Source organism: Chenopodium album, chromosome 19, assembly GCF_948465745.1.
Source record: "Chenopodium album chromosome 19, dcCheAlbu1.1, whole genome shotgun sequence".
Lineage (NCBI taxonomy): Eukaryota > Viridiplantae > Streptophyta > Magnoliopsida > Caryophyllales > Amaranthaceae > Chenopodium > Chenopodium album.
The window spans coordinates 13,149,269-13,221,357 of NC_137852.1; the positions used below are offsets into that span (position 1 = coordinate 13,149,269).

Genomic DNA, 72,089 nt, shown 5'->3' on the forward strand with positions numbered 1-72,089 from the left:
CATTGGTATACCTTGTGCTTAATTCGGCGTTTTTTTTTTTTTTTTTTTTTTTTTTTTTTTTTTTTTTTTTTTTTAATGCAATGATCATATGCAAGAAATTAAAATGCTCATTTTATTAAAGGGGAACAAAATAAAAAAAAAAAACCTATGTAATAAATCTAAGGTAGACAAAGGGTGCCTATGCTAGACTTATTGGGGAAAGGTTTGAAAAAAGAAGAAGAAAGCATGAAATCTTAGTGAGAAGCTTGCCTTGTGTTTTGTCTCATCATTACTCCTTTTTTTATTATTATTATTGTCAATCACATGACTCGAACTCGATTCAACATGCATAGATGGGAAGAGATCATGAAAGAATGAAGGGAGTGATATATGTGGAGAAAGCATGTGGAGAGTAAAAAGATGATGTGGATGGAGAAATATGGAAGAAAGTATGTGGAGAGTAGGAAGAAGATGGAAGAATTAGGAATAGAATGGACCCCCCAACTCAAATGACGGAAAGACGACTCATGCATGAACCTAAGACATGGTCATGATGACATATACAAAGTGTGTGCTAAGACTAGTGAGTGTAGTTGACATGTTAAGACCTGTGTCATGACCATGTGGCTAGACTATGTGACTAGACTCAAGCAAAGACTAAGTTAAGACTTCACGTATGTGCACTAAACTGGACATGCTGTAGTATTTTAGTCATAACTTTTAATCTGTGACTCTGATTGGGACGAAACCAACGCCTAATTAAAGATAAAACTCGGGGCTACAGATCTATAGGTTATACGACTCGTGGTTCTTCCTAGAACTTCGGCTATGACCAAAACAAGTTGACGCATGTGCAGTATACGGGAATAAAAATCCGGGTTGACTTAAAGGAACTATGACTCGATTTTAGGCTTATTTATTAGTTCAAATTAATTAATTAATTAATTAAACAAAGTCTTTTAGTCATTGGTTAGTTTATTTAGATTTAACCACAAGTCAAACAAACGGTTAACACATATATAATATATACAAGCAAGGGTGCACAAGTAGTTCACATAGTCACAATATGATGTGTTTGCAACCTAACCATGGCTCTAGTTCTCTAAAGTTCGAGGATATGGGTTAAGTCAAAAAGGTCCATGGTTAAGAATCCATATGCATTGCACACAAGCCTACCGGGAGGGTTGGAGCGAATGGACAGGATTCCGCGAGTTCGTGATGAAATTGAACTCGACGCCATGGTTTGGTGGATTCACAAACATTACACGTACCCAAATCTGAACTTTGCACATGATAGTGGAATATTCCACCGGGCAGGTGAAGCAGGAACCCCCAGAGGGTTATTTCCATATGTAGAACACATATGGGTTCAGAAAAGTGAGAAAATGACTCAATCAATAAGCAAAATCGAGCCAACAACACTAGAAATGGTCAAAGCAAGAAGGCAGACCCCTGGCTCGGTATTGGAAGAACTTGGCGCCAGACTACAGGGACTGTCGCCGCAAAAAAGCTTCTGTCGCCAGGCGACAGAAACTTTTTACGGGCGACAAGCCCTGTTTTCTAAACGCTAGTTCCTACATGCCTTGGCAAGTTTCTGTGTTCTTCGAATTTTCCAGATTTCGCATCATCTTTTCGATTCTAGTCATGAAAGATATTTCTCAAATTTCCTACGTGTAAAATTCCTATGGATTGACTCATGGGGTACTCCCATGAGGACCTTTTAATGCATATGACAATAATGTTAATCAAATCACGCACATGAAATACTTAGAATTTTTCGAGTCTCATCCGCTCATTCTAAATAATTGCCAAAATTAAATAAATTTCAGGAATATAAATAGAAATCCTCCCCAGTGGAGTCGCCAAAAACTGTAGGGAATATTTCAAGCATTATGATAACCCCAAACTTGAACCCCACTGTGATCATACACTAAAGTACGGTGGCGTTCCAAAGGGAAAGAAAAAGAGCAAAAAGAGTCGCCAACAAGTTTTAGGAACTTGTAAACCCAAAAGACAATCCAAAAGGACCATCAACTACTGCATAAGGTCTTGAACCAAACAGGGTCCGGGGATGAGGGTACGAATCCAATCTACAAAAGAAAGGACCCGCCCTATAAAATAGACCTCTACTTTGTTCTGCTCGTATTCATGTGCGCTTTTCGAATAACATACAAACATTATATTAAACCTACCCTGTTTATCTATGTTGGTTGAGATTAATGCACAAATAAGACTATTATTGGCGATCACTTGAGTTAAAATCATATTAGCCTAAACCAAATTATTAATTATCTTATTAAGCGTGATTTCAAGTACAAATTCCCTTTAACAATCATAAAAGGTGTGATCAAGCAATAACAATAAAATAAAAATCAAGAAACATAATAATAAATCAATAAAAATAATGATAATAGCATGATAAGGCATAATAAAGCTTAATAATAATAGCAAGATCCTAGGCATGATACTAACAAGATTAATAACAAATCCTAGCATGTCACTAAACAATAAAGATCATAGCTTTAAACCTAACATGGTACTAACATGATAACATAATATTAGAAATAAGCAAAGGCATCCTAAACATGACACTAGAAAGCATAAAATAACATCCTAACATGATACTAGGAATATTAAACATCCTAACATGATACTAGGAATCATAAAACAATAATAAGCATGCAATCTACATTGTGAATAAAATAGGGAGTAAGCTAATCTACTTACTTTGAAGCCTCGTACCTCTTTCCAATAACAAAATACACAAGTTAGTAAACTTCAAAGAATTATTAAAGAATAATTAAAGAATTAAATTGAAATCAAATTAAATAAAGTTTAGACTAGTTTTGGACCAAACTCTCAGAAATTATCAAACCTTGCACGTCTAGGGCGAAGGCAACTTCGAACTTGGCTAAGTGATTCTAAGTCTTGTGAATGCGGAATATTGTATTTTGAAAAAAGGAGAGAAAGAAAAGAATTAAGGAAGAATTGATGATTGTGAATTGATTTTGAAAACAGAGATTCGGACCCTATTTATAAGAAAAATAGTCCGGAAAAACATAGAATTTGATAAGGAATAAAACTCCACTCTGTCGCTAATCAAACCGACCTTGTTGCCAGAAATTTATCCTGTCGCCAGGCGACAGAGTCTGTCGCGAGGCGACAAGCCTGTCGTTTGGCGACAGAAACAGTTTTTGCGGATTTTGTTTTTATCATATCTTTTGATCTAGAAGTCCAAATAAGTCATATAATATGTCGTTGGAAAACTCTTGAAGTCTACTTTCAAATGCAATTAGAATCAGATTAAAATCTTTTGTAGATAAAAAGATATGGACGAAATAGTGAAAGGGTGTCAGCTTTGGATAGAGTTTCATATATCTTTTATATCTTTTTCGTTATAGCTCGGATTTATTATTATAATATATCATTGGAAATATAATTTCAAGATCTATCCAACCATATAAAATTTGGATAAAAAATATGAGGCAAGAAAATAATATCTGACTATCTTTGAACATCTTTAAATCCGAATAGAATTAGGAAAGTTTTAAAAAAGGAAAGTTTATATTCAAATCAAATTCCATGATCTTATCTTTTCAAAAAAGGATAATTAAGATATTTTAGAAACTTATAGAAGATTCTAATCAATCCTAATTAGTTTAGAAATAGGATTAAACCTTTGGACCCTCCTCATGATCATTGGGTCGTAGGTAAAATCCGGTTTGGGCCCAGTTTAGTATTTTGGCCATAACTTCCTCATTATTCATCGGAATTGGGCTTATAATATATCGTTGGAAAGGTCTTTTCAAGCCCCATCCAACTACACCATTATTGGACCCTTATAATGGACCAAAATAAACTGAAATGGACGTTTTTATAAAATAGAGTGGGTTTTCGAAAACAGAAAGAAGGATTTTAATAAAAACTAACCGCAACACTTGACTTTTCACACTTTCACCTCATTCGATTATGGTTCGACGTGAAAGGTATTCATCACTGGGTTTGGTTTTGGGGAGACACAATTTGGTATCTACAATACTACTGCTTCCACATCATGAATTATCGGCCTTCCAATGATAGCATTGTAGGCCGACGACATATTAACCACCAGGAACTCTGCCATCACGTCTCTTGCTGCCGGCCCGCTACCCAGTCGCAGTGTTAAATCAATGCTTTCCTCCGGCCTTACCAGCAAGATACCAGCGTCAAATACTGCCTTCCAATCATCATTTCATCAAAGGCTTACATGAACAAAACATTCGCTGAGTTGCCCCCATCTACTAGGACTCTCTTGTTATCATCACCATTTATCTTTGTTATCAACACTAATGGGTCATCATGAGGGAAGACAATCCCTCTGGCATCTTCCTTCGTGAACACCACGTCAGGAATACATGTAGGTCGGGGATGACGAACGGCATCCAGGGCATTGATTATGTGTCGGTGCTCCGATAGGTGCTTTTTAGCCCCACTTATAGTTTCTCCATGCACCGGTCCTCCGGTTATTACATCTATCTTCTTTCGAATCGACAAAGGCGGCAAGCCTCCATCCCCCTATCTAACTATTCCAGTTTGCGGCCTCTCAGGACTTGTTTCTAGCTGCTGACGTTCTATTTGACGATATGGTGGAGGTTGGTTTCCTCCTGCATTCAATCGGTACTAACTCAAATGACCCTTCCTTATCAACTCTTCAATATTATTCTTCAATTGTGTGCACTCTTCAGTATAATGGCCTACATCGCAGTACTTCTTAACATCTCTCGGCCTTGCTTTCATTGGTATCGGTCTTGTCCACCCCTTCTTATTCTGATTCACCGAATATATTGCTTCTTTTGGCGTATTCAATGGTGTATATGTACTATACCGCATCGGTGCCTTAGCAGCCCTAACTTCCTGCCGACTTCCCCCTCCCCTCACTGAGGCCGAGGCTCTCGGCCTTCCACTTCCCTCGGATGGGTATTGCACTTTGTCGGCCTGAGCTCCCCTACTTGTTTTCATCAGTTCTTTGCTTTTTATATAATCATGCGCCTTGTTAAAGGCTGCTGCTAACGTTGGCAAATTCTTCCTTGTAAGATAACGCTTGAACTCAGAGTTATTCAAAACCGTTCATCAATGCCATAACAGTTATCTCTTGTTGTAACTTTGGAATTGTATTTGCCTTATTATTAAACCTTCTGATGTAGGCCCTCAAAGACTCATCCGGCCTTTGCTCCACCGCCATCAATTCTCCTGAAGTTCTCTGTCGCACACTAGTGCTGATATACTACCTACAAACATTTCTATCAGCTTCTCAAATCTGTCTATTGTACCATTTCCCAGATTATTGAACCAAACAGCCCCAGTTAGAGTTGTCGGAAAGACCTTGCACCAAACGACATCCGAGTTGGTTTATAAGATCATATGCCCCTCTTACGACGTTATGTATCTGCTTGGATCCCCTTTTCCATCATATCTACACGTCGGCATTTTAATTTTCTCCATCGGCTGATCCAAGATACTCTGTGCAAATGGTGATTCCCTTAACAGGACCACAATCTGTACTACCTGCCCTTCAACTTGGGAACTTCTCTGCCGCTGACTTCTTGTATTGACGGCATGGCTTGAGGATATGAGCTTCTATCTCCCGTGGAGTTGTATGCGTCCTTATTGATGACTCCTCTTGACGGTGCCTTGGTGAATTCGCTGCTTGATTGAGCTGTCCACCAAGATTGGCAATTGGCACCCCTCCTCCAGCCTAAGCTGTCTCAGCTTCTTTCTTTTTTCTACTCATTGCACTATCACCCTGGCTACTATCTCCAAATCTTCCGATGTGAACTCAGCCATAGGGTCTGTAACTGCTCCAGCTTGCCCTTCTGGAGTTAGCGGCATATTAAATTGATTTTCTTCCAAGGTATGAGTTTCATCTTCTACCACTATTTCCGGATTTGTTGTTTCATTCCCAGCCATTATCCTTTGGTTAACCACCCTACTAATTACAGGAGTTTCCTGATTTCCAGTCATGATCAATTGTTAATATTTTTTTTTGTGAGGTTTCTAGGCGATAGAAGTGATCACTGCCCCCTCCTTCTAGCGCAAAATTGTTTCGGTTAAGATCCGACAACCTGTATCCAAGATCTGTGAAGCTCCTCTCGTCTAGATGAGAACCTACACAGGGAGCAGACTTAGCTTACCCCGGGGTGGATCCGGGGAAAACCGCTCCAATGACAAAGTCAGTAAAGTGTCTAAGAAGGAGATATGAGGAGAGAGAATGTAGAGAGAGAGTGTGTAATAAATACTAACCTTAACTATGAGATTAAACCTGGTATTTATAACACTTCCGAATGACAGGTGGGTACATGGCATGCAGAGTATCTCACGCCAAGTGTCAAATTGTTGCCGCCACGTGCTGACTGTCGACAAGCCTATGTCTACTTTATGTATGACCACCGATATGTTCAACAGGTATTGAGGATCCATACCCAGTGTTATAAAGATATTGGCATTGCTTATGATACTGGTTTCTATACGATTTATCCCGATACATTATTGAAATTTGGACTCATTTGGTTATGTACTTGTGTATTGGTATTTATTTGAACACTCTATTTTATACTTGAATACCCGATTTATATCCGTGCATTCGGATATCGGGTGTTTGATGAAGTTCGAACCCCCTAAGTACAAATCCTGGATCTGGCACTGATACTCACGTTTTCCTTTTTCGGATTTTTATTCTTCAACGAACCCACATCCATTATAAATTAATACTTTCTACTAATCCTTGTAAAACTCGGTCCGGAGAAATGAAGAGGTGATAAAATACGGAGGGAGTGATATGCAATTTCATAATTTTGATTTATTCATTATGAAGCTAAAGATATTTAGCATAATAATTACACACAAGACGGTAAAGTAGGTTGATAACTTATTATTTCGGATCTGATCTGATCAAAACTAATTTCTACTAAATCTGATATGATATAAGTAATAAGGTCTTGTAATAAGGTGAAATAAACAAAGTCCAAGTATACTTAGGGCATGCGGTATGTATTAACATTGATTAAATATCATAATCAATTTATCTTTGGTGTTACTTTTCTTTTATCGAGTATAGACCTAATTACAAGATATTCATTATACAACCGGTTATTTGGTGATCCTATCGGGTAGCACGCTGTACAATCACATTCATTTAAATTTTATGTTTTCGTGTCGTACTCGATCTTTTCGGATCACTCTTGCTTATATGGCTGAAAAAATTAGGTTATACTGAGGGCAAATCCCATTAGAAGTACCATAAGGATATGTACTGCAAATATGCATGTTGTTATAGTCAGAAGTCGACCTTGATGAGCATGTGGCCAAGTCATGAATGGTTGAAAGAACATGCAATAAATATACTTTACAATCTCTTAGTCAGTACTCGCCATATCTTCGAATCTTACGCACAATTTCTATTTCATCAAACTACCAGCTGTAAAGATTCCATCACTCTTTTGAATATTGATATGAAAATCATACTTACTTTCTCTATTTTTCTTCATCATTTGCTATTATTTTTTTTATTATTTTTTTATAGTGCATAATTTTAAAGTTTAACAACTTGGATCGTATTTTTCCACAAGTACATATGAGAATGCATCATCATTTTAACGGGTTTTTTTTTTCAAGGAGTTTGACCAGACCTCAATTTTTGTTGTTCTTTTGATTCAGTTTTTGTAGGTTAAATAATGGAAAGCAAGGGAAAAGGTGGAGGGAATACTACCTCTAAGTGCCGAGACACCCTCACATGGGTAGGATTCGAACCTTAAACCTCTAGGATTAATGTAAATCTCTTAACGAGTGAGTCAAGTCTTGCTTAGTAGGACTGTAGGAGAACGCATCATCATATAAGAATGTGATTTGCTACATTTGTGTTAATATATACATAGTATTTAGTATTTTTATTAATCATTACATAAAATTTTGAAGCAATATTCAATTTTAGACATAATTGGAAATATTAATGATAAAAATTAAAGTGCATTTTAAAAACCATAAAATAAATATAGCAAACAAAGAGGCCTAAAAGAGAGTATAAAATAATACTCCAATATTTTATATTTGGATATTGTATGGGAGATTACATGATACTATGATTGTACTTGTACTACACAACATGATTTCATGATCAATTAGAATCTCATTATACATCATGTAAGTTAGAAAAAGAAAAATAGAGTGAGAGAGAGAATGAATTTATTAATTTAATTAATTAATTATCCAATACCTAATATATAAATTAATAATAATAATTAAACAAATTGAATATTTAAAAAATAAGGGTCTATTTTCCCCCTTTTTTCTTGTTTTTGTTGGAAAGATGAGCCATTCTTCCAGCAGATAAAATGATAACAATGTGAATTCCGAGCCTAAGACATCATCTTCCTTAGCTTGCACTTATTGAATGGTTCTTCCTTTAATTATCTTCCATTCTTTAAGCAAACTCTTGCTCCAATTGAACCTACTCCACAGCCAAGCACACTGAATCTCATATTATTAGTTTACTATTCATCCATAAATAAATAAATAAACTATTCTTCCAAAAAAAAAAAAAATGCTAAACAAACTTGATATACGTTCTATTTCTTATGTAAGCACGCATAGACGGCATGGTAGTCAAATTTGTTCCCTCGTTCAAAAAGAGAGTTACACGATATTGACACAGTAAAAATATTACTTGGTATGATTTTATGGACTCCTATTAATCATTTGTTAATTTAGAGAAGAAATAACATAAAATATATCAAGAACTTGTACGTAGTAGTAGTTATTTTTAATAGTGGATTTAGCTAAGTATGTTCACCACGTTCTATTCGAGATGGACTCGTCGACGTACGCTCCGTGGAAGTCAAGACTTCATGAGTCCACCATTAAAAAGCTACTTTAGTATTTTCATGGTTTTTCTAAGAGATTTATATTATATAGTTATTGTAAGATCGTCTCACTAGCACATATTACTAGTATAAGTTGTGAGGATTATCTAACCTAAAGGTTGACAGTTATTTTATTTATTTATTTAGATTTGTATAGTTGTGCTACTTTATAGAAAAGACATAGAATGACATTGATAGTTGCACACATGTAATGCCAGCAAAATTAGTTGCGACCATGTCTTTAAGACAGCTGAGATCGTAGGAGAAACCATGATTGATGCCAACTAGACCACTACATGAGGGAGCCAGACGTATAGTAATTAATAAATTGAGGTAATTAATTAACTAATTTACTTATTTATTTTCATTAAAACTATATTATATTGTTCAACCTATATAAGATATATACTACCTCCGTTACAGGTTATGTGCAACGATTTGACATAAAGCAGAGAGGGAAAATGTCTAATCGTTGCACATAACCTGTAACGAAGGTAGTATGTATTTTTTTAAAAAAAACAAACAAATTATTAGCATATATGAAGTACATATTTTGATTCAAGTGTGCCTACGATCTAGATCGCAATCAACACTATCTAGCTTTGTGAAATCCTACATGTGAAATGCTACATATACTATACCTTGTTACAAAATAACCTTGTTATGTCTTTTGCAACAACAACAAAATAAAGTACAACTTGAAAGAGAAATAGATTTTGATGCTAAGTGCACCCACTATAAATTATTGAATAATTTCGGTATATAGATTTGTAATTGGTGTCCATTATTTGGACTTATTTCACCAAAATAGATTTAAATTTAATAATTTTGCTTGATGTAGATTACGGAATAATAAAGGAAGAAAAATTAATAATTTCGAAAAATTAATAATTTCCAACAAGATTCTTTTGGTGTACACTCGGTCCGACTAAACATTAACAATTTAACTCATCGTAGACTACTATTATCAAACCGTCTTTTATAAGAATTTGTGATTTATAATTAATAACTCGATAAAAATATCGAAAACATAAAGACAATGAGAGGATAAAATAAAAGTAGTTTACCTGAGGGAGAAGTTACACAAACAGGAGTAGTGGGCTTAGAGATGATGGGAGGTTGGACAGTAATTGGGCTAGAAGAAGTGGGCTGATAAATATGGGCTGGTAGGCCCATAGCAGCAGCCTGATGATGGTGGTGTTGTTGGTGGTGATGAGAGTAAGGGTAAAATGGGTAAATTGGCATCAAAGTATTTGCTCCAGCCATCATAGCCTGACCCGGATACATTTGTGGGTAATGCCCCCCGTTTATGTAGGCCCCACCACTGTAGCTTAATTTCTGCAATTACCAGTAACATGTTAGTTTCAGTTTGACCACTCAGTCAATATAGATAACGGTCTAAAATATAATAACGGAAAATAATAAAGCTGCTAAATTATAAAAATAGGTCGCCGGTTTAATTTTAGGCGCAACAGTGTGACTAAAAGTGTGAGAGTTTTTTACTTAAGTCATTGCAATTAAAGTGAACAGAAAATATTAATTTCATTTTACGTGTCATTCATTATCATAGATGATGTTTCTCTTATTTATTGACCCGTAATAATGCATGAATGACACATAATTAATTAGATAATAAGAACTATAGGGAATATTTTCTTTTTGACACATAAGGAGTTTGTTCCAAATTATGGAGTAAGAATTACAAATAAATAAAGCTTAGCATAGTTTTGCAATTAAAGTGGGGACATCAATGAGATCCTTTTAATTGCGAGTAAAAAGAACTATAAAATATAAAAAAAAAAAAAAAAAAAAACGGCCTAATATTTAAATTAATATGGACCACTCCATATATTATTTGTGTAATTCAACTTGCAATACATTAAAAAAAAATTATCATTGTTCATACATAAATTTATGCAAATAAACAATCGAAGTTGTGGTCATTTATCTAAGAAGTAATTTTAGGGTAGAAATTAATCAAAGTTAATTGCACTACAAATGTTTGGAATATACACCATTACACCAATGCCGAGTTACAATTCACAATTGAGTACACTAACAATAACTTTCATCATAAATCCGAGTGTGTAAAGTTTATTTATGTTTTTGTACATTTATATTTGAGGGGATTCTTTAAGATTATTAGCAACAAGAATTAAGCATGCATGGTATAATCGACTTTAATATAATTTTGTTAGCTAGAGTGTGGATTTAATGGTAGGTAACAATGAAATTGCATAATTGCACAATGTATTAATGTACTTACATGATTGTAGCCAACATCAGCAGCAATATAGGTAGGGGAGTACCTGAAAATCAAGTGTAACACATTAGCATTATACGAGTATATGTAACAAAATATCGTCTTACACATGAATATGTTGTGTCAATCAAAACGATGCATTTTAAAAAATAATCGAGTGACCAATAATAAAATTAATTAATTTATACCCATAGAAGGGAGCAGGTTGATGGTGTTGATGGGGATGATACGGAGTTGTAGGAGTAGGCGAACCAGCACGACCACCAGCAACAGCAGCAGGGTAGTACCACTGCACATGAGCAGTGGGTGCAGCAGCCGAGGTAGGGCTCAATGCACTACCACCACCACCACCACCACCACCATTGTTGTTACCGTTGTTGGATGCTGGCCTTTGATGTGGTTGAGGAGTAGTCGACGATGATCTTGGTGGGCGACGAGCCCCTAAGGCTGCTAGGTTGCAGTTAGCACGTCTGCCGTTGATAATTGGTGTAGCATCCTCACATGCCTTCTTTGCTGCTTCTGGCTCCTTAAAAGTCACCTGTTTTATTTTGATAGCACATTATTATTACTCCGTATTACTTTGGATCATAACAACTCCAGCATATAAATAACGTAAAAGTCAGAATGATACAACAATTTTGCAGCGGATATAAAACATTCTGTTGTTGAACCAATTTAAAAGATCTAAAACTTACAAAGTCCCAGCAAATAAATAATGTAAAAGCCAAAGTGGTGCAACTATTATAAAACCGTTATAAATAAAACATTCTGGTGTCGACCTAAAAAAGATTGAAAACTTACAAAGCCGTAACCCTTGGATCGGCCGGTGATCTTATCAGAAATGATAACAGCCTCTAAGATCTCACCAAACTTCTCAAAATGCTCATACAAGGCTTGCTTAGGGGTCTCCCACGCCAATCCACCAACAAAAACCTTGGTAAGCGTCGTATCGCCGAATTGCGATTTATTGTTATTGTTATCACCATTGTTGTTATTGAAGTCGCTCATTGTCATGTTAGGAAGATTAAGTTAATTGATAGAGTGATGAAAGTTTAAGAGAAAGAAAGAATAAGAAGGAATAGAGGAGTGAAAGAAAAAAGAGGTGAAATATAAGGGGAAGAAGGATAGTATGGGAAATTAAATTAAAATATAAAAAGAAATAATAAGGAAGAAAAAAAGACAGGTAATGACAGGTAAGAATATGCTGATTGGGATATTTAGTGCTATAGTTGTCTCTTAGCTTAGCAACGTGATCTCATCTCTCCAATCTTGGATGTTTTTCCCACTATTATGCGGCGTATGTCATCATTTTTACGAACTTTTTTTTTTTTCTTTTTTTGAAAAAATAAATAAAAATAAAATAAAAAAAACATTTTTAGCGACGAAATTAATTGATGGAAGCTTCGTCAATTAACTAGTTCTATAGTCCCATTATAAGTTAGAGGCAACAAGCACAATAACGTAAAAGTGTCCTTTATATATAAGTTGAAACAAAGGTAGCAAACAAATTATCCGTAAGTACGCTGTGTAACACAAGTTATTAAATTTTGGGTACGAATTGGGTTATGTTGTGTAACATGAGGTATTGATTTTTGGATACAAATACTGGTAGCTAAATGGAAATTAAGCTTTAATTTAATTCACACTCTAAGCTAATGCATACTTGATCTCTATTAGTTTTGGCGTTTTTAAACACATATTCATTGATAATTATATCAAGATATCTTAATTGAAAATATATTATGATTTCTTGATTATTTTTGTAAATAATTGACACACACTTGGCCTTGTTCTTTTGAGCTTCTGAACAAAGCAGCACAATTACTATTTTTCGAAAAAATACAAGGAACAATTTATTATTATTATTATTATTATTATTATTATTATTATTATTATTATTATTATTATTATTATTATTATTATTATTATTATTAATTTGGACAAGAGACTATTAGGGAAGAAGAGAGAAGCTAATTAAACCTAACACCATAAGTTCCCCTTCTTTATTAAATCACTAGGGTGGCTAAGCGTGCGATACACGTACACTCTTTAAGTTGTTGGAGGCATGATGTGGGAAAATATGTAAACAAATATTTATAGGGGTATACATGTTCACACACTATTCTTAAGAGTGAAAAAGAAAATTAACCAACGTTAATGATGACAAATACGTAAACAAATATTTTAGAGGGTATAATTGTCCAAATATTATTTACAAGAGTTAAATTAAGAAATTCACACAAAGAAAAGGTTAGAGACAATTAACATCATATCAAATAGATAGGAGCATAGAGGCAAACAAACATTTTAAGGATATAATTGTTATCACACAATGACACAATTCATAAGTATTTTCTCATACTTTTTAAAACGTAAGGAATCGCCTACCCCTCCCCTCCCCTCCCCTCCCCTCAAAGTATTTTGCTTTTAAATCTAATTCTTCATTTTGAAAAGATGAGGCTACCAAAACTCATTTATTTCTTGTGAACTTTTCAAAACTATGACTAAGGCCTTGTTTGATTTGCCTTATTTTTGCCAATATGCTCTGATCTAATCTGGTCTGATCTGATCTGATAGTCTGATTTGATCAAATTTAGACATAAAGTGTACGATAATCTATAAGGAAAAAATATATTAAGTGGGATCTTGTTAAATTCGTAATAATGTGTAGTTTATTACTCCCTCCGTTTTTAATTACTTGCTCCATTTCTACATGCACGGAGTTTTAGGAGAAATTGGATAAAGTAATAAAATATGGAGGTAGTGGGGTTAGTGGAAGAATAAAAAATAATAAAAGATAAAAGTAGTGGAGAGAATTGGAGGAGAGAGAACATATGTTGGGTCCACTAGGTGAGAACAATTAGTTAAATATTGTAAAAGTTTTTGAAACAAGGAAATGGAGCAAGTATTTAAAAACGGCCGAAAAAGGAAAGTGGAGCAAGTATTTAAAACGGAGGGAGTAATATATAATTTTCACAATTTTTTTCATAGCGAAATAAAAGATATTTAGCGATAAAAAACCGCACATAAAACGATGTTTTGATCTGAACTTATTTTTTTATCTGATCTGATCTGAACTTTTTTATTTCCTTAAATAAGTCAAAATAAGTTAAACTAAGAGCTTGTTCTCTTCAGCTTAATTTCATTTCAGTTCAGCTCCAATCAGTTCAGTTTAGTTCAGTTCCTAATTTCATTATCTTATAAACAATTCATTTCAGCCCTATTTAATTTAGTTCAGTTCAATTCATTTTAGTTCAGCTCCAATCAGTTCAGTTGAGTTCAGTTTAGTTCAGTTTCTAATTTTCTTCTCTCATACACAATTCATTTCAGCTCTATTTAGTTCACTTTAATTCAATTCATTTCAGTACAGCTCCAATCCGTTCAGTTTAGTTTAGCTCATTTCAGTAAATCAGAACATGCCCTAAACAAGGCGTAAATGACTCATTTTGAGCCTAAATACACATGTATATAGCTTATTTCCAAAATTGAAGTCGAGTTAGTTGTACGAAGATGATCTACTAAGTTATCAAATAAATAAACTAATAACATTCACATAATAAAGAGAAGTGGAATTATATAAATTGAGTGACTTGGCAAGTAAGGATTGGAGAGGCAATGATTCAAGCAATTGAGCACCCTCACCCATCAATCACGCGTGAAAATCTTGACAATTTAACATTCAATTAGAGAATCCTCAATCTCTTTAATTAATAGCTTTACTATTCATATAATTATATAATAATTGATTCATGCAAATAACAAATCAAATACAAATTAAGTAGAAATCAACAAAAACAAGAAGAAATGAAAAGGTTGTTCCAGCCTTACCATCACATGCAATCGCGTGTTGTAAATGAAGCACCAAAGCTGTCTTAACTTTTGGCACAGAGTAGAGTAGACATACACACATTCTATCAGATCATAATACAAACTACTTATGCTAACAACCTATTTCTCACATGCTTTCCCCCTCACCTTTGACCCACTCACTGCCTAGAACTTTCACTCATATTGGAACATTAGTTTCAGCTATGTCACGTGATTAATCAATCTATCCATGGATCCTTACACTATTCGCCATATTATTCCCCTAATAACGACTACATGTTCACAGTGACGGATCCAGAAAAAATATTTAACGGGGTCAAAATACATTTAGTTAATTTTAATGGGGTCATTTAATATAAAAAATAACTAATTTTATTGAAAAAAAATTAATTTATTAAGAAATTTTTTTTTTTTTTTTAAATTCAAGTGGGGTCATGGGACCCCACTCAAATGGCCTAAATCCGCCACTACATGTTCAGCTTCTATTTAGTTGATTCGCTATTCTTATAAAGTTCTTATTTACTTGACGTATTTCTCTTTGATCAACTCATTTTTTTATTAGTTATTTCACTTCAATCTGGACTTACATTCGACCACAAAATAAAATAAAAAGTTAATTAAATTTGCCAAAATATTACGCTGATTAAAATGTTTGCGCTAAATAGAGACTAAGAGTTAACATCTTTTGGTATGCTATCTTTTATACACTCCTCATTCGCTCATTCTATACTAAATACAATTATGGGTTCATCAGGTACAAGTATTTTGGATTGTTATATTTCAAAGGGGTTTAGCTTGCTAAAATAGTCTTATAATATTAGGTTAAAATATAGCTTGAAGCTCAAACTCAAAGGAGTAGTGGATAGACCATAAAAAATGAAATATACAACTATTTGAAAGGGCAAAATTAAAATAAATTTTATACACAACAAAGTTCTCTATACTTGTCAAATTTCTCGATCAATACGGCTAGACTATAAAGGAGTGACTTATTAGACATTTCAAGGTCTTTCATCCTTTTCGTTTTACTAATTCTAGGTAAAGATATCAAGTTCATTAAACATTTAAATGTAATAATATATATAGAGTTACAAGTTACAACTCTTACAAGTATATATAAACACATATAACTATAAAGTTAAACATCTTTATATCTTAGCAAATACTCCTTACTCTGTAATAATTTTGATAGGTATAATATAATCAAATTTGTACCCATAAATTATTATAGTACAAAAACAAATATTCTATCCTAATTAAATTTATAACTCTGCTACACTTTTGTGGTCAAAGGTGGTTAGTTTTGACCATCACTTTTTATTTTTAATGCATACTTTCCAATTAAATTATCTACATCCAATTTCTGTAAGCTAAGTACTCTCAAACTGGATTAATAGCCAAAGCATTTATATAATAATGAGAATGAAGCAAATTAAAGTAGATTGGTAAATCTACATTTGATCCATGAAAGTGAATAAATTAAATTAGATTGGTTAATCATAAGAGATAATATTTATGTGATCGTTTGAAATTACTAAACAAATAGAAACTATTCATCCACCAATTGACTTTAAAAAAAAAAAAAAGACATAAATTGTATGGAGTTTGTATTATTGTTATATTGCCTTACAATGTACACTTACTTTGGCTAATAAATTACTCCCTCCGTCCCCTTTTGATAGTCCCTTATGGACATTTTTCACGGAAATTAATCAACAAAAATAAGGTTAGTTTAATTACATTGAAAAAGTAAATTGACATTGGGTATGTAAAAAAGTAGAGAGAGAAAATAATAAAAGTACATGGGAAAACAAAATTTACATGGAAAAGTTAAATTTGCACAAATATTGTTGCAAATTGGAGGAAATTTTGGTAAAAAATTAATATTAATGGTTGTTGGAAAAAACAAAAGGGGTGAACATTTTGGGGCTAAAATTTGCCCATAAGGGATTATCAAAAGGGGACGGAGGGAGTAATTTTTTTGGTATTAAGAGCTTGTTATAGTTATAGTGCATTAGTGGTGCTAAAAAGAGGGTACACATTGGTTAATGAAGATAAAAATGATTTGAAGAGATGTTTGGACAATGTAGTCCAATAGAATTATTGACCTTTCCAAATTGACCTTATTTAGGAAGTCAAAGAGAGGGCAAGCAAGAATATTTGCGCCCTTTTCAGTTTTCAAGATGCAAGTAAAGATGAATTCACATTTAAGGGAGAGTGTTTAGAGAAATTCACATGTAAGTCATTAAAACTAGCTAGCAATCCACTGTTGAATAAAGAGACTGAACAACATATCAATCTGGTGTGCTACGCTATATGTTACTAACTTGTATCGTAATGTAATTTTGTGGGATTATACGTAGTCAAACTCTCATACGACACTGTGATTGACTTAATCCAACAAAGATTTATCAAGGATACTATCTCTAAGACAAAGATCAAAATACTACGAGTAGTAAGGAGATGAAATTATGTTACTCTATATAAATGGGTTAGTTTGAGCAGCTGGAGTCATAAACAAGGGGTCTCAACATAGTGAGCATTGAGCTGGAAAGTACACACTGTACCGATTGGACTCCCCATCATATGGGTCTCATAATTTGTGAAGTGGCATATGCTTAGATTAGCTTTGTTTTCAACAAATTCATTTAATAATAAATAACAAAAAATAATTCAAGCATTAAAATTTAAAGGTAGCATATCACCTGTGTCCCCTTGCTTGTTGTACTAAATTATTTAAAGTATATATTCTATATATATATATATTTATAATTTAATGACCACAAAACTATATTAAAATATTTTACTATTAGATATATAAAATATAAAATAAAATCTATTGAGTATTTAATTTTATTAATTTTAATAGAGTATAGAGTATAAATCATTCAAGGCATAACTGCCGCTGGATGTACACTAGGTCACTAGTACTTGGTATAATACAATACATTTATACTTCCAACTTGGTGAACAAGAAGCAACCTCCTCTGTCAATAACGTGCTGTACAAATATTTAAATTTTACTTGTATGCCTGAAAAGTTGAGTTAATCTTGAATTCTAGAAGGGGTAGTTTTGGTAGACTTCGTAGTGATATCATATCGTAAGTGTATTAGCAAGCAAGACCCTTTAGAAGTGAAGGAGAAGGGTTTATCCCACGGACCTTTTCGGAAAATGATTTTGGCACACCCCTATGTGAGAAGAGCATAGAAAACTGTGCTCTCACATAGGGGTGTGCCAAAATCAATTTAGGGTGTGCCAAAATCAGTTTCCACCTTTTCTGTTCGACAAGTCTTGCTTTGTAGTAAATTTGTGTATGAATACGTGAATTTACATCTTAAATGTAGCTAAATAAGTAATATGTAATACAGAGTATATATTTTGAATCAAAAGAGATGGAAGTACATTAGTGAGTAGGAATTGCAGACGGGAGTAATACCATAACATATCCAATACAGGATACACATCTAAGACATTTTAGATGGGAGAATCATCTTTAGAAGGGTCCGTGCTAGGTGCTACCTATATTAGAAAAGTTACTAAGCTTTGCAAACGCGGTACAAATATGTGTTGTCTTGAGAATATATGCTGCAGCATTGTGTTTGGTTCAAATTCCATATTATTAGAAGAATATTGTGCAGGTGTGAAGCATTTGGAATACAGCTCAATGTTGAAATGCAGGTTGAAAAACACGACACGAATCAATACAACACAGGAAGATGTAACAGAAGATTCAAGGTACTATAATATCTAAGTTACACTCAGGAAACTTTTTTTTTTTAAAAGAAAATGGGGCTAAAATCACCTAATCTTTTGGCAGATTGTAATTTGCTTTAGCAGCACAAAAAGTAACAAATTACAGTATCAATTTCTTTATAAACAATTCGCACAGGTTTAACTTACACAGTGAATAACCTGTTTCATAAAGCAAGTGGATAGCCTTCAAGTCCAGTTCTCTTCATGATTTCATTCTGCAAAAGTATATCAGAAGTGAGAGAGAGATCATTCATCAGTCTACTCTTTCTGTCTTTCACGAAAGAAAGTATAGCGAGATAGTTAACCGTAAGGTCCATAAGCACTAATCTATAAACATGTCTTAGGGCCAATGTTTTAAAAAAGTTTGAGGTGCATCAAATAGGACTTTCATGGTGAATCTACGAGCTCATTGTTACAGTTAACGTATAACCACTCGTTCAGAACTTTTACGATTAAGTTGATAATGGATTAGATCAACACTTCTACATGCACCAGTCGTGCCAGAGAGAAATACCCTTCCACAAGCACCCCACATCTCTGATTTTAGGCAAGCCTTTTAATCAGTGTACACCTAAATCATTGGAAAACCTTGCTGTCATATAACCTTAAGCAGTGTGCAATGTATATTACTCCACAATATCCACTGAGCATCCTTTCAGCAGATAGCTAGGAGAAGGAAACTACGGTGCAGCCAATTTGGAGGGAGTTTAAGAGGGAGGGGAGAGATAAAAAGAACAATTAAGCACTCTTAAATGCATTAGTATTTTATCATTCAAAGCAGAGAGTTTATTTTATTCCTCCAGTGTACGATCAGAAAATGTATTCCTCATAACACTACTGAAACTTGAGCTAACAAATCGCCAATGGCCACATTATGCAGAAAAGTCCTGTAAAATGAAGCTTAGGACCTTTCATGTATTTTAAAATTGCAGTACTATTGTTGAACAAATTTATACCTCTGTAGGTAATTTTAACAGCCTAATACGACAAATGATATTTCAGCACTTTTAAAGCTCATCTACGTTATTGAATATACCTGGATTAATGCTGTAATCATCCCTGGACTCCCCTGTTTAATTTGGTATAAAGTGAAATTAGAGAAAAGGTGAGGAAGCTATATAATAGCAGTATGCTGGTTTGAAGTGTACAGGAATGAAATGAAAATGCATACCTTAAAATGCTTCTCCATCCATGACACTTCTTTCCAGGATTTTGATCCTAATGAGGTCCATGATTGAGGGGCTTGAATTGTTTCGACATGCTGCAAAAGTCTCAAACTATCTACAGTAAAGCAGACAAAAAAAAAAGGGAGTTAGGTGGAACAAACAAAAAATTTATAGGATTCCAAAATTTATGCTTTGTAATAATAACTGATCTGATCTAACATGTCAAAATATATTTCTCCAAATTCAACCAAACTAGCTCTTGACTAATGTGTTGTTTATGTTATTCAGATATTTCAAAATTGTCAGGCTTCTTAGAATATCCAAATCAGATACATCAAGCATTTATACATTAAGCTTCTATCTCTCAGAGGCTATGCCAAGAATTCATATACCTTTAAGGTGTTGGTGCATGCCCAACATGGGTACATCAATTGAATGGGGAGCCCCAGAAACAGAGGTCCAAATTAGTTACTTACAGACCGTCAAGAAAAGATGAAAACCTAGAAGCATGTGATAATTTAGTACTCCAAACATTTATATTGATAGCACTCAACTAACTCTTTGTAAGGCAATTGGGAGTACCGTATAACTCAAAAGGATTTCTATAATCATTCCCCTCTTTCCCTGCCCACACCCACCCCCTTAAAAAAAAAAATTACGTCGAGTTATGTCTTTAAGTTCGCCACAAATTTCACATCCAAATCTTAAACTTTCTTTCAAAAATATATTAGGGCGGATGCCATTCAAAGTTACCAAATTTAACAAGCAAATTGTGGTATACATACATGTCCCAACTATAGATATGTTACATACAAAGAAAGAAAATTAGAAAAACCAAATACATAGGGAGTATCAATTATCTCTTAGTTCCAATTAAGATCAAAAAGAAAATGAGAGAAAGCTGTAGACTGAGTAGCAAGGACTAAAGCAAAAGAATCAAGACCAAAAAGAATGGTCTAGACAACACAAGTAACTTCTTTCTATAAATATTGATGCATACTCAATTTCCATTTAACCAGCAAAGAAAACAAGAGATTTTAAACAGCAAAATGGCACACAGCTATCTACTAAATACCTAATATTAAAGAAAAGAGGTAGAAGATACAGAATGCACATTTTTTTTTATTTTTATTTTTTTTTTTAGTTTAAAAATTTAATACTATCATTACTATTAAATTTTTAATAGCCAACAACAGGGCTGCAGCAAAGGTGCCTCTTTCCTTGAAAAAATATGGAGAAAGTTCACATACAATAGAACCAGAAAGGAAATTTACTTGTCACAAATGCTTCTTCCCAACTGTCACGTTCTGACCAAGATGGTGATTCTTCTCGAATTGCAATTCCCTTGCTCAAACATATTCTGTTTTTAAAAAATAGCATTAACAGATAATGTCACCAAATTTACACCAAGAGCTTGATTTTTGACTAGGGAAGCAGAAAGTGTGTTGCTTCAAAACAAATATGAAGAATATATATTCAATATATTCCATTGCACGAGCCAAGATGTATGATCAATAATCTTTTCTCATATGGGTCATATTACTCCATAATTCCTTTCATCTAATGGGGGTGGAGGAAAGCAACCTACCAATTAGAAGTTAAGTTGTCCTACCCTTGTTCAGAATACAAAATACGCCTTTTCCTCGAAAAGTTGAAAGATACATAAAGGACATATAGTTTCTTAGAGTAGTGAAAAAGATGAAGCAGATTTGTTTGACCTTAAATTCAGATGGAGGATTATCTACAAGCTTCCAAAACAACCTTCAACTTTCTAAGAAACCGAAATAAATTGAACAAACTTGAAAGAAAGAGAGGTGGGACTTATACCCAATGAAAATTCTGCCAAACCAAGAATTAGTCTGGGATGGAGGGAGTATTACTGTATTAGTGATTGTTATAAGAGCAATAAACTGAAATCAGCATTTAAACTAAGATATTAACAAGCTTTTCAGGGAGACATTATAATAATTTCTAAGTTAAAAGGTGAGTGCACTTACTCAATTACTAACTGGCGGATAACACCGGGAAGGACACCGTCGTTTACAGGAGCTGTCTGTAATTCATATGATTGCAAAGTCCCAGAATTTATAGATCTTTTCTCAGTAACTTCATTATTTCCCTATATGCATAGAAACTCATGTTTTTTTCAAACAATAAAATAAAAGAAGAACTCGATATATTAAAACAATTACTAAAAAAGAAGAATCACAGCACCAGGAATGCCTAATTGCGTATATGTGGTCAAATTAAGAATCACAAAGACACACACACAGTCACAATTAAACATTTAAACCAACAAATCCACCCTCCATACCAGGCCAATCACCCCCTCCCCCCTCCTATTAATATTCCAATTTCAGATACCCAACAAAGATGACATTTCACAATCCCATTGCATTCAAGAATTTTTATTCTTTCAATTAAAACTCACAGGAAGAATTGATAAAAGCAAAAATTATAGGAAACCATCAAATATATACCCCTTTTTAAAACAACTACTTCATAATAATTTTCAACTTATAACTACATTTTGGTTCAAATATTACCACCAATAACAGCATTTACTTAGGAAACGGATCATTAACCTCTTGTGTCATGTAAACGTCTCGAACTATCTCCATCCTTATTCCATTGAATTACTTTCTCCGATTTAAACCCCTCTATTCTTCTAGTATCAAGCAACAATTATTCACTCTCTGGTGCTGCCATCCAGGCACAACAGGTTTTCCATCTTCATTTCTAATGTGTTCTCAACTCAACAAGGATGAACGAAAGTCATGATGAACCGGATAAGGACCTAACTTTCAAACTTGAAATTTGGAAAGAGGAATAACTATTATGGGTGTAAGATATTCTTAAGTGCTTAACTTAAATGCATATGCATTCCAATGGGTTTTTATTTTATTTTATTTTATTTTATTTATTTTTAATAACCAATCAACCATAATCGTTTAATACCAAATTTGGTATTAATGATTAAAACTGGCAAACTCTAATAGATTAGTTGCATGGTTTGGTAGTATCTAATCTTTTTTTTTTTTTGACGGGTTGGTAGTATCTAATCAACTAAACAATATTATTAGATGTTTACCACAAATCCCACTCAACCAAAATTTAAACTCTCGATTAAAAATTTAAGCATCTAACAAGTATCTGTTGAAGTAACATGACAGATTTTAAGAACTGAAGATGTTAAGTTTTCATTACTAGTTTCAAAGAAGGTTAAGACTAAAAGCAAGAAAACCTTGAATGACAAAGCTTGTGATGGAAGTGAATTGGTTGTCCCATGTAAAACAGAAGGAACCAAATAACACAAAAGACTAAATAGTAAATTCAGGGGAGAAGATGGGAATCAGATTGTAAACTAAAGATGTTTTTGAAGGTAGTCTTATAAAAAGTGTTACATTGTAATTTTATTCAAGGAAATGACAGATATAAAGTAGTTCTCTAGATAAAATAAAATGAGCCTTATCAATATTAGACCAAATAAATATAGTAAAAGGATAGGATGTTGTCATTTATCGCCACAAAATAGAAAAGTTCCAATCAGATCTTAAGATTAAAATTTATTGACTTTTAAAACATCCGAAACTATGGATGGATAATTATGACAATTATATGTTACTTGGCAGCTAGAAGTACTAGACACAACCATTCAAAGAAAAGTTTACCTAATTTTGTTCCAAAATGAAGTGTTCATGTGTCATACAGAATTACATACTCATACCAATGTCCAAGGGTCGGATTCCAACATGAATTCTTAAGGCGAAATGAAGAGTCAGAGTAACACATTTCCTCCATTCCACATATAACAGCTGTATACAGGAGTGCTTCTACATGATATCTTTATTTTATTCCGAGGAGGAGAAAGGCTATGATTTACTATATTATTGAGTGTTTGTGTGGGCCGAAATTAGTAACCTACCCTACATCCTTGGCCAAAACAGGATTAAAGCGAGTGTTTTTTTTTTTTTTTTTTTTTTTTTTTGTGTGTGTGTGTGGAAAATATGAAAAAAGTAAAAATAGTAGTGCTTGAGCAGTGGGGGGAGTGGCATAATTTCTTCACTAACACCATGTTAGTATGACAATAATTCTTCTCATAAAGTCATGGATAAACTCAGTAATTAGCTATAGCACCATTAGCCCACAACCAGATGTATGGCATTGTGCATGTCCCCTACTCCTCTTTCGATATTTTATGTTGCTGTAAACTATAAAGGACTCAACAAAACTTACAAACTACAAAAATATAAATCATGCTTGTGCAAACTGATACTGTATAATTGATATTGTAAACTAAGTTATAAAATAAAGATACAAATTATAACAGGATCATATTTTAATGTTCTCTTCTTGTAATTAAAAGTCAGTAGAACCAGAATGAAATCTCATCCTGCTTACAGGGGCTTCTTTATGGAGTGCAAAAGGTCACGTTCCTATATGATACCTATAAATAATTAACTTCTCACCTTAAAACGAACTACAAAGAAATTTGTTATCGACCCTTCAAGTATTCGATCACCATTGTCTGACAATAAAAGTTCGGTAGCAGAAGGAGGTCTCAACATTTCCAATGGCTTCCTTAGCCTACCTAGAACATAGCTTCCCATATTACAACTCAGAATGACCACAGGGGTTAAAGCCAAAAAAAATTTCAGCATAAAAAATAGGAAGAACCACGAAATGCCCATGCACACATTCTTTTAGCAGCAACTTTCTATGCATGGGTTTCTCAGGGTTTACTTATGCAAAGCATATAATTATATATTAAAGAATACACACCAACAGCAAAAAAAGCGTCATACATTTATCGTTAACATTTTCAAAATGTGTAAGACCGGACAACATCCATAAAACGCAGTAAATAAATCACACTTTGGTAATCAAAGTTGGCTTGGCTCTTGTTTAGACAAGGCCATCAAGGGGCACATAAAGAAAGGAGATGCAGAGAGCATTATGGATAACCAGCCTGATCTTCCTACTGCATCTCCCTTTCTCCTCACCTCCCACTTCTTTCCCTACAAAGATTAAGTCCATAGACTAGTAACTCATCATGAGGAAAATAGGCGCTCAAATATTGTTTCATGGCCTCTAGTTCAACTTAGGGCCTATTCTGATTGACTAAACTGAACTGAATATTTTATGAGAGGAGGATATTAGGAACTGAATTGAACTGAAAATAATCCGAAGAGAACAAGCCCTTATATATTACCATCTAATAATTAAGTACACTCAGTCATGATGAAAGCCCACATTTACAAAAGTTTTGATGTTGATCCTAACTGATTCACAACTACTTCTACCCCTTCACATGAATATAAGTCTCCTTAAGTCTCAAAATCCAGTGGCAAGCCTAAAGCAATCATCTGATTCAACCAAGGTGTAGAAAGCTACTTCTGCTTCATTGACCCTCCTAATATTGCTTCTATTAAACTCATATAATTCATATTCATACACACACCAAAGTACTAACATGTTGATATGATCAAAACACAAAGGTTAAAACAATATAGCACAAATAAACAATAAAAGAGAAAAGAATCAAACAAACAAAATTAGATATTCAAACCTTGCCCAATCAGAGTACTTAGCCTCAGCAAAATCCCTCCTACACCCAACCACAGCCAATCGCGCCGCATTCCCCTCAACACCAAACACCGGCGGCACATACATTCCAATATGCACATACACATCCAACACCCTATCAATCAATTCCTCCTCATTTTCCCCCTGAATTCCACTCAATTCCTCAGAATTCCCTCCAACAAGCGTCGAAATCGCCAATTCCTCCCCTTCACCCTTCTCCTTAACCGCAACCGGAAGCGAAACCCTCATCGCATCATTAACACGACGAAGAATCAAAGAATCCCAATTCACAGAAGACGAAAACAAGGAAGACCCAGAAAATTGGGCCCCAAAAACGAGGCGGGGGTTTGATTTAAGCAGAAATTGGAGTGAATTGGAGAGTCGCTTGAGATGGCGGTCCCAGAAGAGGAGGATTTTGCCATTGTTGTGGGTCCGAGTAGTGGTGTAAGCACCTGCAAATTGTTGAATTTCTAGGGTTTTAGCTTCAATGGTGGAAGAGAGAGAAAGAGAAGAAAGAGAGGAGAGAGAGAGAGAGAAAACCTGGGTGAGTTTCGAGGAAGGTGGCGACTGACGGTGTATCGGAAGATGGTGAAAGGACGCCATTTGTGAAGAGGAATCTCGCCGTCGACATCTTCTGTTTTCAGGTAGCCGTTTGAAAAGGCGCCACCAATTCAGATAAATCAGATTTTTGGTGGAAAATACTGTAAAATAGTTGATGAATGAATTGAAAGGGGTTAAATGGTTTGACTTACCTAAAATGACCTGATTAAAACTTGACCCACAGCCTCAACTAGAAAACCAACTTGACCTAAAATGATCCAAGGCTATATTATATAATATGAGGTGTCAACCCGAAATTTTCCTTGTCTTAATGTCTTGATTCGAAATTTGCCCGACCTAGCTATATATCTATTCACCAGAATTAACTCAACTTGAACTTGACTCAAAGTCTCATCCCAAAATTAGACCTGACTTGATTATCTATTAACCTGAACATACCAAAACCCGAATCATCCCAATCCAACCCGAACACACCTAAATACATAGTGGACTCGAATTGACTTCACCATACCCAATTTGAACGAAGTGGTTGCTAAGTCTACGACCTATAAGGACTATAACTCAACCTAAACCAACCTGATGTTGACTAAAACTAACTTAACCTAATACTCTATGAACCGAACTCGACTTACATTTAACCTGATATTAGCCAATAATTGATTTATATCGGCTCGACAACAATTCAAACTTGAATTGATACCAAAACCAAATTGTTTATTACCCAACACAACCTATTATTAACCTGATCCATGGTGACTTGTAACTCAATCTTATCTGACTCATCATTATTAACAAAAGTAGCCAATGACTAGATCAAAAATTAATTTGAAACCAAATGTTTGTCAACTCAGGCCTATTTTTTTTACTGAACCCAAAATAAGTTCAACCAAAATAAATTTTGAGTAATGTCAAAATTTTTGTACACTTTATTTAATTTGTTTTGTACTATACACTTGGTACGTCATGCACATAAGGAGACCAAAAAGACATGTGGCGAAACTCAATTTTTTAATTTGTTAGGTTAGGTAAAGGAACTACATAGGTTCAATACCATATATATTCATATTTCATAAGAACATGAAAGCCAACAAGACCCAATCCGAGTTTGACAAGAAACTTGATTTGACCCGTAATTTAAGTAAACCATGCAAATATGTGCAGCTAAATGTTTTAGATACTATGAAAAGTATATATGCAACCTAAAATCTAAAAACTAAAGGAAATACTGCTAGGTTAATCTCCCCAAATCTCAATTAAGTTATAGTGTAAGTTATGATTTTAATTTGGTGTAAAAAAAAAAAAAAAAAACAGAGAAGTTTGTTTCCCAACAAGTACAACATTGACTTAAATCATGTCAATGTTAAGAGAATATAGAAGAATTAGAATTGTGAAAAAAAAATTTTACTTTTGTTTATGAAGCAACCTTAGCTCCGATACCATGTCAATGTTAAGAGAATATAGAAGAATTAGAATTGTATTTCTTGATCATAATATTGCACCAACATCCATATTTATACAAGACTTCTCCTTGAGCCACAAGGAAACCAAATCCTATCTAACTTAGGAAACTAATTATCTTTTCCTAAGATAAACTAGAAAATATATCTTGCATAATCAAATAATATTTTGTAAAGATATTATCATATCTTTCCTAATAAATCAAGAATTATAGTACATTGTGGTGTGGTAAATCATTAGTAGTATGGATTATGGAGTAAGGTAAAAATTCTCAACTACGCAAAGAATTAACCTCACTCATTGCCGAATCCGGATTATTAGACTTGTACAAAATGGCACATAAAAGAAAATAAGCGAAGTTGACAGTTGCTAAAATTGCAAGTACCCAACAAGCATTATCAACCCTACCAAAGTTTATATCATTTGGTAGCCAATTGCTTGTTCGACTCACTAAATCAATGAATGCCCAACTAAGGTAAAAACCAGCTGCAATATGCAATGAAGTCATAGCAGTTGATGTACTTCTTAGTGACTTCGGAAATTCTTGATAGAACAAATGAACAATGCAACCTCCGGAGAAAAGGATAGTCCTTGGCCAACACCCATAATGGCTAACGGAAATACGAGCCATAAGGCAGATAATGGCGCGACAACATTTTGTTGGTCCGTCATGTGGCCTGGTACACTACAAGTAATTTGAGTCGTCTTCTTTCAATCAGAGCAAAGGCTATTGCGGCAAGAATGTTGCAAACATGGCAAACCCCAATTCCTTGTAAATAAGTCAAACGTCGACCAAACAATTTCTTGTATGTAGGGTATAAGAATTTATCAAGTGTAGAGGAGGTGATAGCCGTCGTTACAAAGGTGATGACAAGGATAGCTCCTGCTGGAATTTCGAATTGAGAACCAACTTTTCTATCCATGACTAATGCCATGAGCACCGCGAAACTCATGAGAACCGATATTGCACCACTTAATATGAGGCAACTTGACCATATTGGCATTATTTTGATTAACTTCTTTAGGTCTTCTACTTCTTCAACGGTGCATTGGCTCCAAGATTTTGTTTTGGTGCCCTTTATGTGATTATCTCCTTGATTTATGAGCGCTGCTCGGTTTAAGAACCTTCAAAATGAAATATTCAACTTAAAAAACTTATATCAAAACCAACCTAGCTAGCTAGTGACAAATCTCATCAAAATTTATATAGTATTGTACATGGATTTGCAAGTTAATTTTGGATAATGATCGATCATATGGTAGTATGAGACATCCCATAACCAACTATAAACACCTGCTTTAGTAGTAAAAGTTTGTGTCTTACTCTTCTCCTCTCTTTCCAAGAGTACGCGGTACACCTAACCTAATGAGTTGGTAGGTTAACCCGTGTGTGTACTCTGAGGCTTGAGATTACTGTCTAATAAGGCATTTTTATTCTACTAATTAAAATGTGAAGTTCAAATAAGATAAGATATGAAAACACTAAATTTACAACTGTTAATAGAACAACATTATATTATAACTAGTACGTACCTGAGACTTTCACTAGGCTCTCCATAGGTTAGTTTTGAGTCCTCACTTTCATAAAAATAACAATTTCCTCCATGTTTTGGTTTGACAATCTTCATGTTTCTAAAGGCAACAACAAAAACCCTTGCTATGCTAGTGAAAGGGGTTCCTTGAGGTGGAAATTTTCGATATAGTCGTGATCCAATTAAGAAGAGGACAATGGCAATCAGATTTGCAACAAGAGCTATGAAGAAGGAAAGGGCCCAACTTATACTAGTTTGAATATAAATAAGAAGGGTGTATCCTATGATCCAACTAACATATAAGATGAACGTAAACCAATTGAAGAAACTTGCTTGATGTTTAGGCTTATCAAATTGATCAGCCCCCATGGTCCCAAGTATGAAACGCGTTCCTCCGAGTCCAATTGATGCTAGTGTTAGTGATATATAGAGAACGGAGTATTGGGAGATGGTTGGTGGTACACAAGTTGATAAGTTAGTTGCACATGGAGGTGGCCTCAATGACTTGATTGTAACTGTGAAGGTAAACATAAGTACTCCCTGAAAATCAAAATCTCGAGTGAGAACTCATATACTTGTTTTCGTAATCAAGATCACACGTGACCATATGTTTTCTGAACCATAATTCAACAAAACTAGTTCAAGTAAGGGGCTGTTCTCTTCAAATTATTTTCAGTTCAATTCAGTTCTTAATTTCCTTCTCTCATAAAATATTTAGTTTATTTCAGTTCAATTTAGTTCATTTCAGTTCAGTTCAGCTCAGTTCAGTTCAGTCAATCAGAACAGACCCTAAGTGTAAAAGTCAAAATGTTGCATTTAAAAGAGAACGAAAAAGTACTTACTAGTAATGAAATGATGGAGGAAATGAGAGTAACGGAGAAGGATCCGAAAGCAGAATCAGCAAAGATGGCGGCGACAAAGGGAAACAAAAATATTAATCCACTAAAGATGTTGTTAATCTGGGCAGCAGCGATGTTCTTCACATTAAAAACATTGATAAGGAACACTATTAAGTTGGAATACCATGCTCCTGATGCTATATTTAGTCCCAAACTTGTTCCTACAAACAAAATAAGTTAACTATTAAATGATTTGAAATAATTAAATAAGTATTAGCCTTTTTTTCGCAACTATAATAATACTATTTTTTAAAAATTAATAGAGGGAAGTTAAATTAAAGGATACCCTTTTTTTCAGAAGAAAAATCACCCTGCAATTGACATATACCTTAGTGAAAAAATTATAGTAAATAATTCATAAATTTCTTTTTTTTTTTTGTTCGTTTAATTTGGAATTTATACTTTATTTGATAGATCTTACATGTTCATCATACTTATAAATTCTAGTTTAATTTGATCTAGCTCGATTCATTCTCGAGTTTGAATTTTAAGCTACTCGCGATCAAACTTACACATCAAAATGATACTTAATCAAGCCAAGCTTCAACCCACCATCATCAAAGCTTCGTTAAGCTTAGCTCGAGCTCAAATTAAGTAAGAACCTATCGAGCCTAGATAAAACCGGTTAACATATACCCGACTCAACAAACATATTCTAAATTTCTAATTACAAAATCACAAGGAATGTAGATAACTTAATTTTTCCAAACAATGTTTAATATCATCAATTACCAATAAGAAAAAGTTACAAAATGTTGAGGTACATTTTAAATGGAGCCAGACCCTGGCAATCAGGCTGATTGGCAAAATTTTGTCAATCAGTCGTATATGTGGGCCACACAACGTACCTTATAATATTATTGTATTCATTTTGTACGGATGTTGCTAATGGATGGAATTGTGCCATTGTGGGCCATACAACTTGGCAGTTAACGTCATTAGCTGCACAAAGTAACGGAAAGTTTGATTTTTTTTTTTTTTTCTTTTTCAATCAGACCCTTTATCGTTGTTGCTAAAGAACAAACGCCATTGTCATCCCATTTCTAATTTCATTCAGATCTAATGGCCGATCCTTCTCAGTTTTGATCATCCCATTTCCGATGACATCCCAGTTCTCATTTCCATTCAGATCTAAGTTTTATCGAACATCACAAATTCGAATAGCAGGTATTTGAATTCGTGTTTTTCAATTATAGTTCGTTTAACTTTGAATATTAATGTGAATCAGATATGTTTTTGGATATTTCGTTCACCGGATTCGTTGTTCCGAGAGCCCAATTGCATGAAACCACAGCTTAATTTGTCTTGTCGGAGACAATTACAGTGAAATCCAAAACTTTGCGATGTCGGAGAAGATGATACTAGGTGACAATTAAATTGGGGGTTGGAGTTTGGTAAAGTGAAGAAACGGCAGAGAAGATCGTTAATGCTTTGACCATCTTAGCCGTTAGTCAACAAATTTGAGTTAAAACTTCCGTGTGAGCACCATCTGTGGAAAGTTACAAATTTGTCCATTTACCGAAAATGCCACCTGATGTGCATATTAAGTCAATCAGGCTGATCGACTAGTATATCCTCTTTTAAATGTATACGTCGACACGAATATAACAAGATGTTACTAACATATGTATAATTTAACTTATGAAACAAATTTAATAAAGAAAACCTAACCATCCATAATTGATCCCCGAATTCAGAGTAGCCTAAAGGGTGAATCGGGTGAAAAAAAAAATTAAAAAAAAAAAAAAGGAAAACACTCGCATCCATTACTAGCTCAGTGAATAATAAGCTAAGGATGTTATAAACATGGGACGTAAAATGAAGAAAAAAAGAGAGAGAGAGAGAGAGAAATAAACCAAGGATTAGAATGGAGCTGAGCCACCCTCCTTTGCCATTGATGTGTTGTTGCTTTATATCTCCACTTGACTCCATTGAAACTCTTAGAGATATATTTTGTCTAAGGCACACGTATTTTATTTGTTTTATCTTGAGATTGCCATGTCTTCATTTGTCTAAGTATATATATATATGTGTTACAAAGTATATAATTATGTATTAAGAAGTATTATTATATATATGTGATACATATAATAATACATAACCCTTAATTAATTTGTATATATATGTGTTACTAAGTATATATATGTGCTACATATAACATAATCCTTAATTAACTTGTCTTTATGCAATTATGCAAATTTATATTGTCTAATTAATTCACGTCATATGGGGTACATTAATGATATAATTTATATTCTTATGACAGGTAGCGAAATGCTTTCATAGTGATGAATGTAAAGATTAAAATAAACTCCATGTTGACCAAAAGAGATTCATTTTATCTAAGTCTTTTTTATAGTTTCTATTCATGTTTAAGTGTTAATTGCCGGAATTGATGGAAGAATATTAGCATAATTACATGAATTTGGAATAACAACAAAAATGCAAGCTAAGTTCATGAGGAGTACATCTTGTCATCTTGATTAGCAATAATTTCGAGATTAAGGGTTAAGGGCCTGTTCATATTTACTGAACTGAGCTGAACCGAACTAAACTGAACTGATTGAAGCTGAACTGAATTGAACTGAACTGATTGGAACTGAACTGAACTGAACTGAACTGAATTGAGCTGAAATGAATATTTTATGTGAGAGGGAAATTAAGAGTTGAACTGAACTGAACTGAACTGATTGGAACCGAACTGAACTGAACTGATTGGAGCTGAACTGAATTGAACTGAACTGAAATTAAGTAAATGTGAACAGGCCCTAACTTGCCACCACTACATGAGTACATCCATCTTCGATATATTGATCTAAGCATGGAGTCATTTTGGAGTTTATTGTATGAAATATAAGCCATGGGAGGAGAGGAGTGGAGCAGTGTCCACATGAAAGTATACAACATGCCCCTCATTAAGAAACAAAAATATTGACATCGTAAAAACAACCTATCAATAGAAAATAAACAAAATGTAATTTGTGATCCTTTGTTTAACAAGTGAAGTATATGATCAACAAAAAATAAAAGATTTATAGGTTCAAATTTATTAAAATAAAACGTCAATCAAACCACTGTGATAAATAATCAATTCATTTAACAAAAATAAATCCTAAGGTCAACACTAATATATATAAGCTCTACTTTTTTTTCTTTTTTCTTTTTCATTTTATTTTATTTTATTTTATTTATTTATTTATTTTTTTTAATAATGGAATTATTAATCAAGCAAGCTGGATGATCTAACATTTTTTCTATTCAATTAAATTAGTAACAAATTCCGTTCGACCGTCCTATGTAGTCATAACTCATAACATGAATTATATGGCACTAAAATTATACACACGTGATGCATCATGCATGGTTTTATATAATGAGATCAATGAAGACATAATGACAAAATGTCTTGGAGAAAAATAGAATCTTATGAGTTATGACCTCCATATTCAATATAATTTCTCTTATGATAATTATTTATTATAATTATTATTTTTTTTAAAAAAAAAGAGAATTTGGAGCAAAAATCAAAATTTTAGAGTAATTGGGCTAAAGGGAGGAGAAGCTGAGCTGGGATGTGTTGAGAGTTGGGCTCCATGGAAAGACACTTCGCTGTGGGAAAGTTTTTTGGGCTTAAATGATGTTGGGTCTATATGGGCCATTCTGAAGCTAAAAACAGGATTGATACCATGTACAAGATCATCATACTACCTCCGTTACATATTAGTTGCAACTTTGGGCAATATTTGTGAGAGATAAAATATTCCAAAGTTGCAACTATTATGTAACGGAGGTAGTATATTAGATTATAGCATCCCATGGTGTTCCACCCTTAAAACTCATATTTCCTCCGTTCTTAAATTACATTCCTAATTCTTTCTATTATGTGAGGATTAAATGTTAGAAGTAGGAATGTAATTTAGGGACGGGGGACTACTAGTTTTGAGTGGATTTAGCAAATGAAAAACAAAACGCAGGAATACATTCCGTATGTAGTAACTAACTTTCTTTTGATATTTGCAAAAGAAGTATACAAACAAGAAAGTGTTAAGGTCTAACAATTACGCATTTAACAAATGTCATTCATTGTTATCCTTATCCTTACCTGTTGTAATTCTACAAAAAGAATGAGATTATAATTTTTTTAAAAAAATATGTTATACATAATAGAGTGAGTTATTTCTCAACTAGTCAAGTATGTACAAGATTAGCATCATCCAATGCTGGATCAGAATTATTGTACTTGTACAATATGGCACATAAAAGAAAGTAAGCAAAATTCACACTTGCTATAATTGCAAGAACCCAACAAGCATTATCAACCCTACCTAAGTTTATATCATTTGGTAGCCAAGAACTCAATTTGCCTACCAAATCGATAAATGCTGAACTAAGGTAATAGCCAGCCGCGATATGTAATGAGATCATAGCAGTCGAGGTACTTCTTAGAGACTTAGGAAACTCTTGATAGTACAATGCCACCTCCGGCGAAAAGTAAAACCCTTCTCCAATCCCCATTATGGCTAATGGAAATATTAGCCATAAGGCGGATAATGGTGCCACGGCATTTTGTTGGTCCATCAAATGGTACATTTCAATTAATTTGAGCCGTCTTCTTTCAATTAGGGCAAAGGCTATCGCGGCAAGAATGTTAGTAACATGACAAATTCCGATTCCTTGTAAATATGTCAAACGTCGACCAGTTAATTTCTTGTACGTAGGGTATATGAATCGATCTAGTGTAGAGGATGTGATTGCTGTGAATACAAGGGTGACGACTATGAAACTTCCGGCTGGAATTTTGTAGTTAGAGCCGACTTGTCTATCCATGACTAATGCCATTAGTACTGTGAAACTAATGATAACTCCCAATGCACCACTTAGTAGGATGCTACTTGACCATAATGGCATTATTTTGATTAGCTTCTTTAAGTCTTCTACTTCTTCGACGGTGCATTGGCTCCATGATTTTGTTTTGGTGCCGTTTACTTGGTTATCTCCTTGTTTTATAAACGCTGCTTTGTTTAAAAACCTTCAATATGGTTTATAAAATTAAGTAGCTTTAAAAGTATATGAATACTGTAAAGTCAAAGTTAATATATAAACTAGGTTAGATCCCGTGCCATGCACGGTGATCTTTAGTTATATATATAGTTATATAGTATTGATTGAGAAGTATTACTGTACTCAGTATAATCATAAATTAGTCTAGAAATAATAAAAGTATGAAATATGTTAATTTGGTATTTGCAAATTTAATTGTAACTTCCAATACACAACTAAAACAAAAGTAGGCAAAAAATCTGAGCAATATTTTTTCTTATTGTAAGATTATTTTAAAATTTTGATTTTTGGTATATAATTGATTATTTTTTCTAGAAAGATTTGTGAATAAATCTTTTATTTTAAATATAATAATTACTACATGTTAATATGAAATATGTTAAAAAAAAAATAAAATAAATAATATGATTTTTGTAAGTGATTTGTTTCCTTAATTGAAATATTTTTTTTAGTAAAAAGAAAAAAAAAAAACTAAGGACACACCAGGAGATGACACGTGTCATTGCTGGTGTGTCTTTTAGTATATAGTATTGATAGTGTAAAAGTCAAAGTGTTGCAAGTACAAAAAACAGAGGAACGAAGTAGAAGCATAAGGATATGTGACATAATGTATATAATGGACAATTATTCATGTAAACATAAGTTGTTAGAAGCATACCTGAGACTTTTACTAGGCTCTCCATAGGTAAGTTTTGAATCCTCACTTTCATGAAGATAACAATCTTCTCCATTTATAGGTTTAACCATTTTCATATTTCTAAAAGCAGCAACCAAAACCCTTGCTATGCTAGTAAAAGGGCTTCCTTGAGGTGCAAATTTTCGATAGAATCGTGATCCAAGTAAGAAGAGAGCAACAGCAATCAAATTCGCAGCAAGAGCAATGAAGAAGGAAAGTTCCCAACTCACACTAGTTTGAATATAAATTAGAAGGGTGTATCCTATGATCCAACCAACATATAAGACGAATACAAACCAATTGAAGAAACTTGCTTGATGCTTAGGCTTATCAAATTGATCTGCTCCCATGGTTCCTAGTATGTAACGCGTTCCTCCTAGTCCGAGTGATGCTAGTGTAAGAGATACATATAGAAAGGAGTACTGCGAGGTTGTTGGTGGTACACAAGTTGAGTTATTTGCACACGAAGGTGGCCTCAAGGACTTGATTGTAACAATTAAGGTAAACATAAGTACTCCCTGAAATAAAAAGTTGCAAAACTTGCATGAATTTTCTTTCTCGTTTTCTTGCTAACATATGCAACATTTTAAAATTATATAAACAAGTATACTCCTAAAAAAAGTTAAAATTCCTTTGTTTCATAAAATTTGCAGCACTATAATAAAAAAAAAAAATGCTTACATCAGTCAAAGTGTTGCAATTTTTTTTGAAAGTATTATAAATACGTGTTTCTTTAAGATCAAGGTAGTTGCACCTCTCGACCTAAAATAACATTATTGTGGAGGACAAAAAACTTACCAATAATGAAACAATGGAGGAAATGAGAGTGATGGAGAAGGATCCGAAAGCAGAATCCGCAAAGATGGCGGCGACAAATGGAAAAAAATTGATTAATGCACTGAAGATGTTGTTAATCTGAGCAGCAGGGATGTTTTTCACATTGAAAACACTGATAAGGAACACTATTAAGTTGGAATACCATGCTCCTGATGCTATACTCAATCCGAAGCTTGTTCCTACAAATAACATATACGAGTAATAACTATTTATTAAATTAATTAAATGATTGGTTCAAATATATATCCTAGCATTTTTATGGTAAGGAGAAGGGCGGTCATGATTAAACCTTAACCCTCACAAATTTCTTGATATAGTATCTGTGGGCTAGGTAGTTACATAAGATAGGGAAAAAGGTAAGGGAATTCCCACCCCATTCACTCTTAGTCTCTCACTTGACTAGCTAGATTCGAACCCATATCTCACCATCAAGAATTTGATCAAGGTAATAGTCTTGCCAAGGGATTTAAGTGTTATTTAGTTGAATTCCAACCTTTTATTAGAGTGGAAAATAGTTTACAAAACAATGAAATTAATTAATCACTTATATTTGATTTAAGTTTTTTTATTTTTTATCCTATTACAAGAAGAGTGGGGTGATGAGGATCGAACCAGGTCACTCCTGGGGGAGATAGAGGCCCTCCAGATCCTCAATTGAATTTAAGATCAATAAGAACAAGGATAACTTGTTGAAAATAAAAGCAAGAAAGATGAAGTCAAAAGATGAGTGGGTGACAATAATGTATGAAAAGGAGATACTTGTATTTGGTTCCTTGACCTTGAATAAAAACATTGTAATACTTATGACAACACCTATATTAATATTTTAGATCGAATGAATTAATTTATTTTGTTTAAGGTTCACTACTAGGTGGTAGCTCACATGTACTTGTTTAATTAAGAGGGGTAAGATGTAAAATTTGTGAATTTTTTTTTACAAAGATAAATAGACAAAATGTGTAAAACACTATTAAAAGTAGGAAATGGTGCAATATTCATATATAGGCTGAAAGAAGTATTATTACTCAGCAAATTTATATTTTTATAGCAGGCTTGATAGTCCCCATCAACCATCTATGTATGCAGTGCCAGCGACAATTTGATACCTAGGGAAAGCTAGTGACCAAGCCTTGTGACAGGCAAGGTGTATGAGATTCAAACTCGTGACCAAGCTCTAAGACAAATAGGGTATGAGACTCAAAGCCATGGCAACAAAAACTAGGATGCAATGCTATGTACTCTGGGATATTAGAATATACAAACATATACAAGTACATGTTATATTGTCATTAAACGAAACAAGAAGAATGAAGGGATAAATAGAAAGTAACCTAGGATTAGCATGGAACTGAGCCACCCTCCTTTGCCATTATTATTGATGTCTCCACTTGACTCCATTTTGCTGCCTTTTTTCTTCTCCTGAAACTCTAGAAAATTTGTATACGACTCTAATTTTATGCAATACTAGTTATTAATATATAACAACTAAATTCACCTAACATACAAATTAAAGGTATAATTGATCAATAAATATCTCATATGAGTCAACTAAACTATTCTAATTTTGATTTTTTTGTAATAATTTATGTATTGGTCATCCGGCAAGTTGACACAATAATACTATAGCGCAGCCTAACCAAGTTGATTATTATAGGTATGCTCAATAATAATCTATCCTTATCTATATCTCTAAGGCCCATGTGAACCATTTTTTTTATAGGTAAATTATATGATTAACTTGACTTTTCTTGTTTTTTAGCAAAAATTTAAGTTAATTATACTTTAATACGACTATATTATATTTCTTTCCACCATATTTGTATAGATTATAAGTGATTTAAAATTGTAAGTAGGTAGCAAAATGCTTTCATGATATGATGCATGATTATTGTTGATGAAGTGATGAATATATACTAAGATTGAACATCATTGAAACATGCTAACATATGTATATATGATGATGATGATGGGAAGGCACCATTATTATTGGAACTTCACTTTAATGACTTGTTGACAACTTTACAATCATCTTACGATATTTAATGTACAATCGCCTTATTTATATACATATGACTTAAATTAAAGGTCAAGCCGTTTTGAAGTATTTTATATGAATAATAGCATAATGATATCGTTACTTATGAAGACTTAGGGTCTGTTCTCTTACGTTGAAATTCAGTTCAGTTCAGTTCAGCTCAGCTCCTAATTTCCTTCTCTTATAAAATATTCATTTCAATTCAGTTCATTTCAGTTCAGTTCAGTCAATGAGAACAGACCCTTAGGACAACAACAAAATTAAATGATGGTAGTTTTTTTATTTTTTTTTTATTTTTTTTTTTATATTTTTAAAGAAAAGAAAAAGTAGACTTAAAATTTAGGCATTCCTGCATTACATTCTGCTGCAAATTAAAACAAAGCTGCTGCACAGTTTGGATTACTAAAAGCTCTGATTTACTGGTATAAGTACAATTGTAATGAGAATGTACTCGTTTAATTGTTGAATGAAGAAGTGATGAAAACTAGCAAACTATTTTATTGCAAGAATGTATTCTGATAACACCTTAGCAAGGCATATGTACATATATCCTTCCTGAGTTACATTGTAATGCAGTACTTTTTTATTCGGACAAACTCTCATTTTTGGGTGCGGCTTACACCCATTTTACAAACTCAGATCATCAATGTGTTTGGTTTACATACTTACTAGAAAGAAATATACAGAGTACAATATAGTAACGTCAAATAATCCAAGTATATCTAACACAATTTCAGTACCATCAAAATCCATAAGAACATTGTCTATCACTTCTGACAACTCATGAGCATTCGAGCTGCTTTGGGATACAAATGCCTGTTGCAAGCCTCCAAGGACTCCAATAGCAGAAAATTCATAAACTCTGGTTCTCTGAAACCCTGTAATATAACTATATGTTATTGCAGCTTGTTAAAATTCTCGATAAGTTTTGAAAAAGCTCTAATCTGTAAATTGATCGATCATATGCAAATCTAATGCTACAACTTTCAGAAACCTATATATATTGTTGTGAATACTTTATAGAATTGAAGTTCTTCCTATAATTGAAAATTTGGTAGGAATTTTACCTTGTTTTGATATCAACTGACCAAAATTTTAATCTTATTACGCTCCAGAGTACTCAACAGCCCTGTATGAACAATAAACAGAAACGCAAGTAGTTTTAATTCTTTTCATGATAAAAAGTCTAGGCTGTATTTTTAACTGCTTTATGCAATAAAAATGCCAAAAAGCCACTCTTTAAGTCTGAGCTGCCATTGCAGAAGAAATAAAAATACAGCTCAATCATAAATTTTAGTACATGAAAGGACAATATCAACAATGACAAATTATTCCCCTGACTAGCAAAATACTTACCAATACAGTACATAAATTACAACATGAGATATGTAACAATAAGGTTCAATCCAAAATGGAACAATATATATGTGACAGCCCAAAGTTTGCTGTTCAATGCTCAAAGATGTAATATAATGAGAATTTTTATAGTAAGGAAGAAGCTAAGAAGAATATGATAGTTAATGAAAAAAACGCACCTTCTTGATTATTCAGAAATGATGATGGACGGTATGTGTTTAATCTTACGCCAATCCTCCCCGTTAGGACTTTGACATCTTTCCTTCAAACCTTCCTTACAATAACTCAGATCTAGTAGCTTGAGAGAGGTTAGGCTCTGCATTGTCTCTGGTAATGATTGGAATTCTCTACAACACCTAACTCGAAGGGACTTGAGAGAAGATAAGCAGCCTATCCATTCCGGTAAGTCCAATTCCCAACAATGTTCAATGGTGAGGTCTTGGAGGGCGGTCAAGTACTGCATCCCCCTAGGAAGAATGGTCATGCTAACAACTTTCCATAACTCTAAGGAACGGAGGCTCTGATGAAGGGATCTCCAAGGCATCCCATCGTCTTCATTGTTGTCATCCTCCTCAGAGAAGGTTAAGACCGGACATTCAATTATTGACAGAGACTCTAGGACAGTGAGGTACTCTAACCCTTCAGAAACACTCCTCAAGTTTTCACAACCTCTGATTGTAAGCCTACGCAAAGTAGAAGAGCAGCTTCTGAATGCCTCCTTAACTTCAGATAATCTCTCAACCTTATTATCCCATGTTATGCTGATGCTTGTGACAGAACTCATTGACAGTGACTTAAGATAGCCAATATTCTCTGAAACATCCACCGTTCTCAATGCTGAAGGTTGATGATGACTGTAACCACTTCCATCCCTAAACTCCATTATTTTAAAGTTTTCATCAAGTTTGCTCAAGCTTAGTATTCTCACACTTGGACATGGAGGAAATGACTTTATTTTAGGGCACACCAAGATTGACAGTTCAAAAAGGCGCTTAAAAGAAGGTTGCCAACATCCACCATCCGAATTAACAAGCTGTTGATCACCTTCCCACCAACCTTTCAGCTTGGGACTATAACTTATGCTGAGCTCTTCAAGGGAAGGAAAGAAAGTGAATTCTGATGGTGCTTGCGCATAATCGCTGTTGCTCATCGTCTCCATATACATCAAATTGCTCATACTTGATACTGTCAATGATTTCAAGTACTGCAGTTTGCTGAGGAATGATAGATGCTGCAACCCCTGTGCAGATTTGATCTTTATCTTGACAAGGTTTGGGAGACCTGATGTCCACTTTGTAAAACTTGCACCTTGATAACCCCACAGATATACCACTTTGAGATTAGGATGAGGCTGCATTTTTTCTAGCAGATCTTCATGGTTGATAGCTAATTCATCACCATACTTGTGACCTCGAAAACATATCGATATTTCCTTAAGATGTTCCATGCTCCCTAAATATCCTCCACTTCCTTTAAGGATCTGATTGTCATTGACATCTTTATATTCTGCAGGGATGGAGATGCTAATCGCGCCTCTCAGGTTTGAGAGAGCTTTCAGATCTCTTAACATGCCCACATTTTGCTCACTGCTACTTGAGCTGTCATCCTCACTCGAACTTTCTTCTTCACTTATGCTCTCTTTCACTACTTTAAATTCAGTGAGAAAATTAAGACAAGTCAATTTATCCATGCCCGAAGGCATTGACCACATCCCATAGCATTTATTGATATTTAAGCTCCTAAGGTTCACCAGTTTATGTATATCCCACGGCAACTGTCTTAAATTAATGCAACCATCTAAATTCAGAGTTTGCAGGTTCTGTAGTTTAGTGATTGAATTTGGTAGTCTTGTTAGAAGATTATGAGAGAGATCAAGATACCGTAAATGCAGTAATTTACTTATTGATTCTGGCAAAGTTTTAATATTTAACTGATGCAAGTCTAATGCCCTTAGACATGTCAAACTTGATACAAGATTTTCAAGGGGTGGAAATGACCGATCAAAAATGCCATGAATATATGAACGGACCTTAATCTTAGGAAAAGTGTTTTCACTACATTTACGTCCAATATGATGTAAATGTAGGACATTGTTGATCATATTATCTGCAATAGAATCCACTACACATATTTCCTGCGCTCCAACATCTAAAGCATTGTCGTGCATTAGACTATGGACTTTACAGGACACAACCTCACCATATTCATCCCATTTCACAGGTTGCAACAAACATCTGAGTAACAACATTGAGAAGTATTCGTCAGCAGCATCCACCATGCTCTGACCATCAAGTGGCACAACATATCCTTGTGCCATCCAGAGGTCGAGCAACATCTTTTTATCGATGATAAAATCCTTAGGGAACACTGTACAATAACTTAAGCAACTTATCAATCGAGCTTCTATAATATCAGGGCTAAGTGAATTCTTTTCAAACAAAAACAACTTGCTTAAATCCTGACTAAATAGAAGACTACCCAGCTCTTTTATTGCAGGCGGAAATCCCTTGCACATTTCAACCATCTCAGCTAATTCAGGGATTACATGATTTTTCCCTTTCCCAAAAGCTGTTTTCTCAAACAAACGCCACGAATTCTCTTTGGACAAGCCTTTTAACTTGTATGTATGTTCACTTCCTATAGCCTTCGTAGTATTTTTCGAACATGTAGTAACTATAATCCTACTCCCCCCTGCACTAAACATTAAAAACTTTCTTACAGCAACCCATTCTTCCTAATCCTTACCACAAACATCGTCAAGAACGATCAAAGTATTTCCTCCCTCTAAGCTCTCTTGTAAGTTCTATGTTCAACAAATCATCAATTTCAGTATAAAATCGTCTAGTGGCCTCTAAAATTTTCCCAAGAATCTTATTCGCGTTGAGTTTACCTCCATCTCCATTCGAGACTTGAACCCACAATCTCAACGGAAACTCATCTCTAACCCTCTGATCATTATACACAAGTTGGGCAAGAGCAGTTTTTCCCAATCCTCGAACTCCCTCTATTGTAATAAAAGAAACACTATATTTTAAATTATTATCTAACAGCATATCTATGACAGCATTCATGTCATCCTTCCTCCCAACAATTACATTTCTCGCCTTTATACAAGAACGAATGTCACGCTCACCCTCCTTAATAAGTTGATAATCAACTTTAAACCCAAAATTGCTATGAATAATACAAGTACAACAACAACTACTACTACCCAAAGCATCCAACTGATTCCTTATACTCTGAACACACTGAGACAATCTGTTATCAGAAAAGAAATCGCGTACCTTATCAGGAAGTTTATTATTACGTTGGAAGCGGCCCTTAGTCTGAGCAGCCACAGTGAGTAGCTCATCAAACAAATTATCAGCATCATAAACAGCATCGTTGAGCATCTGAACACACTCTCGTGTTTCGACGACAAGTTCTTGCTTAGCCTCAAGATCACGTAGCACACTGCCTACAGCCGAGACTGTATCAATGAGATCTTTCAGTTCAGATTCAAAGCCCCATTTGGAGCACGCCTCTTCCACCATGGAACTTTGCAACGCAGTTAGCAGAGTTTCAGAAACGCAGCACAAAGTTGACAAGTTAGCCATTTGTTTACAAGAAGAAATTAGTAATGTTTGAAGCAGAGAATGACGTTTAAATTTGTGAGTTTTTGGTAAAACTAGTAATTCAGATTTGCCGGTGTATATATAATGAGCTCAACCTGCTACCAAGCAATCACTATTACTTTCTCCTCTAAATTTGTAATTTACATAAATCAACATCTAATTAATATTATAATTAATTGGATACATCTTATCGTAGTGTTAAATACTATGGCCTTGTTTGGCAAATGGTTGTTGGCGGTTGGCTGTTGGCTTGTTCACTTGGCTTGTTTGACCAACTGGAATGTTTGGCTGTTTATAATGGCTTTTGAAATTGGCTGTTTAAGCTAGCTGTTTATAAAAGTGTTTGGTAAATTAATTGTTGGTTGTTGGCTGTTTATTAGATAATTTATGGGCCAACAAGCCAAAAGCCAACAAAAAAGCTACTCAAAGCAGCTTTTTTATTTTGGCTTAAAAGCCAGCTTTTTCGCTGACTAAAAAGCCAATAACCAAACACATTTTTTGGTTGTTTGACCACCTAAAAAAGCCAAAATCTAACCAAAAAGCCATTAAAAAGCCAATTACCAAAACATGGCCTATGACATCCTAATCTATAAGTTTCATTGTTTGTCAGATACTTAAAATGTGTACATTGGCACACTACCGCACATGGTTTCTCACAACTTTAGGCATCAACCAGTTTAATATTATGAAAATAGCACTATAGCAACTTTAAGTTTATCAAATGTGAATCAGTTGAACTTTGACTAAACCAATTATATCTACTCCACTCGCGACTCTCGATATTAGTAGTCGATTGGTTAAATATGTTAATATTGTATTTATGTTAAGTTTATATTGTTAGGAGTTTTAGGCCCTATTCTTTTGAGCTTCCGGGCAGAGCAGGGGTCAGCAGAGCAGATTAAATTTCAACAGAGCAGAGCAGAGTAGATTTCAGAATAGCAGAGCAGAGCAGATTAAATTTCAACAGAGCAGAACAGAGCATATTTCAGAGCAGAGCAGAGCTGAGCCGAGTCGAGCCGAGCCGAGCAGATTTCAACATCATTATTATTATTGTTATTATTCTTGTTATTATTATTATGAGTGAAAACATAAATATATGTAAACCATATTCAACATATGTTAATAGTAGAAAGGTAAAAGACAACGGTTTACTTATATTTATTTCACAAAATTTTAAAATATAATGATTTAATGAGTAATAATGATTTTACTTATAAATTTGTCTTAATCATATATTTTTTACCCTGAAATAATAATAATATACAAAAAAAACTACTTGAAAACAACCTCTTTTTTTTATTTTTATTTTTATTTTATTTTATTTTATTTTTTTTTTTTTGTAATTCTTAAATTTTGTGGAAAAATTTGAAAATTAAATTGTTAAGTTGCAAACTCATAGCATCATATTGTGACTACTTGACTACTTGTGCATTATTGGCTTGTGCATAGCTTATATGTGACTAAACTAACCGTTTGGTTTGACTTGTGTTTGTAAATAAGTTTTAATAAACTAACCAATGACTAAAGGACTTTGTTTAATTAATTAATTTGAACTAATAAATATGCCTTAAATCGAGTCATAGCTCTTTTGAGTCAACCCGGATTTTTATTTCCGTATACTACACAAGCGTCAACTTGTTTTGGTCATAGCCGGAGTTCTAGGAAGAACTACGAGTCATACAACCTATGGATCTGTAGCCCTGAGTTTTATCTTTATTTTGGCGTGGGTTTCATCCCGATCAGAATCAGAGATAAAATGTTATGACTAAAATACCACAGCCTGTCCAGTTTAATGCATATAAGTGAAGTCTTAACTTAGTCTTTGTTCAAGTCTAGTCACATGGTCATGACACAAGTCTTAACATGTCACCTATACTCACTAGTCTTAGCACACACTTTGTATATGTTACCATGACCATGTCTTAGGTTCATGCATGAGTCGTTTTTCCGTCATTTGAGTTGAGGGTCCATTCCATTCGTATTTCCTTTCATGTTTTCTTCCTACCTATTGCATGTTGAAAAGAGCTTGAGTCAAAATAATAAAAAACTTACCCCTAATTTCCCTTTCCACAGCACTCGGTCAAGGAGAGAAGGGCGATTAATCAAGGACAACACTTTCATCCAAGTTCTACTTTTTGATAAGTCAATCGGTCGAAAAAGGAAAGCTAAGAAGATAATGGCAACTCAGGAAGAATTCAATGAACTTAAAGGTCAAGTAGCTAACATAACTAAGGAGTTGAAGGCTTTAGCTCTTCAAGTCAATGACCCTGTGAAACAACAACAAATGGAGCTCATGCAAGAAAGCTTGGGCAAACTCTCCAATGACTATAGATTTCAGGGCTTAGCTTACAAGGGGTCTCAGTGGATAAGGAACTTCTTCCGCAGAAGTTCAATGCCAATTACATCCCTAAGTTCAAGCCAACGGACAATCCTTATTTTCACTTACGGGCCTTTAAAACTGTAATGAACATTAAGGGAATTGATAAGAATATTTTTCACTCTTTGTTTTCACTATCTTTAGAAACCATTTGTCATGGAATAAAAAACGCTTTCATCGATAGATATAAATGTAACATTAAAACAAAAAGAAAACGAAGGGTTCACTTCTTTCTTCAACAAGTGGAGGGAAACTTCCACTAATATGATTGAAGTCCCTATTGAAAAGGAGTCTGTAAGGTTGTTCATCAAGAACCTACAAGAAGAGTATTCAAAACACTTGAAATATCAACACAACTTGAACACTTTCAAGGCAGTCTACGACATAGGCATTGAGATTGAAGATGACCTTGCAAAGAAAAAATCTACTAACAATAGTAACCACAGTGGCTGGAAAGGAAAGAAGAATGACAATCCTTCTTCTTCCGAAAATACCCACTCCAGTAACAATGTTAGTACCTTTGACCTCAATGAAGTCTTAGCCATGGATAACCAAGGATCTAATAAAGAATTAAGGAAAGAATTCACTCCTATTGGGATGGGCTATGATGCTACCTTCTATCGACTCCATACATACTAAGAGGATTATTATTGAAGTCTTCCCCATATGTACTTTTGAATACTCTTTCGATGAATTATTGCACTAACCGTTTATAGCTCTCAAGTTATAGCCGTAAATATAAAGTTAATCCCTACATACGATCGACCGAGAACTAGCCAATGTACAAAATTACATATATCTATTTTACTTCACATGTACTCAGATAATTTAAGAAAATGATCATTGATTAAAAAAAAGGATTGAGTGAATAGTTTAAAATATGATTGACTAGAAAAATACTTGTGCAAGAAAAGTCTTAATTTAACTTTAGTCAAAAAGTGGAACATACATTATTCTAACTTCAAAAGAACAATAATACAGCAAACCTTTACAACTTTACAAGACATTACAATATATACTACTATCAGAAGATGCTTTAAGAGTAAGCTCAACTAGTCATAGTGTTTTCATTATCTGATTCTGAACTAGGATTATTATACTTGTACAATTTAGCACAAACAAGGAAATAAGCAAAGTTCACTGTTATTACAACTGCAAGTGTCCAACATGCTTTATCAACCCTTCCATGGTTTATATCATTTGGCAACCAAGAGGTTGTGTGACCAACCAAATTGATGAACGCCGAGCTAATGTAAAAGCCAGCAGCTATATGCAACGAAATCATAGATGTTGAGGTACTTCGTAGGGACTTCGGAAATTCTTGATAATACAATGCCACCTCAGGAGAAAAGGAAAATCCTTCTCCAATTCCCGTTATGACTAATGGAATTATTAGCCATAAGGCCGATAGTGGTGCTACGACATTTTGTTGGTCCGTCAAGTGGTAGACCTCAATTAAGTTACGTCGTCTTCTCTCAATTAGGGCAAAGGTTATCGTAGCAAGAATGTTGCAAACATGTCCAACTCCGATACATTGTAAAAATGTCAAACGACGACCAGTGAGTTTTTTGTACGTAGGGATTATGTAACGATCGAGAATTGGAGATGTGATAGCCGTGAATACAAAGGTGACAACTACAAAAGTTCCGGGTGGAATTTTGTAATGAGTACTAACACTTCGATCCATGACTAATGCCATAAGTACCGTGAAGCTTAAAATGATTCCTATTGCAGCACTTAGAAGCATGCTACTTGACCAAAGTGGCATAATTTTGATTAGCTTCTTTAAGTCTTCTACTTCTTCCATTGTGCATTGGCTCCATGATTTTGTCACGGTGTCTCTTGCTCGGTTGTCACCTTGATTTATTAATGCCGCTCGATTTAAAAACCTGTAACAAAATAGAAAATCAAAGTAACAATGTTAGGTTTTATTTGATTCGTTTTAATAAACTGTTTGTTAACATTCAAATGTTATATTGTCATTAATAGATAACTACAGATATTTATGGTCAAAGTAATGCATTGACAAATATGTAAATTTAAAATGAGCAGAATATTATCTAGGATTAGAGGGAGTAAATAAATTAGTGAACCTTCAAATTACAAATTGAATCAAGATTGCATACCTGAGACTTTTACTAGGCTGTCCATGAGACAATATTGAGTTCTCGTTTTCATAGAAGTAACAACTTTCTTCAACTATTCTTGTATTATTTCTCAAGGCCGCGACAACAACCCTTGCTATGCTAGTGAAAGGGCTTCCTTGAGGTGGATATGTACGATAGAATCGCGATCCGATTAAGTAGAGGGCAACAACAATCACATTCGCGGCAAGAGCAATAAAGAAGGAAAGTGCCCAACTTACACTAGTTTGGATATATATAAGAAGGGTGAACCCTATGATCCAACTAAAATATAATGTGAAGACAAACCAATTGAAAAACATTGCTTGATGTTTAGGCTTATCGAGTGGATCTGCCCCCATGGTTCCGAGTAAGAAACGTGATCCTCCGACTCCAAGTGATGCTAGTATAAGAGATATATAGAGAAATGCATATTGAAAGGTTGTAGGAGGTACACAAGTTGAGTTAAGTGTGCATGGAGGTGGCCTCATTGACTTGATAGTAACTATAAGGGTAAACATAAGTACTCCCTGTAAATTAGATTTACAAACATTGAGTTATAATCGAACATTTTAATAAGAAAATACAAGTTTATCTTCATGATGAACAAAAAATTGTTTATCTAGTGACATTTTGTAAATAAATCAACAACTTTTTATTAAATTTGGGCTTCCTGATAATGTAGATTTATTCACAGAAATGTCAATATGATAGGAATTTTATGTTGATTTATTTATATAAATGTCACTAAATAAACGTTTTTTGTTTATCATAAAGATAAACTGAGGCTTTCTCTTAAGAATCTAATCAATTCATTATTATTTTTTTAATCTAAATCCTCTGTCCCACATTATGTATCATTTCATCGTGTTGGTGTATTTCATATCATTTACGAGTATTTTTTTAATGTTTTACTCATGCAAAAATTATAGTCTACATTACACAATAAATATCGATTCCCTACTACTTAGTACTACCAATAATGATATAATGGAAGAAAACAAATGAAACGGAGAAAGCTCCAAAAGCCGAATCAGCAAAAATGGCTGCAATGAATGGGCAAAGTGTGGTGAAACCGTTGACGATGTTGTTGATTTGGGCAGCAGCGATGCTCTTCACATTGAAAACACTAATAAGAAACACAATTAAGTTGCTACTCCAAGCTCCTGATGCTATGCTTAATCCCATGTTTGTTCCTACAACCATATTTACATAGTAAAATTGAAAAAATAATATTATTACATTTGAGTTTTCACACTTAAATTTGGTTCATTTAGCCGACCTCACTTATGAAATTAAGGCTTTGATTGATTGATTGATTAATTGATTCGAGGGACTTTTTGCGAACAAATAATTTTTACCAAAATTGTTTTCCATTCATAAAAGATAGCAAAATATATGTAGATAAATATAAAATGTGCTATCTTATATGTCCTCTATTTTTATATATTTGCAACACAGCCTTGTAGTATGCACTGTAAAGGTCAAGATTATATAATGCAAATGGGCAAACGGTTTAAAATAGCTTTTATATGTAATCTTATCTAATCTTGGTGTCAAAATTATTTTGATAAAATCGTTCGTTTGCCTTTACTAATCACGTCCTTAAAATGTATGCGTAAAAGTTGTATTTTAAAAAAATAAAAAGAATGTAGATGAAGTTTATATTTTATTATCTTACTTATATCAAATATACTTCAAAGTTAAAGTTAATTTCTCCTTAAATTGAAGGGTTCATACATGACAAAATAAAAAAAAAATAAAAAATAAAAAATAAAAAAAATAAAAAAAAAAAAAGAATGGTGCTCCTAGAATCTAGATGCGTGCTAGGAATTATAAAGTGTACAAACTTTTGAGTAAAATTAATACAAGTTTAGCGTATATAAGAAAAATCAGCAATAATTGAGAAAATTAATGTTTTAGTATTAGGAAGAGAGAAAAAAAGGGACCTAGAATTAGGAAGGAGCTGAACCAACCCCCTTTGCCACTATTGATGTGTTGCTTTGTGACTCCATTTGACTCCATGTTGGTTACCTTCTTTCACCTGAAACTCTACTAATTTTTAGGAGAAATCGATTTTATGCTACATAAGTGAAGGATAATGATTTAGACGAGTCCAATAAATAGAGTAATTAAGTAATTAAAAAGTTAATAATAGTCATTTTCTTAATTAAAATATCTCCAACTAACACATGCATGTCTCAAAGAATGAAATAGTACACCGTATTATTCTTTGTTTTAGATGCTTATATTAATACGAGTACTTCTTTTTCTTTTTTTTTTTTAATTACAGAGTAATAATGATTCTCTCCATGTGTGTATTTTTAATTCAATTTGTCGTGCTTATTTTTTACACAAATTTTAATTTATGTGTTTCATTAAAAATATACTTACATATAGTCTATAAAAATTATATTATAGTACTTGTACAAAAAAAAAAAAAAAATTATTACAATCACTATTTTGAAACTATATATCAAAACAAATGAAATTAATTACATATTAGTGTGTTTATTCTGACATATGTATCGTTACAAAGCATTAGATTCCAGGCATTTACTTTGGAATCTATTAAGATTTTAGATAAGACAACTAAAAAGAAGTGGCGGTAGGCCAGGTAGTCCAATTTTAACTTTTAAAATATACTTGTATAGCTGTATAAATCACTATTTAATTTACAAAATTTTTGTAATAAACACTATACACTAATCTAAAAAAAATAATATTTTAATCCATGATTATTTTACACAATGTTGTAGATAAAGTAATCGGCCAATTAGCCAAATTGGTATAAAAGTTGCATTATTGTGACATATTGGTATAAAAGTTTTTGTCGGCGACAAATTGGTATAATAGTTTGCAAGTTGTGACATATTGGTATAAAGTTAGTCACCGGCGAAGTTAACAAATTGCGACAAATTATTATACTAATATGTCGCCGGTGACTAACTAACTTTTATACGAGTACCAATCTGTCACAACTTGCTACTTTTATACCAAAATGTCGTCGGTGATAATTTTTATACCAATATGTCACAATTAGGGATGTCAATGGGGCGGGTCGGGGCGGATGTTGGCCTTCTCATCCCCATCCCCACCTAACATTTTCATCCCCATCCCCATCCCCATCCCCACAGCGGGTCTAATATTCATCCCCATCCCCGCCCCGACGGGTACAACTCCAAAAAATCCCCGCCCCACCCCCCCACTTGGATATCCATCCCCACCTATTCCCCACCAAATACCCGCCTAATCCACACCCAAGACTCACCTACTTTTCGTCTCTCAAATACACAATCCTACATAATTAATACTGATTATAATATTTTTTTTTTTAAAAAAAAAAACATTCTTTATATTACACATAATTTTGTTTATAATAAAAGTGTAGTGCAAGGTTTCAAAAAAAAAAAATATAAGTGTGGTACAAAGTATTATAATAAATATTTTATTTTACGTAATTATTTTTAGAAAATAGTATAAAAATATATAGATTTGGGTATGAGGTGGGGATGGGGCGGGTATGAAGTGGGGCGGGTACAACTTGAAATTCACCCCCGCCCCATGACCCATGGCGGGTATGGTTTTTATCCCCATCTCCGCCCCACCATCCGCCAAACCGAGACCCATCCCCGCCCCACTGGAGCGGGTCTCCTACTTGGCCCGCCCCACTGATATCCCTAGTCACAACTCACAAGGATGCTAACTTTTATACCAATTTGGCTAATTGGCCTAAAGTAATCTATCATTCCATGAATATTTTACACACTATCTTTATCAGCACAAATGGGATGAATGTGGGGAAGAGATTCGATTCCATTAATCTTGATTTCCACCCCTCATTCAAAGTAGTAAATATGCCTCGCCTCAGCGTATAATAATGTTCCTTAATCATGCAATAAATTATAAATAATGATGCACTTGATATATAGTGTATGGCACCCAAGAGGTTGAGAATAGTAAGGTCCATTATCAGGCATATTCTTAGGTGTAACCTCCTGCACCTAGAAATAGGTGTCACTATCAAAACGCAGGAGAAACTACGTGAAACGCAACCACACATATTTAGTGTTCTCTAACGTTTCTTCCCGCAAAAGATTTTTAGTTTCCTTTTTCAAATTTTTTGGTTTCCTCTTTTCCAATTCTCTCTCTTCTCCTATCTTTCCTAATTCTCATCAAAGTTTTCCATTAAAATTTTCATTACTATATATATATATATATATATATATATATATATATATATATATATATATATATATATATATATATATATATATATATTTTCTGAAAAATTATTCCCTGTTTTTTTCTCCTTCTTTAATTCCTTTTTCCTCTGTTTTTTCTGGAAAAATTATTCTCTGTTTTTGCGATTGCATCTGTTTCGATTGGATAATATGATAAAAAAATATCATTATGATTTTCTTTTCCTCTATTTTTTCTCCTTCCTTCTTTAATTTCTCTCTCCTCTTTTTTTTTTTTTTAAATCTTTTGTTTCAATTTTTCAATTGAATTTATTATGTGGTGAATTCGTGCTTAATTTCGATTGATTAATTTTATCTAACTTTTGAATTCATATGAATTGATTTTTTTTAGCTTCGTTCAATTTCATTTGTGTATGAATTGCATCTGATTTTTTGCATTTTTTTTTATCGATGAACATAATTATGCAAAATATGAACATATGCATAGGTTCCCTTAAATGTGAACATTAGCTTTTCATAAAGTGAACATAGGCATAAAAAATATGAACATATGCATTTCAGAAAGTAAACATAACAATTCAAAATATGAACGTAAGCATTGGTTTCCTTAAAGTGAATATAAGCATTTAAAAGGTGAACATATGCGTAAAAAAATATGAACATATGCATTCAAGAAAGAGAACACATGCATAAACAGGCTTAATGAGAATATTTCATGAACAAGAAATATTTACTATGAATATTTACATTATGAACATATGCATAGGTTCCATTAAATGTGAACATTAGCTTTTCAGAAAGTGAACACAGGCAAAAAAAATATGAACCTATGCATTTCAGAAAGCGAACATAATATTTCAAATATGAACGTAAGCATTGGTTTTCTTAAAGTGAATATAAGCATTTAAAATGTGAACATATATGTAAAAAAATATGAACATAAACATTTAAGAAAGACAACATATGCATAATCATATTTAATTAATATTTCATGAACAACACATATTTACATTATGAATATTTGAAATTATATATGAACATGTAAAATATTATTATGAATATAATGCTTTTAATTATGAACATAAAAATTTGAAGAAATAAAAAATAATATGATTATGAAACATATGCATTATAAGTAATAAATGTTCATAATTTTACGTGTTCATTTTTTTATTATTAAATGTTCATTTTTTTCATGTTCATATTTTTTTACTATATGTTCATTTTGTAGAGCGTAGTGTTGATTTTGGCGGATCGCGGATTTGTTGTCTGGGTTATTAATTGGGCCGCGCGTTTTGGGCCTTCCCTTGTTGCACCTATCTTAGGTGCATGAGGATGCACCTAAGACCAATTGCCGTTATCACACAATTGATATCAAATAATTCTGATACAAATGAAAAAAATACTTAGCCCATTAACGATATACAAATTAAAAATGAGCCCATTGATTATTACAATCGAGTGCAAACCATTACAATAAGGTGAAACCCTTATCTTAATCAACTAGGCATAGTTTCGTTATTTTCTGATGTTGAATCAGGATTATTATACTTGTACAATCTAGCACAAACAAGAAAATAGGCAAAGTTCACCGTTATTACAATAGCAAGTAACCAACATGCTTTATCAACGCGACCATGGTTTATGTCATTAGGCAACCAAGAGGTTGTGCGACCAACAAAATTGATGAACGCCGAGCTAATGTAAAAGCCGGCAGCTATATGCAACGATATCATAGATGTCGAGGTACTTCTTAGTGACTTCGGAAATTCTTGATAGTACAATGCCACCTCCGGAGAAAAAGAAAACCCTTCTCCAATTCCCGTTATGACTAATGGAAATATTAGCCATAAGGCCGATAATGGTGCAACAGCATTTTGTTGGTCCGTCAAGTGGTAGGCTTCGATCAATTTGAGTCGCCTTCTCTCAATTAGAGCAAAGGTTATCACGGCAATAATGTTGCAAATATGTCCAACACCAATACATGGTAAAAATGACAAATTACGACCAGTGAGTTTTTTGTACATTGGAAGTATGTATCGATCGAGAATTGAGGATGTGATGGCCGTGAGTACAAACGTGACAACGACGAAAGTTGCTGGTGGGATTTTATAATGAGAAGTAACACTTCTATCCATGACTAATGCCATAAGCACGGTGAAACTCATGATAATTCCGACTGCAACACTTAAAAAAATGCTACTTGACCAAAGTGGCATAATTTTGATTAGCTTCTTTAAGTCTTCTACTTCTTCAACTGTGCATTGGCTCCATGACTTTTTTATGGTGTCTCTTGTCTCGTTTTCACCTTGCTTTATTAATGCTGCTCGATTTAAAAACCTTCAACAACACAAAACATCAAAGTTTATTTAAGCCATTTGATTATTGTCACGATATTGCACCAATTAGTACCACAACTACATTAGGTATTGTATATACCCTCTATACATATCCCAAACTTGACCAAGATAAGATAAGCATTTGTTGAATTTTATCCTGTGATTTATTTAGCGGATACATTTTGATTTTTACATAAATCCATTAAATAAAAGTAAAAATTCAAAAATAAAAAAACTACTTATTTAACAAGATCCCACAATACCCTACCAGTTCGCTTGCCTTTAAGTGTAAACTACCAAAGATATAGTCAATGTTTAATACTTCTTCGTTTCATAATAATTGCAACATTTTGACTGTAACACATGTTAATTAATGCACAACTTGATGACCGACGACATTTGTAATTACATATTAATAAAAAAGTATATATAAAAGGTTAGTATAATTAAAATATACGTACTTTAAGACTAATCTACAAAACATGCCAATATATTTTTATAAGTTGATTAAAAAAAAATATAGTCAAAATAAACAAATGAATAGTGCAAAAGTTAAAGCGTTGCGATTGATACGAAACAGAGGAAGTATGTAGACTGTGCAAAGATCGTGACATCGAAACTAAAAGTGGAGTAATTAAGTAAAGTATTTGACTTTGGAAGACAAATAATTGAATCAAGGAAAACAACAAATAGAGTGGAAATGCATACCCGAGACTTTTACTAGGCTTTTCATAAGAAGACAACTTTGAGTGGTCATTGTCATGAAGATAACAATCATCTTCAACCACATTCTTATTTCTGAAGGTGGCAACAAAAACCCTTGCTATGCTAGTGACAGGACTTCCTTGAGGTGGACATTTACGATAGATTCGTGATCCAGGCAAGAAGAGTGCAACAGCAATCAAATTCGCGGCAAGAGCAATGAAGAAGGAAAGTGCCCAACTCACACTAGTTTGGATATATATAAGAAGAGTGAACCCAATTATCCAACTAAAATATATGACAAAAACAAACCAATTGAAAAATCTTGCTTGATGTTTAGGATTATCAAGTTGATTTGCCCCCATGGTTCCAAGTAAAAATCGCGATCCTCCAACACCAAGTGATGCTAGTATAAGAGTTATGTAGAGAAAAGAGGTCTGGAAGGTCGTAGGAGGTACACAAGTTGAGTTAAGAGGGCATGGAGGTGGCCTCAAAGACTTGATAGTAACTATAAGAGTAAACATGAGTACTCCCTGTAAATTAGAATTACAAAGATTAAGCAATATACATTTATAAAATTGCAAAGGCTTATATAGCTTCTTATAGTATGTTCCTTACTTCCTTACATACTCCCTCGTATATACATTGTACGTTCTATATCGGAAATATATTTTAGCATTTTACTCTTGTATATAACTAGCTTAAATCTCATGCAATTGCGGCTGTTATGCATTTTATAAATAAAATTTACATAGGTTTAAAATAATTTGTATATAGTTCAAGAATTTCTAACAAATCTATTCTCTTTTTACGTGTATTAATTAAAACTTGTAAAAAGTTATTATTTCAAAATAAAATAAACTTTATAGTTATTGAAACATTAGTGCCAAATTTTAGTTTGTCATTTGTGAATGATTTGTTTCGATTTCAATTGTAATCATCATATATTTATTTTATCATCCATGTCAAATCATTTTTTTTCAATGCAAACAATAAGCCATAAGGGTAGTGGTATTACTAGATTTCCATCATCTTCCCTTCATTTATATAATGGAGATTTTTGTACATCATATATATATAAATTTATTCACCTTTTAAACATTTTCTCTTATTAATCCACCTTTTTTTCATACTAAAAAACGTATCTACAATAATATATATATATATATATATATATATATATATATATATATATATTCAAAAAAAAAAAAAAAAAAAAAAAAGACAATGGAGTATGTATTAGAAAAAGCTAAGTCTATTCATTTTAGCCTGTGAGAGGTGCCGATTCAATATACATGGTCCTTCATCTTACCTTTAAAAATGTATAAATAAATAGAAGCCAAGTCTATAATACCAATTTTGTTTAAAAAATAAATAAATAAATAAATAATACCAATTTTAATTTGATCAATTAATTTCACTCATCATATATTAAACCACTAATTCAAATCATATAAAGGTTTTGAGGAGACAAATTACTTACCAGTAATGAAACAACACTAGAAACAAATGTGACGAAGAAAGCACCAAAAGCAGAATCAGCTAAAACAGCTGCTACGAATGGGAAAAGACTGACGAAACCACTAATAATGTTGCTAATTTGGGCAGCAGCAATGCTCTTCACATTGAAAACACTGATTAGAAACACAATCAAGTTGCAAATCCATGCTCCCGATGCTATACCTAATCCCATGCTTGTTCCTACAATCATATACCAATATTATTATGTTACTCATAATATATAACAAGGCTAACCTATAGGATTATTAAATGGAACACAACAAATTATACCTAATTAAATTTTCACCATTTAATTTGATTTGATGTGTACATTAATCTCATAGTCCTAATTTTTAACATTAAACCAATATGTAGTTCAGGCGTTGCACCGCATTTGCTACTATATATTATTATTCCTTGTGATTATATGTATTTGATAATTATGGGGTTTTTTTTAATTAGACCTTGTTATTTGCAATAATATACATTATTTTCATGTCTATAACATGGTTGATTATTGGCATAGATAGTTGAATTATCATCCTTCTTATAAGATGTTGGGTGTTCGATACTCCTTGATCGAGTGGTGATGTGGCATAATGAGAGGTTGAGTCGGTGACGTGACTTAATAAAAGGGGTCTACGTGACACATAGAAGTTTTAGAAACGTCTTTTAATATATCAGTATAGATTGTTGAAAACAATTGTAACCTTTCTTTCCTACCAGTAGTATATAGGTGGCGGTGTTCATTAATTGTCTAACCGATCATTAGTTTGAAATTAAAATGGATTAGACAAGGCCAATAATCAAAATATTAATAATTCAAGGCTCAAACCGATTTTTTAAAGGTAACTACAAAAATGGAACATTATAATAAGTAGTACTTAATTAGCTTCCTTCGTTTATTAATAGTTGCAACACCTTTTTTCACGGTATTTAATAAAAGTGGGGTTCACATAGTTTAATATACTTAAAAATGGAGTGAGATCAGAGGTTGTTAAAATTATAATTTAGTGGGCCACGTACTTTAAATAAGGGAGATAGTGCAACTTTTCCTCAAAATAACTTTCCAATTATAATGTGTTGCAAGTATTATGACATTTTCATTTAAGAAAATGTTGCAAATATTAAGAAATGGAGGAAATACATTTTATTTTTATCTGCGATATTTGGTGGTGCCTTTGGTCCGATACAGTACATGTCCTACGTTGAAAAATATAATAAAATACAATATAATTTTTATTTATTTATTTTTTTAGGATCAATTATTGAATAACCCTAAGTACTTTCTATTCCTTAATGCGAGGTTGATGCACAACATGGGCGAACAAAAGAACATTATAGACATTTATAAAGAGCGCGAGCATAATATGCTCTTTGAGTTTGATTATTATATTCTTTGAGTTTGAACTACATGTTCTTTGTATTATCATTATTTTTTAATAGACATTATCATATGTTATTAATGTATGTACTTAAGAAAACGTTAAATTTAATCACCTAAGTAACTATGAAAAAGAACATGTTCTTTAATGTATTATCATATTCTTTTTGTAAAGACTTCATAGACCTGATTCTACTTAGCCGGCCCGACCCGACTCAATTTTGGGCAGGTTTTGGGTAGATTTTTCCGGCCCGAAATCAAGATCCAAAATTTTTTAGACTGGTTTTGGGAATGTGTTTTTATGCATTTTTAGGGTATGTTCTAATTGACTAAATTGAGTTGAACATAATTGAACTGAAAATAATTTGAAGAAAACAGATCCTTAGTTGAATTATTTGGCCCGGCCTGAAAAGCCTGCATGACCCGCCCATTTTGGGTGGGTTAAGTTTTGGCACAAAAATTCTAACCCGAGAAGTGGGCTAATATTTTGCTCTCAGCCCGTCCCAATCCCGACTCGGCTCGCCCAATAATCACCTCTAAGATTTTTTGTTCTTATAATGTCATGTTATTTGTCAAACATAAAAATGTTCTTTTGTTAAACATAGAATTCTTTTCAAACACATTCAATCACTTGAGTAACCATGAAAAAGAACATGCTCATTTTGTAACGACTATGCTCTTTGTAATGACATATTCTTTGTTGACACAAACATAATCTTTTGTCAAACATAGATATATTCTTTTTCAAACACTAGTATGTTTTTTTTTTCGTCCATATTCTTTAAAATATGTCTAATCTTTTTATCAAATGCACCATGCGCATGTTGCATCTAGGTAAACTATAATATTTTCATATATTTCTCTTTTCTTCTAAGAGAAAATCGCATCTACTTCCACTATTATTTCTATTTTAGCCTAAAAGGTATTCCGTATCATATTAGTTATATAATGATGATTGTGATGGAGGGATTTTTAATACAAAAAGGTGATATGATCATATGATGAAAAAGTAAGAATCATTTCCCAACCACTTTACGCTTACTACTCCGTATAATTATTGACATAAGCAATGGAATTTAATGTCGTTGGTTGTAGAAACTAGAAAGTAGAAAAGTTCGAATTGATTGAATGAAATTTTTTTACAAAGCGAGTTCGTTCATAATTATCATATCATTATCAGTTGTACACTTGTACGTTAAAACAATTTAAAATTTACCATCTGTTATAAATTCATGCACTATATTATGCAACCAGTTGTACCTAACTGTTGACAATTAATTAAATATAAGCAAATTTGTTTTTTTTATAAAACTTGCTTATTTAAGTCAAATGAGCCTACTTGTTTGGCTCTAAGAATTTCTCTTATTCATGTTTGATTGAGTACAACAAATTAGTTGTTGAAAATTGAGTCATGGTGATACGAATGGTGAATTAAATTGATTAGATCACTGTTTAATACGGAGAAATAAAACGATTTAGTCTTGATTTGATTTATTATAATTTAAAGGATGAGGAAGACAGAGAACCATAGAAAGTATAGTTGAGAGATGAAAATAACATCACATTTTGTCGGTACCAGGGCATTTATTATTTCCAGCTAATTAGGGAGATAATTTACTTGATTTTAACTTAGCTTAGGCAGGTTTTTTTTTTTTTAACAGAAGAGCAACTTCAATGACAAGCTAATTTGACAATTAGCTTGCCATGCCACATAATGATAGAGTATAAAACATATTCCTGGGCCTCAACCATCAACTTAAACTTTTGGTTGAGTTGGTCCTCTAACATGGTATCAGAGCCAACATGACACAAAGGTCACGGGTTCGAATCTCATCCACCCCACTTTCAAGTGGAATATTAAGCGCTGGGTATGAGGGAGGCCCATGCTGCATCCACACTTCTAGCCCAAACGGGCTCTCATGTAAGGGGGCATGATAGAGTATAAAACATATTCCTGGGCCTCAACCATCAGCTTAAGCTTTTGGTTGAGTTGGTCCTCTAACACATAAGCTTTTAAGCTAATTATCATTTTAACTACTTTTTGCTCCAATGGCTATCTATAAGCTTAGTAGTAGTTGTTGGATAGAAAATACATGAAAAGAGCTTAATTGGTGCAATAAGCATTTTATTTTGGAAAGTTAAATTCTCAAGCAAATTAGCTTGGCAAAGCTAATTTGCTTAGTCAAGCTAATTGAGTTTTCTACCTCCAATGGTCAAGCTAGTAGCTAGGGAATTATTAAAATTGCAAGCAAGTCCCTAGCTACAACCATTGGAGTTGCTCTAGTTTTACTCATTTGTAATGCATTCATTATAGATACTTTAGCAAATATGAGTCGAGAAAGTAATGTATAAATTTTGACTCACGGTGATACGAATATAAGTAATTAGATATTACTTGTAAGTCTTTACACATACATCTTGACTTACAAAATTAATACTTCATATAAGTTTTTGGATATTTTGAAAAAGTAAATGAAAATTTCATCATTAAATTATTGGATATATCAGTTTTTGAAATATTTTAGTATGGTAGTAATTGACTGGGTGCACTCTCGGTGGTCCGTGTTCACCCAATACTTTGTAATTTGAGAACAAATTGAGTGTACTCTATACGATCATAATTATCTAATTGTAAATGAATAAATTGTGGAGAAATATATAGCTAGATCAAAGTTTTTAGAACTAACATAGAGATTATATAAATTAGGTGAGCAAACATAAACCTTAAACATGGAATAATTCTTCATTAGAAACAAGTTTGATAAGAATAAAGAATATGTATTGAACATATACGGAGTAATAAAATTTAAAACTATCAAACATAATAAGATAAAAAGGAGAAAAGAGAGGAAAAAACCGAGAACTAGGAAGGAGCTGAGCCAACCCCCTTTGCCATTGTTGATGTGTTGCTTTGTGTCTTCGTTTGGCTCCATTTGGTTGGCTTCTTTAAGATGTGACGACTGATATTTTTTAGAGGGACCTTTTTAGTACAAGTGAAGAACATTGATCAACACTCACTTAATATATAGTGAAGAATTCAATGATACTCCTCTTTTCATATATTATTTTTTATTGTTTCTTGAAACCACATGATTCATGATCCTGAAAGTCAAGATGTCTTAGGCCCTGTTCTGTTCACCTTATTTTCACTTATTTTAAAGAAAATAAGTTCAGATAAAATCAGATCAAGGTTAATAAGTTCAGCTAATTTGTGATAAGGGTTAATCAGTGCTACCCAAGTTCAAATTATAACTAAAATAAGTTTTAATAAAGGCTAATAAGTTCAGATTAGATCAGATAAGTTTAGATAAGTAAAGATTAGGTGAATAGAACGCACCCTAAATCTTTATTTTTGCTGAACTGAAATTATTTTTACTGAACTGAAATTATTTTTATAGAACTCAAATTAATTTTACTGAACTGAAATTATTTTTGATGAACTGAAATTATTTTTGCTAATTTTATATTACATTTCTTCTTTTAGTTTACTGATTTTTATTGAACAGAAATTATTTTTACTGAACTGAAACTTTTTTTGCTGAATTGAACTTATTTTTACTGGATTGAAATTAATTTTACTAAATTAAAATTAATTTTACTGAATAATAATTTTTTTAAGGTGAAGAGAACAAGGTCTTATTGTCTAATAGAATGTACCCAACCATCAGCTAATGGTTGAGCCCCATGAATATGCTATATACTCTATCACGTCCCCTTACACGAAAATCTGTTGGGGCTCTTTTCATAATCTGCACTTAATATTCCACTTTGAAATAAGGAGTGGATGAGATTCAAACTCGTGACCTTTGTGTCACACTGGCTCTTAATGAAGTAAATAAACAATAAATTGGAACAATTTATCTCGTTGTCGGATCAATTGAGGTGCCGTGACGAGTCACTGCTCTAAGTCAGAAAACATCAAAAAAAAACCCCACTACGGTGGGTTCTGACCCCAGGGTTAACACCTCCTCTGTCGGCAAAGGCACACTCCAATGGACGGAGTGAGAACCGTCTTTGTTGGCTAAGATCTTGGGACAATTTTAAACAAGATACTATTTAGAAAGAGAAAATAAGTACTACTATCATATTTTAGAAGTAAGCAGAAGACTCCTTTTTTTTATACCCACTTGAAAGGAAAAAACTTGGTCTTTATAACCAGTAAAAGGAACGTTAAAAAAATAATAAGAAAATTAAGAGTTTTGTAACTGAAAAATTATTTGACAATAAACTCTTAATTTTGTAACAGCTAACACATTATTTGTAACATTATAACTGATAATATCTTACTAGTAAGTGTGGTAACGTTAGCCAAGGGAATAATTAATTATCAATTATGAGCACTATAATTTTAATTAAAAGTTTGGAGCAAATCTCCAACACTTAATACCATGTTAAAGGATCAACTCAACCAAAAACTTATACCGAAGGTTGAGGCACAAGAATACGTTATATACTCTATTAATTTCATCTGTTTCACAATGTTCTTAATACTTTCATTTAATTTATTTATATTTGGTAATATCTTTTTATTGTCTACCTCTCTTTCTCTACAGTATTTACATTATTCTGAATGTTTAGCCTCAAAATCCTTTATTTTATTCATATTTTCTCTTACATTATTCACTCATCACTTACACTACTTTTTTTTTTTTTTGTCTACTTTATTTTCTTTTTATGCATGTCGTACAAACTCTCTCATTTTTCTAAATTCTTGTACAAACATTATAGGTTTTGAACATTATGAAACGGGTGTAAAATAAAATATCACAATTGCATGTTATCGTATATTAGTAGCGCTAAAAAATATTACTCTTGTTATTATTAAAAAAATTATAAAAAAATAACCTAATTGGGTTTGAAAGCCTCCTATAAATTAGACCTTGTTCGAAATTGTGTGATTGAGATGGATTCAAGTTATTGGGTGTTTTTTTTTACAAAACATAATTATGCACTTATGTGAGTTCTTCTTAAATTCGTCTGAATTTCAAATTTCTAAATATGTATTTTTAATAACTTTTTTTTATAATATTTAACAAAAGATATATTAGTAATAACATTGCATCAAAAATTATGCATAATAAAGAAAATGGAACAAACATTTAAAAAAATTCTTAGTCGTTTGGTGATAGTTCCAGCCACAAACACAATTTTTTGACGCGATCGTAACGACAAAGTAATCGTCCTAGACCACACTAAATAACTAATACCCTTCAAGACTACATGGGTAATTAAATTTTCGAGTTGATCTCCTATGTCGAGGTCGAATGGAGAAGACGGATCGATTTTTCCATCATCCACCATTGTTGAGAATTAATCGAGAAGGAAAAAAAAAATCAGTTTTTAGGGTTTAAAGCTCTGATACCATGTTAGGAGTTGATTTTCCTTGAGTTGATTAACGTTAAGTGAGGTTTATATACAACCTAATTACCAATATTGGGGCCTAAACACACAATGGCTAAGTACAATAAGGCTATATATGTATGTATATATGTATGTATATATATATAAATATGTATGTATATATGTATATGCATATGTATATGTATGTGTATGTATATATGTATATGCATATGTATATGTATGTATATATATACATGCATATGTATATGTATATATACATACATATATATATATACCAAAAAAAAAAAGAAAGTAGGACTATATATAAGTTTTTGAACATAATTTTTGAAACTTTCATACAAATACATATATTACCAACTTTTTTTTAGTGCATGGAAATGAAACCGACTTACTCAATATTTTGTGTGTTCGTAAAATAATTTCTAGTTTTTTTTATGCAAAGGTGCCATTGTTTACAACCTTTTGATTTATTTATATAAAATAATTTTTTAAATTGCAAAACTTTGTTAATGTAATGGTATGAATATCAAAGTTTTTTCTTTGACATTAAAAACTATTTTTTGTTACTATTTCTTTTTAATATCATAAGGCATGACACGTATCTATGTGTTACATTATAATCTCAAAATAATTCTCTTTTGTATAAATGGTTGGATTATATATAATACAAGCATTGTCAAATTATAGTATATGTTGAAGATCGAGGAGCCTATGTTCAACTCACTATATGCTCCTATTTAATTTGTTTGTTTCATTTAAAATGTTCAACTTATGGGGAGATAATATGTATAAGAAAAAATAATTCATGTAAGATATTGTTTGATTTGTCTCGATCAATGTGTATATATGTAACTTCAAAATATCAATTTTTTTATTTTATATAACGTATAGTTTAATATATTAATGCTTTGTTGACCCTTATGAGGTTTTGATGATGATGTTAAGAATTGAACAAACTTCCATTTAATGAGGATTTTCTAGTGTTGTGATGTTTGCAGGTTCAGTAAGCGTTGGGAGCTGAAGTAGGAATTGAGACAAAGGAACTTTAGAAGATCCATGAGGACAAGTAAAAGACAGAAGAAGAGTTCCAGAAATGGAACTTCCGAAGTTTCTTCATAGGAACTTCAAAACGGGTTGTAACGACCTGGTTCCGGTGTAATGCTGGGTCAAGCCTCAACAACCAAGGATCAATGCAAAGATCGAGATATCAACCGAAAAAGATGGACTTCATAACTTATAGTTATATAAAAGATAAGTCTGTTTTGTAGGTTGATGTAAGCATATTAATGGTTGTTACACATGGAATTTATTAGAAGTCAGATAAAGCTTGGCAAGCTCATTAATTTGTAAAAGATAACTTTAGTTTTATGAAAAAGTATTTAATTGATTTTATCTTATAAAATCTGGTTTAACTTGGAATTATCTTTTTCATAAAATTCTATCTTTTAACTAAAACGAATTTGATAAAATTAGTTTTCAAATAAAGCGAAATTAAATCTGTTTTGGTTTGGGTTTTAAAGAGATAAGATTAGATTTCTGTTTAACTTATCTAATTTGCGAAAACCCTACTTTGTGAGCTGAGGAACATCTATAAATATAGAAGTAATTCAGCAAAGCAAAATGAGAGTTTTAAGCGTGAGAACCACTTAGTGCTTAAGAGTAAGTTTGCCAAAGGTTTAAGCTTTATCATTTTGATTTCGGGTTTCATGTGTAGCTTTCCATTTATGTGTTAGAGTGTGTCTTTGTGTTGTAATTGGTTTTGGGATGAGATTGTGAATTCTCTTAAATTCACGTTTGAGTGTATGAGTTTGAATTCTCTAAAATTCTAGTGGTAGTTAGTCACCCCGAGTGTGTCTTGGGTTGCACAGTGAGAAAAAGAAACTTGAGTGTGTCTTAGGTCGAGAAAGGAACCTGAGTGTGTCTTGGGTCGAAAAAGGTGCCTGAGTGTGTCTTAGGTCTGATAGGATAGGTTCTTTTCAATTAGCAAGTGTTCGAGGAGGAACTTGCGAAGCAAAGGTTTGTGTAATAGGTTGTACTAGGATAGTTGACTATTATAGTGGAATTTGTTTATAAGTCCCAATAGGGCCGAGGTTTTACTTCCAGCTAGGCACTGGATGGTTTCCTCGTTACGTTTTGTTTTTAATTTCCGCATAAGTTCCGCGATTGGAACCTACTACCATTCACCCCCCCTCTCGTAGTAGTTCATCTAAACTAACATGCTTGAATCTATAAATTGAAAATTGTGTAAAAAGACAAATACAATAAATAGAGAAGTACTACCTTGTAAATAAAATGAGAGAGAGGAATAGCTGAAGTGGTTAGAGCTCACCTCCCGATTCTAAGCTAGGAGATCTTGGGATCGATTCTTATCACCTGCCCTTGTAGCTCTTTAAACAACCAAAATAAATAAATAAATAAATAAATAATGACAAAAGTATATATTTTTTTCGTGCATTCACTATTCCACACATAAATATTACTGTATTATCTTTACTAACTAGAGTGTATCTGTGCTAACACACGGTGATACGTAGCATACCAATTGGTTATTGGTGTAGTGGTGATTGGGACTACACTTGGTAAGGAGAAACCATGTTCGATCCCCCGCAACAACAATGGGGAGGGGACTGAAACCCAACCATCCAAAATTGATCCCCAAATCTGAATTAGCCTAATGGGTAAACCAAAAAAAAAAACCATAGCATGTATTTTTCGAAAGCAAAATAATAGGAGAAGTAGAAGTTATTTTTAAAAAAATGAAGAAATGGAAGTTAATTAATTGGAGGTTATAGCAAAAAAAAAAATAAAAAATAAAAAAAATAAAAACCAACAAGTAATTTTAACATCCTACCTTGTTCTTTAATTGGAGGTTGCTCAATTTTAATGTTTTATTATGATATTTACTTTGTTAAGCTTAATTAACACTAGAAGAGGGGAAAAAAATGTAGCATGTATATTTCGAAAGAAAAATAATAGGAAAGGTGGAAGTTATTTTAAAAAAATGAAGAAATGGAAGTTAATTAATTAGAGGTTATAGTAAAAAATAAATAAATAAATAAATAAGGAAAAAAAAAAACTAAATTTAAGAGAGTTGAGGATTGAGGTGTTGGAGAAACCTCATTTACTGTCTCTTTAATTATATTATAGATTTGGTAATATGCACTAATTATTTCACATTCTCTTAACCTTACAAAATTAAATAACTTCCAACAAGCTCCAAAAAATTTAAATAAGTATCAATCAAGCCTATTAAATTTCACCATCAAATCATCAGGGCCAATTTATTCAGTAATTTATTTCTACTCCATGTGTTTCTATGGGTGCTATACTTTTTTTTTTTCAAAATTTCTATGCAATAATTAATGAATTCACCAAACTTTCATAGGAGTATTAGAGTATATATGACTATGTATAAATGTATAAATTGAAGTATATTGTCTCAACAAAAAAAGTATTGAAGTATATATGTTTTTTTTTTTTTTTTTTTTTTTTGGAGAAAATATATGTTTAGTTATGATCATTAAACTAATGTTTGAGGAATTAGTTAAACTTTTCATATGATTATAGGACCTCTCTAAAATAATGTTTAGTTTAATGAAAAACTCTTCATATCAACATAACCTTTCTATATAATTATTTTTCTTAACTCCATAGTAATTGCACAATAATAAAATCTAATTAGCAAGTAATTAATTGCACCAATGATGATTCATTAGATACTCAAATTCTAGAGTCAATAAGCAGCAAGAAATTTTATAGAGTAGTATTTTATCATTTATATTTTGTAACATAAAATGAATAAAATTTACATGTTTAAAATTAGTCCGAATCCGATATAATAGATCTGAATCCGAATCCGAGGCGGATCGGACTTGGACCCTACGCAAAGTCCGACGGAGTCCGATCCGAGTCCGAATCCGAGAATATGAGCATATGCTTTATAACTTGGGACACTTGTTTGCTTGTTTTGTAGCAAAATTTGCTATGTAACTTAGTTCATAATTTAAATATGTTATGTTTATATTTTACTTGGTATGACAATACATCAGAAATTTCATGAAATGCCCCTGAGTAATTTTTTTATTCACCAAATACCCATCAAAACTTTCAAATACACCAAATACTCTTGAGTTTAAGAAAAATGTCACCAAATGCCCTTAATGACTAACGGCGGTTAACACCGTTAGTCATTAAGGTTAATTATGCCACGTGGCATGCTGCAATTGGTTCTCTTTTAAATAATTAATCAATTAATTTAATTAATTACTTAATTAATATTAAAAAAAAATTAAACCCACCCCCAGCCACCCCCTCCCAGCGGCCGCCGGCGCCGGTGGTCCCCCCTACCCCTAGCCAGAACCGGCGCCGGTGGTCCCTTTCCGCCGGCGAGGCCGGCCCCCCTTCCCCGGCCTACCCCCAGCACCCTCTCCCTCCGTTTCCCCTCCCCTGAAACTGTAATCCCCCACATTTTAATTTAATTACAATTTAATTATATGTTATTCTTGTAATTATATTTATGGTAATTTTATTAAATAAATTATTTTATGGAAGTTTTTAAAATAAAGTAGTGTTTTTTTTTTATTATTGATAATCCTAGTCTATTTAGGGACACCATTCCTAATTTAATTAGGAAATTAATAAGCCCAAAATAAAAACCCTTATACCCCTCCTCCCTCATTCTATCTCACGTAAAAAAAACAAAAAAGAAAACTCTTTCTTTTCCTCCTACTGTTTCACGAAGAGAAGAAGAAAAAAAAAAAAAAAACTTACCTGCTGCTACAGTGCTGCCGCCAGCAGCACCACCGAGCTGCCACCCCTGCCGCCAGCAGCCACCGCCGCGCCTCCAGCCGAGCCACCAGCAGCAGCAGTTTGCCCCTTCCTCCTTTCTCCTTCCCTTATTTCTCCTCCTCTTATTCTTGTTATTTTTTTAATTAAAGTTTTGATCTTTATTAAAAAAAATTTATGAATTATTATTAATATGGTTTGATATTATACTTGGGTTATTAAAGTTTATAAATTTATGAGTTTCATCATGTTTAATTTATTTAATAAATTTTCAGATTTGGTTTAATTATAAATTTAGGGTTTAAATGTTGATTTTTCATGGTTTTAGGGTTTAAAACGTACTAATTAAATTATCTAATTATATTATATGTAAATTATGTTTAAGTTCAATTATTTTGATTATTAATAAATTTTCAGATTTTATATCTTCTATTTTGAAGCCTCTAATTGCGTTGAATTGATGTATTTTTAGGTTTTTAACACACTAAATTGCTATATGATGGCTTTTTCAAATAATTATGCTTATGGGATTATTTTATATGCTTAAACCAAATTTTCAGATTTATTTTACCACTTTAAAGTTGCTGTAATTTATTATTAAACACTATATTTTCATGATTTTAACACCTAAACTTGTAGTTGGGATGTTGTACTATTAGTTTTGGCTAATTGGATTAATTTAAGGACTTTATTTTAATGGTTTGAGAGGTTTTTAAATACTTTAGTATTGCTGTAATTTTAATTGCTTTGGTATTGATTTATTCTTTATTATTTGGTTTAGGAGAGGACTTTGTAGAAGGTGATTTCTAGTCTTTAAAGTGGCCAATCGAATTGTTTACTCAAGGTACGTACAAGTTACAAAACCTTGCTTTTAGGTGCATGTTTAAGGATGGATCGAGAACTTAGTACCATGTCTAGGGATGACTGGGTTAAATTGTTTGGTTATACATTGTGAATTTCATTTGATGTGCATTATTTATTATTGCAATTATTGGTTATGTACTAATTATGCAAGGTGTGCTTAGAGGCAAAGGTATGTGATTGGTGAAATGATTCAATTATTACTCATTCATGATTTAATGAAATAGGATGAGTAAAGGAATGGTTCATGTCTTATAAGACAAGGTTAAGAGTTTGGGGTGCCTTATGCACTCAAGGTGTTTATACACCGAGGTAGTAAAGGAATAAATAATAAATGTTGCTTGCCACTAATAAATCAAGAATTGAAATTGAAAAGTTGTTTTACTTGATTGAATTGATATTGGATTGATTGAATTGTTATGCATGTGAGTCATCACCAAGTCTAAACCTGTAAATCACGTAAAGTGCAAGATGGATGAGCAATAAAACTCTGGATTGGTGCACTTCTGGAGTAATGACAATCAGGGGTTGGGGTACATGGGGTATTAGCCGTGTACTTTTCTCGAGGCTGTCTGATCTACGAGTCTCTTATTTCAAATATTTTTTTATAAAACTAGGAGTTAGGTGAGATCTCATACTAACTACGGTCACGGAGTCGCGCCCGTGGTCGTTGGATGTTTATTGATGTTTCCGAAAGGAGGCATGGGGTTTTTCTTTATTGATGTTCCAAATGGGACATGGGTTGGACAACCTTGTCTATTGCTAAATCCAATGAATAAATTGAAATGAGTTAGCTACTATTAGCTAGTGGAGTCTTAATAAATTAAATAATTGAGTCGTGTGTTGAGTTTGTGATTTAATGATGCGTATGATTGATTATTAGTAGCATGTTAAGTACTTCCTTATTTTACTTTGCAGCTTGTATGTACTCAGCTTTGCTGATTGCGTGCTTTTGTGTGTGTGTCCTTCTTTGGTCATGGCCTTCGCCTTCAAATGACCCTGTGACGATCCAATTTTTACACTTGTAATATTGGGGAGCAGAATAACCACAGGTTCTCTCACATGCAGCATTCATCAGGGTTGTGGGATCTTGAGTAGAGAGTTGGTTGCTTATTTTTCGCGTTTCTTGCAAGTTTGATTTTATTTAACTCGATTTTATTTGACACTATTTCTCTTGGTTTAAGTTTGTTTTAACACTGAATTTTAATTACTTACTTTTACTTTTGGGTTTTGAATAAGGGCCTTAAAGGTTCCAACTTGTAATACTTATTTTGATTTAAATACTTTGCTTTGAGGTTTATTTAAAACTGTTTTGGTTTTCCGCTGCTAACTTCTGAGATAGCCTTAACGTTTGAACACGTGGCGGTAGCACACCAGTAATTCTCTTGGATTTGTTCAGGTTATTTACAGGTTTCTCACAGGTTTTTAAGTGAGAATTATTGGGGTGTTACAGAAACCCCTCCCTGTCCCTCGAAAAACCCCCCTCCTTCACGGCCGGCGTCCAAACCCCCTCCCCGGCGCCGGCGAACCTTTTTCGCCCCACCCCCCGCCATCCCCACCCCATTTCCACCCTAAACCACCACCCAAAAACCCCTTAAACCCCTTAATCGAAAAAACCCCAAATCGAAATCTAGGGTTTCGATTTGGGGGTTTTCGGTTTTTTTGGGTGGTGGTTTAGGCTGGAAATGGGGTGGGGATGGTGGGGGGTGGGGCGAAAAAGGTTCGGCGGCGCCGGGGAGGAGGTTTGGACGCCGGCCGCGAAGGAGGGGGGGTTTCGAAGGACGGGGAGGGGTTTAAGGGGAGGGGAAACGGAGGGAGAGGGGGATGGGGGTAGGGGAGGGGGTGTCGAGGGTGGGGGGCTAGCCATTGCCGGCACCGGCGCAGGGGGAGGGGTGGGAGCTGGCGGCCGCCGCCGGCGCCGTCTGGCAGGGGCTGGTGGTGGGGTGGGTCTTGGGTGGTGGGGGTTTTTTTTTTTAGTTATTTTATTATATTTTAAAGTTGATTTTAATAATTAATTAACTAATATTACAACAACTAATTATAGGCTGCCACGTGGCATATTAGTCATTAATGACTAACGGTGTTAACCGCCGTTAGTCATTAAGGGCATTTGGTGACATTTTTCTTAAACTTAGGAGTATTTGGTGTATTTGAAAGTTTTGATGGGTATTTGGTGAATAAAAAAATTACTCAAGGGCATTTCATGAAATTTCCGTACAAGTAATTATAATCCCCTTCAAATAAAAAAAAAAAAGTAATTATAAGTATATATGACATTATAAAAACAAAAAAAAAATATTCGAATTATTTCGAAGGTCCATATAAACGGACCGTATTCGGATCCAAAAATACGAGTCGGATCGGATTCGGACTCGGATTTTTCGAATTCGGATCCGAATCCAAGGTTCGTTTACTAAACGGATCGGATTCAAATTTAGCCACATCCGACCCGAATCCGATCCGTTGCCATCCCTAATAAGAACCAGAAATACTTGCGTGGACCTGGTTCACAATAATATTATTGTGGACCCGAGGTTTATACACACGCAACTGACATTATATTGAACATAGTGACCTTTATTTTTAACATAGTAACCTTATTTTTAACATAGTAATCTTTATTAAAAGTTGCATAATGTTTAATACTATTGTGAACTTGAAGTACAACGTTATGACCCTTATTTTAACATAGTGACCTTTATTATTAATATTGACCTTATAAAATATTTTTTAAAAAAAATTAACCTCTTATAGCCTATATATTACCAAAATGACTTTTATTTTCAACATAGTGACCTTTATTTTATTATAGTGACTTTTTTTTTATTAATAAAACAATCATAGTTTCTCTAATGTTAGTGGTTCACAATAAATTAGTGTGAACCAGGTCCATTTAAGAATTTGTAAATAAGAACTACGACAATGAATTTAAATTGTTCAACTCATTTTTTATTCT

The 72,089-nt window shown here is 33.2% G+C and overlaps 6 protein-coding genes and 2 pseudogenes across 6 annotated transcripts; all 8 read right to left on the reverse strand.

Moving 5' to 3' along the window:
- Positions 1 to 8,420: 8,420 nt before the first annotated feature.
- Positions 8,421 to 12,150, reverse strand: LOC145594067 (putative RNA-binding protein ARP1). Its single transcript, XM_081650411.1, has 5 exons — positions 11,938 to 12,150; positions 11,325 to 11,674; positions 11,140 to 11,182; positions 9,941 to 10,211; positions 8,421 to 8,461 (listed from the first exon to the last, which is right to left on the reverse strand). Exons 1-5 carry the CDS (start codon positions 12,148 to 12,150, stop codon positions 8,421 to 8,423), a joined length of 918 nt encoding a protein of 305 aa, XP_081506537.1.
- Positions 12,151 to 18,763: 6,613 nt separating this feature from the next.
- Positions 18,764 to 26,155, reverse strand: LOC145594775 (uncharacterized). Its single transcript, XM_081651108.1, has 8 exons — positions 26,011 to 26,155; positions 25,454 to 25,922; positions 24,354 to 24,471; positions 21,882 to 22,003; positions 21,159 to 21,244; positions 19,890 to 19,999; positions 19,755 to 19,787; positions 18,764 to 18,933 (listed from the first exon to the last, which is right to left on the reverse strand). The coding sequence occupies exons 1-8, from the start codon at positions 26,099 to 26,101 to the stop codon at positions 18,883 to 18,885; spliced, it is 1,080 nt and encodes a 359-aa protein (XP_081507234.1). The 5' UTR covers positions 26,102 to 26,155; the 3' UTR covers positions 18,764 to 18,882.
- Positions 26,156 to 27,760: 1,605 nt separating this feature from the next.
- Positions 27,761 to 31,852, reverse strand: LOC145594068 (protein NRT1/ PTR FAMILY 2.7-like; annotated as a pseudogene).
- A 2,256-nt stretch (positions 31,853 to 34,108) lies between these two features.
- LOC145594069 (protein NRT1/ PTR FAMILY 2.3-like) lies at positions 34,109 to 38,203 on the reverse strand. The gene is made up of 5 exons (XM_081650412.1): positions 38,132 to 38,203; positions 37,826 to 37,958; positions 36,456 to 36,673; positions 35,640 to 36,175; positions 34,109 to 34,949 (listed from the first exon to the last, which is right to left on the reverse strand). Exons 1-5 carry the CDS (start codon positions 38,201 to 38,203, stop codon positions 34,109 to 34,111), a joined length of 1,800 nt encoding a protein of 599 aa, XP_081506538.1.
- A 1,869-nt stretch (positions 38,204 to 40,072) lies between these two features.
- On the reverse strand, positions 40,073 to 42,589 carry LOC145594070 (disease resistance protein RGA2-like). The gene has a single exon (XM_081650413.1). It carries the CDS (start codon positions 42,587 to 42,589, stop codon positions 40,073 to 40,075), a length of 2,517 nt encoding a protein of 838 aa, XP_081506539.1.
- A 52-nt stretch (positions 42,590 to 42,641) lies between these two features.
- LOC145594072 (putative disease resistance protein RGA3) lies at positions 42,642 to 43,481 on the reverse strand. The gene has a single exon (XM_081650414.1). The coding sequence runs from the start codon at positions 43,479 to 43,481 to the stop codon at positions 42,642 to 42,644; it is 840 nt and encodes a 279-aa protein (XP_081506540.1).
- A 3,443-nt stretch (positions 43,482 to 46,924) lies between these two features.
- Positions 46,925 to 51,629, reverse strand: LOC145594073 (protein NRT1/ PTR FAMILY 2.7-like; annotated as a pseudogene).
- Positions 51,630 to 53,622: 1,993 nt separating this feature from the next.
- Positions 53,623 to 61,131, reverse strand: LOC145595228 (protein NRT1/ PTR FAMILY 2.3-like). Its single transcript, XM_081651608.1, has 4 exons — positions 60,984 to 61,131; positions 56,726 to 56,943; positions 55,249 to 55,775; positions 53,623 to 54,541 (listed from the first exon to the last, which is right to left on the reverse strand). The coding sequence occupies exons 1-4, from the start codon at positions 61,057 to 61,059 to the stop codon at positions 53,701 to 53,703; spliced, it is 1,662 nt and encodes a 553-aa protein (XP_081507734.1). The 5' UTR covers positions 61,060 to 61,131; the 3' UTR covers positions 53,623 to 53,700.
- Positions 61,132 to 72,089: the final 10,958 nt, after the last annotated feature.

Excerpts from the sequence above, each read along its gene's own strand:
- LOC145594070 (XM_081650413.1), bottom strand. The coding sequence starts at position 42,589 with ATGTTTAGTGCAGGGGGGAGTAGGATTATAGTTACTACATGTTCGAAA.
- LOC145594775 (XM_081651108.1), bottom strand. The coding sequence starts at position 26,101 with ATGTCGACGGCGAGATTCCTCTTCACAAATGGCGTCCTTTCACCATCT. Across the intron at positions 19,788-19,889 it reads GGATGGAGAAGCATTTTAAG|GGGAGTCCAGGGATGATTAC; the intron begins GTATGCATTTTC and ends CAAATTAAACAG. Across the intron at positions 18,934-19,754 it reads TGATTACAGCATTAATCCAG|AATGAAATCATGAAGAGAAC; the intron begins GTATATTCAATA and ends ATACTTTTGCAG.
- LOC145594067 (XM_081650411.1), bottom strand. The coding sequence starts at position 12,150 with ATGACAATGAGCGACTTCAATAACAACAATGGTGATAACAATAACAAT. Across the intron at positions 11,675-11,937 it reads GATCCAAGGGTTACGGCTTT|GTGACTTTTAAGGAGCCAGA; the intron begins GTAAGTTTTCAA and ends AAAATAAAACAG. Across the intron at positions 10,212-11,139 it reads CTGATGTTGGCTACAATCAT|AAATTAAGCTACAGTGGTGG; the intron begins GTAAGTACATTA and ends TGGTAATTGCAG.
- LOC145594069 (XM_081650412.1), bottom strand. The coding sequence starts at position 38,203 with ATGGTTCACATGGGCCTTAGAGATATAGATAAGGATAGATTATTATTG. Across the intron at positions 37,959-38,131 it reads TACCTATAATAATCAACTTG|TATTGCATAAAATTAGAGTC; the intron begins GTTAGGCTGCGC and ends ATTAATAACTAG. Across the intron at positions 36,674-37,825 it reads CAGTTCCATGCTAATCCTAG|GAACAAGCTTCGGATTGAGT; the intron begins GTTACTTTCTAT and ends TGTTATTTGTAG.
- LOC145594072 (XM_081650414.1), bottom strand. The coding sequence starts at position 43,481 with ATGGCTAACTTGTCAACTTTGTGCTGCGTTTCTGAAACTCTGCTAACT.
- LOC145595228 (XM_081651608.1), bottom strand. The coding sequence starts at position 61,059 with ATGGAGCCAAACGAAGACACAAAGCAACACATCAACAATGGCAAAGGG. Across the intron at positions 56,944-60,983 it reads CAGCTCCTTCCTAGTTCTCG|GAACAAGCATGGGATTAGGT; the intron begins GTTTTTTCCTCT and ends ATATGATTGTAG. Across the intron at positions 54,542-55,248 it reads AAGCCTAGTAAAAGTCTCGG|GTTTTTAAATCGAGCAGCAT; the intron begins GTATGCATTTCC and ends GTGTTGTTGAAG.